Raw genomic sequence first — 69,862 nt, 5'->3', positions numbered from 1 at the left:
GGAGAGGCGACAGGATCTGTGCACTCTGCCCGTGTCCTGGGATTGGGAGCTGTGGGGGACTGTCCCCACTCCTTCCCCGACACACCCCCTGCCACCGCCAACGCTGCCACATCTTGGAGGAAGACGGCATCTGACTGTCCGTTTCTCCAGGGAGCTGTTTCTGGGAGTTCCGTGTACGACGCCTGGTGGCAAGCCCAAGTCTGTCCTAGGGACAGGTGGCCAAGGAGATGCTGTCCCCTTGGCACCAGAGGCCCAGGACATGCCTGCCTTCTGCCCAGACTCCTTCCTTAGAGTGGAAGACGCGCGCCTGCCAAGCCGTCCCCTCGTGTCTTCTTGGCAGCCAGGCTTCCGTCTATCTGCACAGGGAGCGGGTGACGCTTGTCTTGCCACCATCCTGGTTTTCCTCACAGGACAGGCTCTCCTGCTTCGCGACTGTTTCCCCACAACAAAGCCAAAGGCTCCTTCTCTTCTTCCGGGGCGCCGTGCTGTGGCTTCCCTAAATTGTTCCTGGGGAGCACGGTGACAGACGTGTCCCTTTCCTTAAGGCCCTTTGCAGATGTGCAACCACGCTGCTCTCTGAGGCAGATAGGATGCTAGGGCAAAGAGATTTCGCTCCATGCGGGTTTCTTCCAGCGGGCTGCGGAGACTAGCTCCGGCCAGCAGCAGCAGCATCCCACCATCCCACTCTGATTTCCCAACGAATGCTGTGCTGTCCCGGAGGAGTTGCCTGGGCAAAGAGGCTTTCGCTCTATGCGGGTTTCTCACACCGTGAGACTTGGGCTCAGTCCAGCAGCAGCAGCATCCCGCAGAACCTTCCCTCATTTCTCAGGAAATGGAGAGGGTGACACCTGTCCTGCCACCCGCTTCTGTTCCTGCCATGGCAGGTGCTCCTGCTTCACGACCGTTTCCCGACAAGGCCAAGGGCCCCTTCTCTTCACCTGGGCAGTGTGCTGTCCTTCCTGAGACATGCTCCTGGGGAGCGCAGGGACAGACGTGTCCCTTTCCTTAAGGCCCTTTCCAGATGTGCAACCACGCTTCTCTCTCAGGCAGAGAGGATGCTAGGGCAAAGAGAATTTCGCTCCATGCGGGTTTCTTCCACCGTGCTGCGGAGACTAGCTCAGGCCATCAGCAGCAGCATCCCACAATCCCGACTCTCATTTCCCAACGAATGCTGTGCTGTCTGGAGGAGTTGCCTGTGCAAAGAGGCTTTGGCTGTATGCGGGTTTCTCCCACCATGAGACTTGGGCTCAGGCCAGCAGCAGCAGCATCCCGCAGAACCTTCCCTCATTTCTCAGCAAATAGAGAGGGGGACACCTGTCTTGCCACTCGCCTGCTCTTCCTGCCATGGCAGGCTCTCCTGCTTCACGACCGGTTCCCGACAACAAGGCAAAGGGCCCCTTCTCTTCACTTGGGCAGTGTGCTGTGCCTTCCTCAGACATGCTCCTGGGGAGCGCAGTGACAGACGTGTCCCTTTCCTTAAGGCTATTTCCAGAGGCACCACCAAGCTTCTCTCTTAGGCAGTGGGGATGTCAGGGCAAAGAGGATTTCGCCCCATGCGGGTTCATTACACCGTGCTGTGGAGACCTGCTCAGGCAAGCAGCAGCATCATCCCACAGACCGGATTCTGATTTCACAAAGAATGCTGTGCTTTCCAGAGGGGATGCCCAAGCAAAGAGGCTTTTGCTCTATGCGGGTTTCTCCCACCGTGCTGCCTATACTAGGCTAAGGCAAGAAGCAACATCAGCCCACTGAACCGACTCTGACTTCCCAGCGACTGCTATGCTTTCCCGGAGGTTTTCAGCTGGGCGCGATCTGCACTTCACTGTTGCTTCCTCAGCAAGGTTTTGGGCATTCGCTCTGTCGCGTCAGGGAAGAAGAGCTGCGAGAGAGCTGATGCCTCTTGGGCCATGCTTTCCCGGGCTCCATTGGTCGCGCCCTGGGTTCACACTGCCCGGCCAAACTGAGCAGACACAGCCACAACCCTGCAGCAACGTGTGTGGCCTAGGATGGCACTCTATGCCCACTACATTCCCCTGGCGTAAGCAAGGCTTTGCCTTTGGCTCTGGCGTTCAGGTGGACCCGGGGACGAGACCAGTGCCTTCCCCACAGGAGAGGAGAGGCGACAGGATCTGTGCACTCTGCCCGTGTCCTGGGATTGGGAGCTGTGGGGGACTGTCCCCACTCCTTCCCCGACACACCCCCTGCCACCGCCAATGCTGCCGCATCTTGGAGGAAGACGGCATCTGACTGCCCGTTTCTCCAGGGAGCTCTTTCTGGGAGTTCCGTGTACGACGCCTGGTGGCAAGCCCAAGTCTGTCCTAGGGACAGGTGGCCAAGGAGATGCTGTCCCCTTGGCACCAGAGGCCCAGGACATGCCTGCCTTCTGCCCAGACTCCTTCCTCAGAGTGGAGGACGCGCGCCTGCCTAGCCGTCCCCTCGTGTCTTCTTGGCAGCCAGGCTTCCGTCTGTCTGCACAGGGAGCGGGTGACGCTTGTCTTGCCACCATCCCGCTGTTTCTCACAGGACAGGCTCTCCTGCTTCGCGACTGTTTCCCCACAACAAAGCCAAAGGCTCCTTCTCTTCTTCCGGGGCGCCGTGCTGTGGCTTCCCTAGATTGTTCCTGAGGAGCACGGTGACAGCCGTGTCCCTTTCCTTAAGGCCCTTTGCAGATGTGCAACCACGCTGCTCTCTCAGGCAGAGAGGATGCTAGGGCAAAGAGATTTCGCTCCATGCGGGTTTCTTCCAGCGGGCTGCGGAGACTAGCTCAGGCCAGCAGCAGCAGCATCCCACCATCCCACTCTGATTTCCCAACGAATGCTGTGCTGTCCCGGAGGAGTTGCCTGGGCAAAGAGGCTTTCGCTCTATGCGGGTTTCTCACACCGTGAGACTTGGGCTCAGGCCAGCAGCAGCAGCATCCCGCAGAACCTTCCCTCATTTCTCAGGAAATGGAGTGGGTGACACCTGTCCTGCCACCCGCTTCTGTTCCTGCCATGGCAGGTGCTCCTGCTTCACGTCCGTTTCCCAACAAGGCCAAGGGCCCCTTCTCTTCACCTGGGCAGTGTGCTGTCCTTCCTGAGACATGCTCCTGGGGAGCGCAGGGACAGACGTGTCCCTTTCCTTAAGGCCCTTTCCAGATGTGCAACCACGCTTCTCTCTCAGGCAGAGAGGATGCTAGGGCAAAGAGAATTTCGCTCCATGCGGGTTTCTTCCACCGTGCTGCGGAGACTAGCTCAGGCCATCAGCAGCAGCATCCCACAATCCCGACTCTCATTTCCCAACGAATGCTGTGCTGTCTGGAGGAGTTGCCTGTGCAAAGAGGCTTTGGCTGTATGCGGGTTTCTCCCACCATGAGACTTGGGCTCAGGCCAGCAGCAGCAGCATCCCGCAGAACCTTCCCTCATTTCTCAGCAAATAGAGAGGGGGACACCTGTCTTGCCACTCGCCTGCTCTTCCTGCCATGGCAGGCTCTCCTGCTTCACGACCGGTTCCCGACAACAAGGCAAAGGGCCCCTTCTCTTCACTTGGGCAGTGTGCTGTGCCTTCCTCAGACATGCTCCTGGGGAGCGCAGTGACAGACGTGTCCCTTTCCTTAAGGCTATTTCCAGAGGCACCACCAAGCTTCTCTCTTAGGCAGTGGGGATGTCAGGGCAAAGAGGATTTCGCCCCATGCGGGTTCATTACACCGTGCTGTGGAGACCTGCTCAGGCAAGCAGCAGCATCATCCCACAGACCGGATTCTGATTTCAAGAAGAATGCTGTGCTTTCCAGAGGGGATGCCCAAGCAAAGAGGCTTTTGCTCTATGCGGGTTTCTCCCACCGTGCTGCCTATACTAGGCTAAGGCAAGAAGCAACATCAGCCCACTGAACCGACTCTGACTTCCCAGCGACTGCTATGCTTTCCCGGAGGTTTTCAGCTGGGCGCGATCTGCACTTCACTGTTGCTTCCTCAGCAAGGTTTTGGGCATTCGCTCTGTCGCGTCAGGGAAGAAGAGCTGCGAGAGAGCTGATGCCTCTTGGGCCATGCTTTCCCGGGCTCCATTGGTCGCGCCCTGGGTTCACACTGCCCGGCCAAACTGAGCAGACACAGCCACAACCCTGCAGCAACGTGTGTGGCCTAGGATGGCACTCTATGCCCACTACATTCCCCTGGCGTAAGCAAGGCTTTGCCTTTGACTCTGGCGTTCAGGTGGACCCGGGACGAGACCAGTGCCTTCCCCACAGGAGAGGAGAGGCGACAGGATCTGTGCACTCTGCCCGTGTCCTGGGATTGGGAGCTGTGGGGGACTGTCCCCACTCCTTCCCCGACACACCCCCTGCCACCGCCAACGCTGCCACATCTTGGAGGAAGACGGCATCTGACTGTCCGTTTCTCCAGGGAGCTGTTTCTGGGAGTTCCGTGTACGACGCCTGGTGGCAAGCCCAAGTCTGTCCTAGGGACAGGTGGCCAAGGAGATGCTGTCCCCTTGGCACCAGAGGCCCAGGACATGCCTGCCTTCTGCCCAGACTCCTTCCTTAGAGTGGAAGACGCGCGCCTGCCAAGCCGTCCCCTCGTGTCTTCTTGGCAGCCAGGCTTCCGTCTATCTGCACAGGGAGCGGGTGACGCTTGTCTTGCCACCATCCTGGTTTTCCTCACAGGACAGGCTCTCCTGCTTCGCGACTGTTTCCCCACAACAAAGCCAAAGGCTCCTTCTCTTCTTCCGGGGCGCCGTGCTGTGGCTTCCCTAAATTGTTCCTGGGGAGCACGGTGACAGACGTGTCCCTTTCCTTAAGGCCCTTTGCAGATGTGCAACCACGCTGCTCTCTGAGGCAGATAGGATGCTAGGGCAAAGAGATTTCGCTCCATGCGGGTTTCTTCCAGCGGGCTTCGGAGACTAGCTCAGGCCAGCAGCAGCAGCATCCCACCATCCCACTCTGATTTCCCAACGAATGCTGTGCTGTCCCGGAGGAGTTGCCTGGGCAAAGAGGCTTTCGCTCTATGCGGGTTTCTCACACCGTGAGAGTTGGGCTCAGTCCAGCAGCAGCAGCATCCCGCAGAACCTTCCCTCATTTCTCAGGAAATGGAGAGGGTGACACCTGTCCTGCCACCCGCTTCTGTTCCTGCCATGGCAGGTGCTCCTGCTTCACGACCGTTTCCCGACAAGGCCAAGGGCCCCTTCTCTTCACCTGGGCAGTGTGCTGTCCTTCCTGAGACATGCTCCTGGGGAGCGCAGGGACAGACGTGTCCCTTTCCTTAAGGCCCTTTCCAGATGTGCAACCACGCTTCTCTCTCAGGCAGAGAGGATGTTAGGGCAAAGAGAATTTCGCTCCATGCGGGTTTCTTCCACCGTGCTGCGGAGACTAGCTCAGGCCATCAGCAGCAGCATCCCACAATCCCGACTCTCATTTCCCAACGAATGCTGTGCTGTCTGGAGGAGTTGCCTGTGCAAAGAGGCTTTGGCTGTAGGGGGTTTCTCCCACCATGAGACTTGGGCTCAGGCCAGCAGCAGCAGCATCCCGCAGAACCTTCCCTCATTTCTCAGCAAATAGAGAGGGGGACACCTGTCTTGCCACTCGCCTGCTCTTCCTGCCATGGCAGGCTCTCCTGCTTCACGACCGGTTCCCGACAACAAGGCAAAGGGCCCCTTCTCTTCACTTGGGCAGTGTGCTGTGCCTTCCTCAGACATGCTCCTGGGGAGCGCAGTGACAGACGTGTCCCTTTCCTTAAGGCTATTTCCAGAGGCACCACCAAGCTTCTCTCTTAGGCAGTGGGGATGTCAGGGCAAAGAGGATTTCGCCCCATGCGGGTTCATTACACCGTGCTGTGGAGACCTGCTCAGGCAAGCAGCAGCATCATCCCACAGACCGGATTCTGATTTCACAAAGAATGCTGTGCTTTCCAGAGGGGATGCCCAAGCAAAGAGGCTTTTGCTCTATGCGGGTTTCTCCCACCGTGCTGCCTATACTAGGCTAAGGCAAGAAGCAACATCAGCCCACTGAACCGACTCTGACTTCCCAGCGACTGCTATGCTTTCCCGGAGGTTTTCAGCTGGGCGCGATCTGCACTTCACTGTTGCTTCCTCAGCAAGGTTTTGGGCATTCGCTCTGTCGCGTCAGGGAAGAAGAGCTGCGAGAGAGCTGATGCCTCTTGGGCCATGCTTTCCCGGGCTCCATTGGTCGCGCCCTGGGTTCACACTGCCCGGCCAAACTGAGCAGACACAGCCACAACCCTGCAGCAACGTGTGTGGCCTAGGATGGCACTCTATGCCCACTACATTCCCCTGGCGTAAGCAAGGCTTTGCCTTTGACTCTGGCGTTCAGGTGGACCCGGGGACGAGACCAGTGCCTTCCCCACAGGAGAGGAGAGGCGACAGGATCTGTGCACTCTGCCCGTGTCCTGGGATTGGGAGCTGTGGGGGGACTGTCCCCACTCCTTCCCCGACACAGCCCCTGCCACCGCCAACGCTACCGCATCTTGGAGGAAGACGGCATCTGACTGCCCGTTTCTCCAGGGAGCTGTTTCTGGGAGTTCCGTGTACGACGCCTGGTGGCAAGCCCAAGTCTGTCCTAGGGACAGGTGGCCAAGGAGATGCTGTCCCCTTGGCACCAGAGGCCCAGGACATGCCTGCCTTCTGCCCAGACTCCTTCCTCAGAGTGGAGGACGCGCGCCTGCCTAGCCGTCCCCTCGTGTCTTCTTGGCAGCCAGGCTTCCGTCTGTCTGCACAGGGAGCGGGTGACGCTTGTCTTGCCACCATCCGGCTGTTCCTCACAGGACAGGCTCTCCTGCTTCGCGACTGTTTCCCCACAACAAAGCCAAAGGCTCCTTCTCTTCTTCTTCCGGGGCGCCGTGCTGTGGCTTCCCCAGATTGTTCCTGGGGAGCACGGTGACAGCCGTGTCCCTTTCCTTAAGGCCCTTTGCAGATGTGCAACCACGCTGCTCTCTCAGGCAGAGAGGATGCTAGGGCAAAGAGATTTCGCTCCATGCGGGTTTCTTCCAGCGGGCTGCGGAGACTAGCTCAGGCCAGCAGCAGCAGCATCCCACCATCCCACTCTGATTTCCCAACGAATGCTGTGCTGTCCCGGAGGAGTTGCCTGGGCAAAGAGGCTTTCGCTCTATGCGGGTTTCTCACACCGTGAGACTTGGGCTCAGGCCAGCAGCAGCAGCATCCCGCAGAACCATCCCTCATTTCTCAGGAAATGGAGAGGGTGACACCTGTCTTGCCACCCGCTTCTGTTCCTGCCATGGCAGGTGCTCCTGCTTCACGACCGTTTCCCGACAAGGCCAAGGGCCCCTTCTCTTCAACTGGGCAGTGTGCTGTGCCTTCCTGAGACATGCTCCTGGGGAGCGCAGGGGACAGACGTGTCCCTTTCCTTAAGGCCCTTTCCAGATGTGCAACCACGCTTCTCTCTCAGGCAGAGAGGATGCTAGGGCAAAGAGAATTTCGCTCCATGCGGGTTTCTTCCACCGTGCTGCGGAGGACTAGCTCAGGCCATCAGCAGCAGCATCCCACAATCCCGACTCTCATTTCCCAACGAATGCTGTGCTGTCTGGAGGAGTTGCCTGTGCAAAGAGGCTTTGGCTGTATGCGGGTTTCTCCCACCATGAGACTTGGGCTCAGGCCAGCAGCAGCAGCATCCCGCAGAACCTTCCCTCATTTCTCAGCAAATAGAGAGGGGGACACCTGTCTTGCCACTCGCCTGCTCTTCCTGCCATGGCAGGCTCTCCTGCTTCACGACCGGTTCCCGACAACAAGGCAAAGGGCCCCTTCTCTTCACTTGGGCAGTGTGCTGTGCCTTCCTCAGACATGCTCCTGGGGAGCGCAGTGACAGACGTGTCCCTTTCCTTAAGGCTATTTCCAGAGGCACCACCAAGCTTCTCTCTTAGGCAGTGGGATGTCAGGGCAAAGAGGATTTCGCCCCATGCGGGTTCATTACACCGTGCTGTGGAGACCTGCTCAGGCAAGCAGCAGCATCATCCCACAGACCGGATTCTGATTTCACAAAGAATGCTGTGCTTTCCAGAGGGGATGCCCGGGCAAAGAGGCTTTTGCTCTATGCGGGTTTCTCCCACCGTGCTGCCTATACTAGGCTAAGGCAAGAAGCAACATCAGCCCACTGAACCGACTCTGACTTCCCAGCGACTGCTATGCTTTCCCGGAGGTTTTCAGCTGGGCGCGATCTGCACTTCACTGTTCCTCAGCAAGGTTTTGGGCATTCGCTCTGTCGCGTCAGGGAAGAAGAGCTGCGAGAGAGCTGATGCCTCTTGGGCCATGTTTTCCCGGGCTCCATTGGTCGCGCCCTGGGGTTCACACTGCCCGGCCAAACTGAGCAGACACAGCCACAACCCTGCAGCAACGTGTGTGGCCTAGGATGGCACTCTATGCCCACTACATTCCCCTGGCGTAAGCAAGGCTTTGCCTTTGGCTCTGGCGTTCAGGTGGACCCGGGGACGAGACCAGTGCCTTCCCCACAGGAGAGGAGAGGCGACAGGATCTGTGCACTCTGCCCGTGTCCTGGGATTGGGAGCTGTGGGGGACTGTCCCCACTCCTTCCCCGACACACCCCCTGCCAACGCCAACGCTGCCGCATCTTGGAGGAAGACGGCATCTGACTGCCCGTTTCTCCAGGGAGCTCTTTCTGGGAGTTCCGTGTACGACGCCTGGTGGCAAGCCCAAGTCTGTCCTAGGGACAGGTGGCCAAGGAGATGCTGTCCCCTTGGCACCAGAGGCCCAGGACATGCCTGCCTTCTGCCCAGACTCCTTCCTCAGAGTGGAGGACGCGCGCCTGCCTAGCCGTCCCCTCGTGTCTTCTTGACAGCCAGGCTTCCATCTGTCTGCACAGGGAGCGGGTGACGCTTGTCTTGCCACCATCCCGCTGTTCCTCACAGGACAGGCTCTCCTGCTTCGCGACTGTTTCCCCACAACAAAGCCAAAGGCTCCTTCTCTTCTTCCGGGGCGGCGTGCTGTGGCTTCCCTAGATTGTTCCTGAGGAGCACGGTGACAGCCGTGTCCCTTTCCTTAAGGCCCTTTGCAGATGTGCAACCACGCTGCTCTCTCAGGCAGAGAGGATGCTAGGGCAAAGAGATTTCGCTCCATGCGGGTTTCTTCCAGCGGGCTGCGGAGACTAGCTCAGGCCAGCAGCAGCAGCATCCCACCATCCCACTCTGATTTCCCAACGAATGCTGTGCTGTCCCGGAGGAGTTGCCTGGGCAAAGAGGCTTTCGCTCTATGCGGGTTTCTCACACCGTGAGACTTGGGCTCAGGCCAGCAGCAGCAGCATCCCGCAGAACCTTCCCTCATTTCTCAGGAAATGGAGTGGGTGACACCTGTCCTGCCACCCGCTTCTGTTCCTGCCATGGCAGGTGCTCCTGCTTCACGTCCGTTTCCCAACAAGGCCAAGGGCCCCTTCTCTTCACCTGGGCAGTGTGCTGTCCTTCCTGAGACATGCTCCTGGGGAGCGCAGGGACAGACGTGTCCCTTTCCTTAAGGCCCTTTCCAGATGTGCAACCACGCTTCTCTCAGGCAGAGAGGATGCTAGGGCAAAGAGAATTTCGCTCCATGCGGGTTTCTTCCACCGTGCTGCGGAGACTAGCTCAGGCCATCAGCAGCAGCATCCCACAATCCCGACTCTCATTTCCCAACGAATGCTGTGCTGTCTGGAGGAGTTGCCTGTGCAAAGAGGCTTTGGCTGTATGCGGGTTTCTCCCACCATGAGACTTGGGCTCAGGCCAGCAGCAGCAGCATCCCGCAGAACCTTCCCTCATTTCTCAGCAAATAGAGAGGGGGACACCTGTCTTGCCACTCGCCTGCTCTTCCTGCCATGGCAGGCTCTCCTGCTTCACGACCGGTTCCCGACAACAAGGCAAAGGGCCCCTTCTCTTCACTTGGGCAGTGTGCTGTGCCTTCCTCAGACATGCTCCTGGGGAGCGCAGTGACAGACGTGTCCCTTTCCTTAAGGCTATTTCCAGAGGCACCACCAAGCTTCTCTCTTAGGCAGTGGGGATGTCAGGGCAAAGAGGATTTCGCCCCATGCGGGTTCATTACACCGTGCTGTGGAGACCTGCTCAGGCAAGCAGCAGCATCATCCCACAGACCGGATTCTGATTTCAAGAAGAATGCTGTGCTTTCCAGAGGGGATGCCCAAGCAAAGAGGCTTTTGCTCTATGCGGGTTTCTCCCACCGTGCTGCCTATACTAGGCTAAGGCAAGAAGCAACATCAGCCCACTGAACCGACTCTGACTTCCCAGCGACTGCTATGCTTTCCCGGAGGTTTTCAGCTGGGCGCGATCTGCACTTCACTGTTGCTTCCTCAGCAAGGTTTTGGGCATTCGCTCTGTCGCGTCAGGGAAGAAGAGCTGCGAGAGAGCTGATGCCTCTTGGGCCATGCTTTCCCGGGCTCCATTGGTCGAGCCCTGGGTTCACACTGCCCGGCCAAACTGAGCAGACACAGCCACAACCCTGCAGCAACGTGTGTGGCCTAGGATGGCACTCTATGCCCACTACATTCCCCTGGCGTAAGCAAGGCTTTGCCTTTGACTCTGGCGTTCAGGTGGACCCGGGGACGAGACCAGTGCCTTCCCCACAGGAGAGGAGAGGCGACAGGATCTGTGCACTCTGCCCGTGTCCTGGGATTGGGAGCTGTGGGGGGACTGTCCCCACTCCTTCCCCGACACAGCCCCTGCCACCGCCAACGCTGCCGCATCTTGGAGGAAGACGGCATCTGACTGCCCGTTTCTCCAGGGAGCTGTTTCTGGGAGTTCCGTGTACGACGCCTGGTGGCAAGCCCAAGTCTGTCCTAGGGACAGGTGGCCAAGGAGATGCTGTCCCCTTGGCACCAGAGGCCCAGGACATGCCTGCCTTCTGCCCAGACTCCTTCCTCAGAGTGGAGGACGCGCGCCTGCCTAGCCGTCCCCTCGTGTCTTCTTGGCAGCCAGGCTTCCGTCTGTCTGCACAGGGAGCGGGTGACGCTTGTCTTGCCACCATCCGGTTTTCCTCACAGGACAGGCTCTCCTGCTTCGCGACTGTTTCCCCACAACAAAGCCAAAGGCTCCTTCTCTTCTTCCGGGGCGCCGTGCTGTGGCTTCCCCAGATTGTTCCTGGGGAGCACGGTGACAGACGTGTCCCTTTCCTTAAGGCCCTTTGCAGATGTGCAACCACGCTGCTCTCTCAGGCAGAGAGGATGCTAGGGCAAAGAGATTTCGCTCCATGCGGGTTTCTTCCAGCGGGCTGCGGAGACTAGCTCAGGCCAGCAGCAGCAGCATCCCACCATCCCACTCTGATTTCCCAACGAATGCTGTGCTGTCCCGGAGGAGTTGCCTGGGCAAAGAGGCTTTCGCTCTATGCGGGTTTCTCACACCGTGAGACTTGGGCTCAGGCCAGCAGCAGCAGCATCCCGCAGAACCATCCCTCATTTCTCAGGAAATGGAGAGGGTGACACCTGTCTTGCCACCCGCTTCTGTTCCTGCCATGGCAGGTGCTCCTGCTTCACGACCGTTTCCCGACAAGGCCAAGGGCCCCTTCTCTTCAACTGGGCAGTGTGCTGTGCCTTCCTGAGACATGCTTCTGGGGAGCGCAGGGACAGAAGTGTCCCTTTCCTTAAGGCCCTTTCCAGATGTGCAACCACGCTTCTCTCTCAGGCAGAGAGGATGCTAGGGCAAAGAGAATTTCGCTCCATGCGGGGTTTCTTCCACCGTGCTGCGGAGACTAGCTCAGGCCATCAGCAGCAGCATCCCACAATCCCGACTCTCATTTCCCAACGAATGCTGTGCTGTCTGGAGGAGTTGCCTATGCAAAGAGGCTTTGGCTGTATGCGGGTTTCTCCCACCATGAGACTTGGGCTCAGGCCAGCAGCAGCAGCATCCCGCAGAACCTTCCCTCATTTCTCAGCCAAATAGAGAGGGGGACACCTGTCTTGCCACTCGCCTGCTCTTCCTGCCATGGCAGGCTCTCCTGCTTCACGACCGGTTCCCGACAACAAGGCAAAGGGCCCCTTCTCTTCACTTGGGCAGTGTGCTGTGCCTTCCTCAGACATGCTCCTGGGGAGCGCAGTGACAGACGTGTCCCTTTCCTTAAGGCTATTTCCAGAGGCACCACCAAGCTTCTCTCTTAGGCAGTGGGGATGTCAGGGCAAAGAGGATTTCGCCCCATGCGGGTTCATTACACCGTGCTGTGGAGACCTGCTCAGGCAAGCAGCAGCATCATCCCACAGACCGGATTCTGATTTCAAGAAGAATGCTGTGCTTTCCAGAGGGGATGCCCAAGCAAAGAGGCTTTTGCTCTATGCGGCTTCTCCCACCGTGCTGCCTATACTAGGCTAAGGCAAGAAGCAACATCAGCCCACTGAACCGACTCTGACTTCCCAGCGACTGCTATGCTTTCCCGGAGGTTTTCAGCTGGGCGCGATCTGCACTTCACTGTTGCTTCTCAGCAAGGTTTTGGGCATTCGCTCTGTCGCGTCAGGGAAGAAGAGCTGCGAGAGAGCTGATGCCTCTTGGGCCATGCTTTCCCGGGCTCCATTGGTCGCGCCCTGGGTTCACACTGCCCGGCCAAACTGAGCAGACACAGCCACAACCCTGCAGCAACGTGTGTGGCCTAGGATGGCACTCTATGCCCACTACATTCCCCTGGCGTAAGCAAGGCTTTGCCTTTGGCTCTGGCGTTCAGGTGGACCCGGGGACGAGACCAGTGCCTTCCCCACAGGAGAGGAGAGGCGACAGGATCTGTGCACTCTGCCCGTGTCCTGGGATTGGGAGCTGTGGGGGACTGTCCCCACTCCTTCCCCGACACACCCCCTGCCACCGCCAATGCTGCCGCATCTTGGAGGAAGACGGCATCTGACTGCCCGTTTCTCCAGGGAGCTCTTTCTGGGAGTTCCGTGTACGACGCCTGGTGGCAAGCCCAAGTCTGTCCTAGGGACAGGTGGCCAAGGAGATGCTGTCCCCTTGGCACCAGAGGCCCAGGACATGCCTGCCTTCTGCCCAGACTCCTTCCTCAGAGTGGAGGACGCGCGCCTGCCTAGCCGTCCCCTCGTGTCTTCTTGCAGCCAGGCTTCCGTCTGTCTGCACAGGGAGCGGGTGACGCTTGTCTTGCCACCATCCCGCTGTTCCTCACAGGACAGGCTCTCCTGCTTCGCGACTGTTTCCCCACAACAAAGCCAAGGCTCCTTCTCTTCTTCCGGGGCGCCGTGCTGTGGCTTCCCCAGATTGTTCCTGGGGAGCACGGTGACAGACGTGTCCCTTTCCTTAAGGCCCTTTGCAGATGTGCAACCACGCTGCTCTCTCAGGCAGAGAGGATGCTAGGGCAAAGAGATTTCGCTCCATGCGGGTTTCTTCCAGCGGGCTGCGGAGACTAGCTCAGGCCAGGCAGCAGCAGCATCCACCATCCCACTCTGATTTCCCAACGAATGCTGTGCTGTCCCGGAGGAGTTGCCTGGGCAAAGAGGCTTTCGCTCTATGCGGGTTTCTCACACCGTGAGACTTGGGCTCAGGCCAGCAGCAGCAGCATCCCGCAGAACCTTCCCTCATTTCTCAGGAAATGGAGAGGGTGACACCTGTCCTGCCACCCGCTTCTGTTCCTGCCATGGCAGGTGCTCATGTTTCACGACCGTTTCCCGACAAGGCCAAGGCCCCCTTCTCTTCACCTGGGCTGTGTGCTGTGCCTTCCTGAGACATGCTCCTGGGGAGCGCAGGGACAGACGTGTCCCTTTCCTTAAGGCCCTTTCCAGATGTGCAACCACGCTTCTCTCTCAGGCAGAGAGGATGCTAGGGCAAAGAGAATTTCGCTCCATGCGGGTTTCTTCCACCGTGCTGCGGAGACTAGCTCAGGCCATCAGCAGCAGGCATCCCACAATCCCGACTCTCATTTCCCAACGAATGCTGTGCTGTCTGGAGGAGTTGCCTGTGCAAAGAGGCTTTGGCTGTATGCGGGTTTCTCCCACCATGAGACTTGGGCTCAGGCCAGCAGCAGCAGCATCCCGCAGAACCTTCCCTCATTTCTCAGCAAATAGAGAGGGGGACACCTGTCTTGCCACTCCGCTGCTCTTCCTGCCATGGCAGGCTCTCCTGCTTCACGACCGGTTCCCGACAACAAGGCAAAGGGCCCCTTCTCTTCACTTGGGCAGTGTGCTGTGCCTTCCTCAGACATGCTCCTGGGGGGCGCAGTGACAGACGTGTCCCTTTCCTTAAGGCTATTTCCAGAGGCACCACCAAGCTTCTCTCTTAGGCAGTGGGGATGTCAGGGCAAAGAGGATTTCGCCCCATGCGGGTTCATTACACCGTGCTGTGGAGACCTGCTCAGGCAAGCAGCAGCATCATCCCACAGACCGGATTCTGATTTCACAAAGAATGCTGTGCTTTCCAGAGGGGATGCCCGAGCAAAGAGGCTTTTGCTCTATGCGGGTTTCTCCCCACCGTGCTGCCTATACTAGGCTAAGGCAAGAAGCAACATCAGCCCACTGAACCGACTCTGACTTCCCAGCGACTGCTATGCTTTCCCGGAGGTTTTCAGCTGGGCGCGATCTGCACTTCACTGTTGCTCCTCAGCAAGGTTTTGGGCATTCGCTCTGTCGCGTCAGGGAAGAAGAGCTGCGAGAGAGCTGATGCCTCTTGGGCCATGCTTTCCCGGGCTCCATTGGTCGCGCCCTGGGTTCACACTGCCCGGCCAAACTGAGCAGACACAGCCACAACCCTGCAGCAACGTGTGTGGCCTAGGATGGCACTCTATGCCCACTACATTCCCCTGGCGTAAGCAAGGCTTTGCCTTTGGCTCTGGCGTTCAGGTGGACCCGGGGACGAGACCAGTGCCTTCCCCACAGGAGAGGAGAGGCGACAGGATCTGTGCACTCTGCCCGTGTCCTGGGATTGGGAGCTGTGGGGGACTGTCCCCCACTCCTTCCCCGACACACCCCCTGCCAACGCCAACGCTGCCGCATCTTGGAGGAAGACGGCATCTGACTGCCCGTTTTTCCAGGGAGCTCTTTCTGGGAGTTCCGTGTACGACGCCTGGTGGCAAGCCCAAGTCTGTCCTAGGGACAGGTGGCCAAGGAGATGCTGTCCCCTTGGCACCAGAGGCCCAGGACATGCCTGCCTTCTGCCCAGACTCCTTCCTTAGAGTGGAAGACGCGCGCCTGCCAAGCCGTCCCCTCGTGTCTTCTTGGCAGCCAGGCTTCCGTCTATCTGCACAGGGAGCGGGTGACGCTTGTCTTGCCACCATCCTGGTTTTCCTCACAGGACAGGCTCTCCTGCTTCGCGACTGTTTCCCCACAACAAAGCCAAAGGCTCCTTCTCTTCTTCCGGGGCGCCGTGCTGTGGCTTCCCTAAATTGTTCCTGGGGAGCACAGGTGACAGACGTGTCCCTTTCCTTAAGGCCCTTTGCAGATGTGCAACCACGCTGCTCTCTGAGGCAGATAGGATGCTAGGGCAAAGAGATTTCGCTCCATGCGGGTTTCTTCAGCGGGCTGCGGAGACTAGCTCAGGCCAGCAGCAGCAGCATCCCACCATCCCACTCTGATTTCCCAACGAATGCTGTGCTGTCCCGGAGGAGTTGCCTGGGCAAAGAGGCTTTCGCTCTATGCGGGTTTCTCACACCGTGAGACTTGGGCTCAGTCCAGCAGCAGCAGCATCCCGCAGAACCTTCCCTCATTTCTCAGGAAATGGAGAGGGTGACACCTGTCCTGCCACCCGCTTCTGTTCCTGCCATGGCAGGTGCTCCTGCTTCACGACCGTTTCCCGACAAGGCCAAGGGCCCCTTCTCTTCACCTGGGCAGTGTTGCTGTCCTTCCTGAGACATGCTCCTGGGGGAGCGCAGGGACAGACGTGTCCCTTTCCTTAAGGCCCTTTCCAGATGTGCAACCACGCTTCTCTCTCAGGCAGAGAGGATGTTAGGGCAAAGAGAATTTCGCTCCATGCGGGTTTCTTCCACCGTGCTGCGGAGACTAGCTCAGGCCATCAGCAGCAGCATCCCACAATCCCGACTCTCATTTCCCAACGAATGCTGTGCTGTCTGGAGGAGTTGCCTGTGCAAAGAGGCTTTGGCTGTAGGGGGTTTCTCCCACCATGAGACTTGGGCTCAGGCCAGCAGCAGCAGCATCCCGCAGAACCTTCCCTCATTTCTCAGCAAATAGAGAGGGGGACACCTGTCTTGCCACTCGCCTGCTCTTCCTGCCATGGCAGGCTCTCCTGCTTCACGACCGGTTCCCGACAACAAGGCAAAGGGCCCCTTCTCTTCACTTGGGCAGTGTGCTGTGCCTTCCTCAGACATGCTCCTGGGGAGCGCAGTGACAGACGTGTCCCTTTCCTTAAGGCTATTTCCAGAGGCACCACCAAGCTTCTCTCTTAGGCAGTGGGGATGTCAGGGCAAAGAGGATTTCGCCCCATGCGGGTTCATTACACCGTGCTGTGGAGACCTGCTCAGGCAAGCAGCAGCATCATCCCACAGACCGGATTCTGATTTCACAAAGAATGCTGTGCTTTCCAGAGGGGATGCCCAAGCAAAGAGGCTTTTGCTCTATGCGGGTTTCTCCCACCGTGCTGCCTATACTAGGCTAAGGCAAGAAGCAACATCAGCCCACTGAACCGACTCTGACTTCCCAGCGACTGCTATGCTTTCCCGGAGGTTTTCAGCTGGGCGCGATCTGCACTTCACTGTTGCTTCCTCAGCAAGGTTTTGGGCATTCGCTCTGTCGCGTCAGGGAAGAAGAGCTGCGAGAGAGCTGATGCCTCTTGGGCCATGCTTTCCCGGGCTCCATTGGTCGCGCCCTGGGTTCACACTGCCCGGCCAAACTGAGCAGACACAGCCACAACCCTGCAGCAACGTGTGTGGTCTAGGATGGCACTCTATGCCCACTACATTCCCCTGGCGTAAGCAAGGCTTTGCCTTTGGCTCTGGCGTTCAGGTGGACCCGGGGACGAGACCAGTGCCTTCCCCACAGGAGAGGAGAGGCGACAGGATCTGTGCACTCTGCCCGTGTCCTGGGATTGGGAGCTGTGGGGGACTGTCCCCACTCCTTCCCCGACACACCCCCTGCCACCGCCAATGCTGCCGCATCTTGGAGGAAGACGGCATCTGACTGCCCGTTTCTCCAGGGAGCTCTTTCTGGGAGTTCCGTGTACGACGCCTGGTGGCAAGCCCAAGTCTGTCCTAGGGACAGGTGGCCAAGGAGATGCTGTCCCCTTGGCACCAGAGGCCCAGGACATGCCTGCCTTCTGCCCAGACTCCTTCCTCAGAGTGGAGGACGCGCGCCTGCCTAGCCGTCCCCTCGTGTCTTCTTGGCAGCCAGGCTTCCGTCTGTCTGCACAGGGAGCGGGTGACGCTTGTCTTGCCACCATCCCGCTGTTCCTCACAGGACAGGCTCTCCTGCTTCGCGTTCTGTTTCCCCACAACAAAGCCAAAGGCTCCTTCTCTTCTTCCGGGGCGCCGTGCTGTGGCTTCCCCAGATTGTTCCTGGGGAGCACGGTGACAGACGTGTCCCTTTCCTTAAGCCCTTTGCAGATGTGCAACCACGCTGCTCTCTGAGGCAGAGAGGATGCTAGGGCAAAGAGATTTCGCTCCATGCGGGTTTCTTCCAGCGGGCTGCGGAGACTAGCTCAGGCCAGCAGCAGCAGCATCCCACCATCCCACTCTGATTTCCCAACGAATGCTGTGCTGTCCCGGAGGAGTTGGCCCTGGGCAAAGAGGCTTTCGCTCTATGCGGGTTTTCTCACACCGTGAGACTTGGGCTCAGGCCAGCAGCAGCAGCATCCCGCAGAACCTTCCCTCATTTCTCAGGAAATGGAGAGGGTGACACCTGTCCTGCCACCCGCTTCTGTTCCTGCCATGGCAGGTGCTCCTGCTTCACGACCGTTTCCCGACAAGTCCAAGGGCCCCTTCTCTTCACCTGGGCTGTGTGCTGTGCCTTCCTGAGACATGCTCCTGGGGAGCGCAGGGACAGACGTGTCCCTTTCCTTAAGGCCCTTTCCAGATGTGGCAACCACGCTTCTCTCTCAGGCAGAGAGGATGCTAGGGCAAAGAGAATTTCGCTCCATGCGGGTTTCTTCCACCGTGCTGCGGAGACTAGCTCAGGCCATCAGCAGCAGCATCCCACAATCCCGACTCTCATTTCCCAACGAATGCTGTGCTGTCTGGAGGAGTTGCCTGTGCAAAGAGGCTTTGGCTGTATGCGGGTTTCTCCCACCATGAGACTTGGGCTCAGGCCAGCAGCAGCAGCATCCCGCAGAACCTTCCCTCATTTCTCAGCAAATAGAGAGGGGGACACCTGTCTTGCCACTCGCCTGCTCTTTCTGCCATGGCAGGCTCTCCTGCTTCACGACCGGTTCCCGACAACAAGGCAAAGGGCCCCTTCTCTTCACTTGGGCAGTGTGCTGTGCCTTCCTCAGACATGCTCCTGGGGAGCGCAGTGACAGACGTGTCCCTTTCCTTAAGGCTATTTCCAGAGGCACCACCAAGCTTCTCTCTTAGGCAGTGGGGATGTCAGGGCAAAGAGGATTTCGCCCCATGCGGGTTCATTACACCGTGCTGTGGAGACCTGCTCAGGCAAGCAGCAGCATCATCCCACAGACCGGATTCTGATTTCACAAAGAATGCTGTGCTTTCCAGAGGGGATGCCCGGGCAAAGAGGCTTTTGCTCTATGCGGGTTTCTCCCACCGTGCTGCCTATACTAGGCTAAGGCAAGAAGCAACATCAGCCCACTGAACCGACTCTGACTTCCCAGCGACTGCTATGCTTTCCCGGAGGTTTTCAGCTGGGCGCGATCTGCACTTCACTGTTCCTCAGCAAGGTTTTGGGCATTCGCTCTGTCGCGTCAGGGAAGAAGAGCTGCGAGAGAGCTGATGCCTCTTGGGCCATGTTTTTCCCGGGCTCCATTGGTCGCGCCCTGGGTTCACACTGCCCGGCCAAACTGAGCAGACACAGCCACAACCCTGCAGCAACGTGTGTGGCCTAGGATGGCACTCTATGCCCACTACATTCCCCTGGCGTAAGCAAGGCTTTGCCTTTGGCTCTGGCGTTCAGGTGGACCCGGGGACGAGACCAGTGCCTTCCCCACAGGAGAGGAGAGGCGACAGGATCTGTGCACTCTGCCCGTGTCCTGGGATTGGGAGCTGTGGGGGACTGTCCCCACTCCTTCCCCGACACACCCCCTGCCAACGCCAACGCTGCCGCATCTTGGAGGAAGACGGCATCTGACTGCCCGTTTCTCCAGGGAGCTCTTTCTGGGAGTTCCGTGTACGACGCCTGGTGGCAAGCCCAAGTCTGTCCTAGGGACAGGTGGCCAAGGAGATGCTGTCCCCTTGGCACCAGAGGCCCAGGACATGCCTGCCTTCTGCCCAGACTCCTTCCTCAGAGTGGAGGACGCGCGCCTGCCTAGCCGTCCCCTCGTGTCTTCTTGACAGCCAGGCTTCCATCTGTCTGCACAGGGAGCGGGTGACGCTTGTCTTGCCACCATCCCGCTGTTCCTCACAGGACAGGCTCTCCTGCTTCGCGACTGTTTCCCCACAACAAAGCCAAAGGCTCCTTCTCTTCTTCCGGGGCGGCGTGCTGTGGCTTCCCTAGATTGTTCCTGAGGAGCACGGTGACAGCCGTGTCCCTTTCCTTAAGGCCCTTTGCAGATGTGCAACCACGCTGCTCTCTGAGGCAGAGAGGATGCTAGGGCAAAGAGATTTCGCTCCATGCGGGTTTCTTCCAGCGGGCTGCGGAGACTAGCTCAGGCCAGCAGCAGCAGCATCCCACCATCCCACTCTGATTTCCCAACGAATGCTGTGCTGTCCCGGAGGAGTTGCCTGGGCAAAGAGGCTTTCGCTCTATGCGGGTTTCTCACACCGTGAGACTTGGGCTCAGGCCAGCAGCAGCAGCATCCCGCAGAACCTTCCCTCATTTCTCAGGAAATGGAGTGGGTGACACCTGTCCTGCCACCCGCTTCTGTTCCTGCCATGGCAGGTGCTCCTGCTTCACGTCCGTTTTCCCAACAAGGCCAAGGGCCCCTTCTCTTCACCTGGGCAGTGTGCTGTCCTTCCTGAGACATGCTCCTGGGGAGCGCAGGGACAGACGTGTCCCTTTCCTTAAGGCCCTTTCCAGATGTGCAACCACGCTTCTCTCTCAGGCAGAGAGGATGCTAGGGCAAAGAGAATTTCGCTCCATGCGGGTTTCTTCCACCGTGCTGCGGAGACTAGCTCAGGCCATCAGCAGCAGCATCCCACAATCCCGACTCTCATTTCCCAACGAATGCTGTGCTGTCTGGAGGAGTTGCCTGTGCAAAGAGGCTTTGGCTGTATGCGGGTTTCTCCCACCATGAGACTTGGGCTCAGGCCAGCAGCAGCAGCATCCCGCAGAACCTTCCCTCATTTCTCAGCAAATAGAGAGGGGGACACCTGTCTTGCCACTCGCCTGCTCTTCCTGCCATGGCAGGCTCTCCTGCTTCACGACCGGTTCCCGACAACAAGGCAAAGGGCCCCTTCTCTTCACTTGGGCAGTGTGCTGTGCCTTCCTCAGACATGCTCCTGGGGAGCGCAGTGACAGACGTGTCCCTTTCCTTAAGGCTATTTCCAGAGGCACCACCAAGCTTCTCTCTTAGGCAGTGGGGATGTCAGGGCAAAGAGGATTTCGCCCCATGCGGGTTCATTACACCGTGCTGTGGAGACCTGCTCAGGCAAGCAGCAGCATCATCCCACAGACCGGATTCTGATTTCAAGAAGAATGCTGTGCTTTCCAGAGGGGGATGCCCAAGCAAAGAGGCTTTTGCTCTATGCGGGTTTCTCCCACCGTGCTGCCTATACTAGGCTAAGGCAAGAAGCAACATCAGCCCACTGAACCGACTCTGACTTCCCAGCGACTGCTATGCTTTCCCGGAGGTTTTCAGCTGGGCGCGATCTGCACTTCACTGTTGCTTCCTCAGCAAGGTTTTGGGCATTCGCTCTGTCGCGTCAGGGAAGAAGAGCTGCGAGAGAGCTGATGCCTCTTGGGCCATGCTTTCCCGGGCTCCATTGGTCGCGCCCTGGGTTCACACTGCCCGGCCAAACTGAGCAGACACAGCCACACCCTGCAGCAACGTGTGTGGCCTAGGATGGCACTCTATGCCCACTACATTCCCCTGGCGTAAGCAAGGCTTTGCCTTTGACTCTGGCGTTCAGGTGGACCCGGGGACGAGACCAGTGCCTTCCCCACAGGAGAGGAGAGGCGACAGGATCTGTGCACTCTGCCCGTGTCCTGGGATTGGGAGCTGTGGGGGACTGTCCCCACTCCTTCCCCGACACAGCCCCTGCCACCGCCAACGCTACCGCATCTTGGAGGAAGACGGCATCTGACTGCCCGTTTCTCCAGGGAGCTGTTTCTGGGAGTTCCGTGTACGACGCCTGGTGGCAAGCCCAAGTCTGTCCTAGGGACAGGTGGCCAAGGAGATGCTGTCCCCTTGGCACCAGAGGCCCAGGACATGCCTGCCTTCTGCCCAGACTCCTTCCTCAGAGTGGAGGACGCGCGCCTGCCTAGCCGTCCCCTCGTGTCTTCTTGGCAGCCAGGATTCCGTCTGTCTACACAGGGAGCGGGTGACGCTTGTCTTGCCACCATCCGGCTGTTCCTCACAGGACAGGCTCTCCTGCTTCGCGACTGTTTCCCCACAACAAAGCCAAAGGCTCCTTCTCTTCTTCCGGGGCGCCGTGCTGTGGCTTCCCCAGATTGTTCCTGGGGAGCACGGTGACAGCCGTGTCCCTTTCCTTAAGGCCCTTTGCAGATGTGCAACCACGCTGCTCTCTCAGGCAGAGAGGATGCTAGGGCAAAGAGATTTCGCTCCATGCGGGTTTCTTCCAGCGGGCTGCGGAGACTAGCTCAGGCCAGCAGCAGCAGCATCCCACCATCCCACTCTGATTCCCAACGAATGCTGTGCTGTCCCGGAGGAGTTGCCTGGCAAAGAGGCTTTCGCTCTATGCGGGTTTCTCACACCGTGAGACTTGGGCTCAGGCCAGCAGCAGCAGCATCCCGCAGAACCATCCCTCATTTCTCAGGAAATGGAGAGGGTGACACCTGTCTTGCCACCCGCTTCTGTTCCTGCCATGGCAGGTGCTCCTGCTTCACGACCGTTTCCCGACAAGGCCAAGGGCCCCTTCTCTTCAACTGGGCAGTGTGCTGTGCCTTCCTGAGACATGCTCCTGGGGAGCGCAGGGACAGACGTGTCCCTTTCCTTAAGGCCCTTTCCAGATGTGCAACCACGCTTCTCTCTCAGGCAGAGAGGATGCTAGGGCAAAGAGAATTTCGCTCCATGCGGGTTTCTTCCACCGTGCTGCGGAGACTAGCTCAGGCCATCAGCAGCAGCATCCCACAATCCCGACTCTCATTTCCCAACGAATGCTGTGCTGTCTGGAGGAGTTGCCTGTGCAAAGAGGCTTTGGCTGTATGCGGGTTTCTCCCACCATGAGACTTGGGCTCAGGCCAGCAGCAGCAGCATCCCGCAGAACCTTCCCTCATTTCTCAGCAAATAGAGAGGGGGACACCTGTCTTGCCACTCGCCTGCTCTTCCTGCCATGGCAGGCTCTCCTGCTTCACGACCGGTTCCGACAACAAGGCAAAGGGCCCCTTCTCTTCACTTGGGCAGTGTGCTGTGCCTTCCTCAGACATGCTCCTGGGGAGCGCAGTGACAGACGTGTCCCTTTCCTTAAGGCTATTTCCAGAGGCACCACCAAGCTTCTCTCTTAGGCAGTGGGGATGTCAGGGCAAAGAGGATTTCGCCCCATGCGGGTTCATTACACCGTGCTGTGGAGACCTGCTCAGGCAAGCAGCAGCATCATCCCACAGACCGGATTCTGATTTCACAAAGAATGCTGTGCTTTCCAGAGGGGATGCCCGGGCAAGAGGCTTTTGCTCTATGCGGGTTTCTCCCACCGTGCTGCCTATACTAGGCTAAGGCAAGAAGCAACATCAGCCCACTGAACCGACTCTGACTTCCCAGCGACTGCTATGCTTTCCCGGAGGTTTTCAGCTGGGCGCGATCTGCACTTCACTGTTCCTCAGCAAGGTTTTGGGCATTCGCTCTGTCGCGTCAGGGAAGAAGAGCTGCGAGAGAGCTGATGCCTCTTGGGCCATGCTTTCCCGGGCTCCATTGGTCGCGCCCTGGGTTCACACTGCCCGGCCAAACTGAGCAGACACAGCCACAACCCTGCAGCAACGTGTGTGGCCTAGGATGGCACTCTATGCCCACTACATTCCCCTGGCGTAAGCAAGGCTTTGCCTTTGGCTCTGGCGTTCAGGTGGACCCGGGGACGAGACCAGTGCCTTCCCCACAGGAGAGGAGAGGCGACAGGATCTGTGCACTCTGCCCGTGTCCTGGGATTGGGGGCTGTGGGGGACTGTCCCCACTCCTTCCCCGACACACCCCCTGCCAACGCCAACGCTGCCGCATCTTGGAGGAAGACGGCATCTGACTGCCCGTTTCTCCAGGGAGCTCTTTCTGGGAGTTCCGTGTACGACGCCTGGTGGCAAGCCCAAGTCTGTCCTAGGGACAGGTGGCCAAGGAGATGCTGTCCCCTTGGCACCAGAGGCCCAGGACATGCCTGCCTTCTGCCCAGACTCCTTCCTCAGAGTGGAGGACGCGCGCCTGCCTAGCCGTCCCCTCGTGTCTTCTTGACAGCCAGGCTTCCATCTGTCTGCACAGGGAGCGGGTGACGCTTGTCTTGCCACCATCCCGCTGTTCCTCACAGGACAGGCTCTCCTGCTTCGCGACTGTTTCCCCACAACAAAGCCAAAGGCTCCTTCTCTTCTTCCGGGGCGGCGTGCTGTGGCTTCCCTAGATTGTTCCTGAGGAGCACGGTGACAGCCGTGTCCCTTTCCTTAAGGCCCTTTGCAGATGTGCAACCACGCTGCTCTCTGAGGCAGAGAGGATGCTAGGGCAAAGAGATTTCGCTCCATGCGGGTTTCTTCCAGCGGGCTGCGGAGACTAGCTCAGGCCAGCAGCAGCAGCATCCCACCATCCCACTCTGATTTCCCAACGAATGCTGTGCTGTCCCGGAGGAGTTGCCTGGGCAAAGAGGCTTTCGCTCTATGCGGGTTTCTCACACCGTGAGACTTGGGCTCAGGCCAGCAGCAGCAGCATCCCGCAGAACCTTCCCTCATTTCTCAGGAAATGGAGTGGGTGACACCTGTCCTGCCACCCGCTTCTGTTCCTGCCATGGCAGGTGCTCCTGCTTCACGTCCGTTTCCCAACAAGGCCAAGGGCCCCTTCTCTTCACCTGGGCAGTGTGCTGTCCTTCCTGAGACATGCTCCTGGGGAGCGCAGGGACAGACGTGTCCCTTTCCTTAAGGCCCTTTCCAGATGTGCAACCACGCTTCTCTCTCAGGCAGAGAGGATGCTAGGGCAAAGAGAATTTCGCTCCATGCGGGTTTCTTCCACCGTGCTGCGGAGACTAGCTCAGGCCATCAGCAGCAGCATCCCACAATCCCGACTCTCATTTCCCAACGAATGCTGTGCTGTCTGGAGGAGTTGCCTGTGCAAAGAGGCTTTGGCTGTATGCGGGTTTCTCCCACCATGAGACTTGGGCTCAGGCCAGCAGCAGCAGCATCCCGCAGAACCTTCCCTCATTTCTCAGCAAATAGAGAGGGGGGACACCTGTCTTGCCACTCGCCTGCTCTTCCTGCCATGGCAGGCTCTCCTGCTTCACGACCGGTTCCCGACAACAAGGCAAAGGGCCCCTTCTCTTCACTTGGGCAGTGTGCTGTGCCTTCCTCAGACATGCTCCTGGGGAGCGCAGTGACAGACGTGTCCCTTTCCTTAAGGCTATTTCCAGAGGCACACCAAGCTTCTCTCTTAGGCAGTGGGGATGTCAGGGCAAAGAGGATTTCGCCCCATGCGGGTTCATTACACCGTGCTGTGGAGACCTGCTCAGGCAAGCAGCAGCATCATCCCACAGACCGGATTCTGATTTCAAGAAGAATGCTGTGCTTTCCAGAGGGGATGCCCAAGCAAAGAGGCTTTTGCTCTATGCGGGTTTCTCCCACCGTGCTGCCTATACTAGGCTAAGGCAAGAAGCAACATCAGCCCACTGAACCGACTCTGACTTCCCAGCGACTGCTATGCTTTCCCGGAGGTTTTCAGCTGGGCGCGATCTGCACTTCACTGTTGCTTCCTCAGCAAGGTTTTGGGCATTCGCTCTGTCGCGTCAGGGAAGAAGAGCTGCGAGAGAGCTGATGCCTCTTGGGCCATGCTTTCCCGGGCTCCATTGGTCGAGCCCTGGGTTCACACTGCCCGGCCAAACTGAGCAGACACAGCCACAACCCTGCAGCAACGTGTGTGGCCTAGGATGGCACTCTATGCCCACTACATTCCCCTGGCGTAAGCAAGGCTTTGCCTTTGACTCTGGCGTTCAGGTGGACCCGGGGACGAGACCAGTGCCTTCCCCACAGGAGAGGAGAGGCGACAGGATCTGTGCACTCTGCCCGTGTCCTGGATTGGGAGCTGTGGGGGACTGTCCCCACTCCTTCCCCGACACAGCCCCTGCCACCGCCAACGCTGCCGCATCTTGGAGGAAGACGGCATCTGACTGCCCGTTTCTCCAGGGAGCTGTTTCTGGGAGTTCCGTGTACGACGCCTGGGGGCAAGCCCAAGTCTGTCCTAGGGACAGGTGGCCAAGGAGATGCTGTCCCCTTGGCACCAGAGGCCCAGGACATGCCTGCCTTCTGCCCAGGACTCCTTCCTCAGAGTGGAGGACGCGCGCCTGCCTAGCCGTCCCCTCGTGTCTTCTTGGCAGCCAGGCTTCCGTCTGTCTGCACAGGGAGCGGGTGACGCTTGTCTTGCCACCATCCCGGTTTTCCTCACAGGACAGGCTCTCCTGCTTCGCGACTGTTTCCCCACAACAAAGCCAAAGGCTCCTTCTCTTCTTCCGGGGCGCCGTGCTGTGGCTTCCCCAGATTGTTCCTGGGGAGCACGGTGACAGACGTGTCCCTTTCCTTAAGGCCCTTTGCAGATGTGCAACCACGCTGCTCTCTCAGGCAGAGAGGATGCTAGGGCAAAGAGATTTCGCTCCATGCGGGTTTCTTCCAGCGGGCTGCGGAGACTAGCTCAGGCCAGCAGCAGCAGCATCCCACCATCCCACTCTGATTTCCCAACGAATGCTGTGCTGTCCCGGAGGAGTTGCCTGGGCAAAGAGGCTTTCGCTCTATGCGGGTTTCTCACACCGTGAGACTTGGGCTCAGGCCAGCAGCAGCAGCATCCCGCAGAACCATCCCTCATTTCTCAGGAAATGGAGAGGGTGACACCTGTCTTGCCACCCGCTTCTGTTCTGCCATGGCAGGTGCTCCTGCTTCACGACCGTTTCCCGACAAGGCCAAGGGCCCCTTCTCTTCAACTGGGCAGTGTGCTGTGCATTCCTGAGACATGCTTCTGGGGAGCGCAGGGACAGAAGTGTCCCTTTCCTTAAGGCCCTTTCCAGATGTGCAACCACGCTTCTCTCTCAGGCAGAGAGGATGCTAGGGCAAAGAGAATTTCGCTCCATGCGGGTTTCTTCCACCGTGCTGCGGAGACTAGCTCAGGCCATCAGCAGCAGCATCCCACAATCCCGACTCTCATTTCCCAACGAATGCTGTGCTGTCTGGAGGAGTTGCCTGTGCAAAGAGGCTTTGGCTGTATGCGGGTTTCTCCCACCATGAGACTTGGGCTCAGGCCAGCAGCAGCAGCATCCCGCAGAACCTTCCCTCATTTCTCAGCAAATAGAGAGGGGGACACCTGTCTTGCCACTCGCCTGCTCTTCCTGCCATGGCAGGCTCTCCTGCTTCACGACCGGTTCCCGACAACAAGGCAAAGGGCCCCTTCTCTTCACTTGGGCAGTGTGCTGTGCCTTCCTCAGACATGCTCCTGGGGAGCGCAGTGACAGACGTGTCCCTTTCCTTAAGGCTATTTCCAGAGGCACCACCAAGCTTCTCTCTTAGGCAGTGGGGATGTCAGGGCAAAGAGGATTCGCCCCATGCGGGTTCATTACACCGCTGTGGAGACCTGCTCAGGCAAGCAGCAGCATCATCCCACAGACCGGATTCTGATTTCACAAAGAATGCTGTGCTTTCCAGAGGGGATGCCCGGGCAAAGAGGCTTTTGCTCTATGCGGGTTTCTCCCACCGTGCTGCCTATACTAGGCTAAGGCAAGAAGCAACATCAGCCCACTGAACCGACTCTGACTTCCCAGCGACTGCTATGCTTTCCCGGAGGTTTTCAGCTGGGCGCGATCTGCACTTCACTGTTGCTTCCTCAGCAAGGTTTTGGGCATTCGCTCTGTCGCGTCAGGGAAGAAGAGCTGCGAGAGAGCTGATGCCTCTTGGGCCATGCTTTCCCGGGCTCCATTGGTCGCGCCCTGGGTTCACACTGCCCGGCCAAACTGAGCAGACACAGCCACAACCCTGCAGCAACGTGTGTGGCCTAGGATGGCACTCTATGCCCACTACATTCCCCTGGCGTAAGCAAGGCTTTGCCTTTGGCTCTGGCGTTCAGGTGGACCCGGGGACGAGACCAGTGCCTTCCCCACAGGAGAGGAGAGGCGACAGGATCTGTGCACTCTGCCCGTGTCCTGGGATTGGGAGCTGTGGGGGACTGTCCCCACTCCTTCCCCGACACACCCCCTGCCACCGCCAACGCTGCCGCATCTTGGAGGAAGACGGCATCTGACTGCCCGTTTCTCCAGGGAGCTGTTTCTGGGAGTTCCGTGTACGACGCCTGGTGGCAAGCCCAAGTCTGTCCTAGGGACAGGTGGCCAAGGAGATGCTGTCCCCTTGGCACCAGAGGCCCAGGACATGCCTGCCTACTGCCCAGACTCCTTCCTCAGAGTGGAGGACGCGCGCCTGCCTAGCCGTCCCCTCGTGTCTTCTTGACAGCCAGGCTTCCGTCTGTCTGCACAGGGAGCGGGTGACGCTTGTCTTGCCACCATCCCGCTGTTCCTCACAGGACAGGCTCTCCTGCTTCGCGACTGTTTCCCCACAACAAAGCCAAAGGCTCCTTCTCTTCTTCCGGGGCGCCGTGCTGTGGCTTCCCCAGATTGTTCCTGGGGAGCACGGTGACAGACGTGTCCCTTTCCTTAAGGCCCTTTGCAGATGTGCAACCACGCTGCTCTCTCAGGCAGAGAGGATGCTAGGGCAAAGAGATTTCGCTCCATGCGGGTTTCTTCCAGCGGGCTGCGGAGACTAGCTCAGGCCAGCAGCAGCAGCATCCCACCATCCCACTCTGATTTCCCAACGAATGCTGTGCTGTCCCGGAGGAGTTGCCTGGGCAAAGAGGCTTTCGCTCTATGCGGGTTTCTCACACCGTGAGACTTGGGCTCAGGCCAGCAGCAGCAGCATCCCGCAGAACCTTCCCTCATTTCTCAGGAAATGGAGTGGGTGACACCTGTCCTGCCACCCGCTTCTGTTCCTGCCATGGCAGGTGCTCCTGCTTCACGACCGTTTCCCGACAAGGCCAAGGGCCCCTTCTCTTCACCTGGGCTGTGTGCTCTGCCTTCCTGAGACATGCTCCTGGGGAGCGCAGGGACAGACGTGTCCCTTTCCTTAAGGCCCTTTCCAGATGTGCAACCACGCTTCTCTCTCAGGCAGAGAGGATGCTAGGGCAAAGAGAATTTCGCTCCATGCGGGTTTCTTCCACCGTGCTGCGGAGACTAGCTCAGGCCATCAGCAGCAGCATCCCACAATCCCGACTCTCATTTCCCAACGAATGCTGTGCTGTCTGGAGGAGTTGCCTGTGCAAAGAGGCTTTGGCTGTATGCGGGTTTCTCCCACCATGAGACTTGGGCTCAGGCCAGCAGCAGCAGCATCCCGCAGAACCTTCCCTCATTTCTCAGCAAATAGAGAGGGGTACACCTGTCTTGCCACTCGCCTGCTCTTCCTGTCATGGCAGGCTCTCCTGCTTCACGACCGGTTCCCGACAACAAGGCAAAGGGCCCCTTCTCTTCACTTGGGCAGTGTGCTGTGCCTTCCTCAGACATGCTCCTGGGGAGCGCAGTGACAGACGTGTCCCTTTCCTTAAGGCTATTTCCAGAGGCACCACCAAGCTTCTCTCTTAGGCAGTGGGGATGTCAGGGCAAAGAGGATTTCGCCCCATGCGGGTTCATTACACCGTGCTGTGGAGACCTGCTCAGGCAAGCAGCAGCATCATCCCACAGACCGGATTCTGATTTCACAAAGAATGCTGTGCTTTCCAGAGGGGATGCCCAAGCAAAGAGGCTTTTGCTCTATGCGGGTTTCTCCCACCGTGCTGCCTATACTAGGCTAAGGCAAGAAGCAACATCAGCCCACTGAACCGACTCTGACTTCCCAGAGACTGCTATGCTTTCCCGGAGGTTTTCAGCTGGGCGCGATCTGCACTTCACTGTTGCTTCCTCAGCAAGGTTTTGGGCATTCGCTCTGTCGCGTCAGGGAAGAAGAGCTGCGAGAGAGCTGATGCCTCTTGGGCCATGCTTTCCCGGGCTCCATTGGTCGCGCCCTGGGTTCACACTGCCCGGCCAAACTGAGCAGACACAGCCACAACCCTGCAGCAACGTGTGTGGCCTAGGATGGCACTCTATGCCCACTAACATCCCCTGGCGTAAGCAAGGCTTTGCCTTTGGCTCTGGCGTTCAGGTGGATCCGGGGACGAGACCAGTGCCTTCCCCACAGGAGAGGAGAGGCGACAGGATCTGTGCACTCTGCCCGTGTCCTGGGATTGGGAGCTGTGAGGGACTGTCCCCACTCCTTCCCCGACACACACCCTGCCACCGCCAACGCTGCCACATCTTGGAGGAAGACGGCATCTGACTGCCCGTTTCTCCAGGGAGCTGTTTCTGGGAGTTCCGTGTACGACGCCTGGTCGCAAGCCCAAGTCTGTCTTAGGGACAGGTGGCCAAGGAGATGCTGTCCCCTTGGCACCAGAGGCCCAGGATATGCCTGCCTTCTGCCCAGACTCCTTCCTCAGAGTGGAAGACGCGCGCCTGCCAAGCCGTCCCCTCGTGTCTTCTTGGCAGCCAGGCTTCCGTCTATCTGCACAGGAAGCGGTTGACGCTTGTCTTGCCACCATCCCGCTTTTCCTCACAGGACACGCTCTCCTGCTTCGCGACTGTTTCCCCACAACAAAGCCAAAGGCTCCTTCTCTTCTTCCGGGGCGGCGTACTGTGGCTTCCCTAGATTGTTCCTGGGGAGCACGGTGACAGACGTGTCCCTTTCCTTAAGGCCCTTTGCAGATGTGCAACCACGCTGCTCTCTGAGGCAGAGAGGATGCTAGGGCAAAGAGATTTCGCTCCATGCGGGTTTCTTCCAGCGGGCTGCGGAGACTAGCTCAGGCCAGCAGCAGCAGCATCCCACCATCCCACTCTGATTTCCCAACGAATGCTGTGCTGTCCCGGAGGAGTTGCCTGGGCAAAGAGGCTTTCGCTCTATGCGGGTTTCTCACACCGTGAGACTTGGGCTCAGGCCAGCAGCAGCAGCATCCCGCAGAACCTTCCCTCATTTCTCAGGAAATGGAGAGGGTGACACCTGTCTTGCCACCCGCTTCTGTTCCTGCATGGCAGGTGATCCTGCTTCACGACCGTTTCCCAACAAGGCCAAGGGCCCCTTCTCTTCACCTGGGCAGTGTGCTGTCCTTCCTGAGACATGCTCCTGGGGAGCGCAGGGACAGACGTGTCCCTTTCCTTAAGGCCCTTTCCAGATGTGCAACCACGCTTCTCTCTCAGGCAGAGAGGATGCTAGGGCAAAGAGAATTTCGCTCCATGCGGGTTTCTTCCACCGTGCTGCGGAGACTAGCTCAGGCCATCAGCAGCAGCATCCCACAATCCCGACTCTCATTTCCCAACGAATGCTGTGCTGTCTGGAGGAGTTGCCTGTGCAAAGAAGCTTTGGCTGTATGCGGGTTTCTCCCACCATGAGACTTGGGCTCAGGCCAGCAGCAGCAGCATCCCGCAGAACCTTCCCTCATTTCTCAGCAAATAGAGAGGGGGACACCTGTCTTGCCACTCGCCTGCTCTTCCTGCCATGGCAGGCTCTCCTGCTTCACGACCGGTTCCCGACAACAAGGCAAAGGGCCCCTTCTCTTCACTTGGGCAGTGTGCTGTGCCTTCCTCAGACATGCTCCTGGGGAGCGCAGTGACAGACGTGTCCCTTTCCTTAAGGCTATTTCCAGAGGCACCACCAAGCTTCTCTCTTAGGCAGTGGGGATGTCAGGGCAAAGAGGATTTCGCCCCATGCGGGTTCATTACACCGTGCTGTGGAGACCTGCTCAGGCAAGCAGCAGCATCATCCAACACACCGGATTCTGATTTCACAAAGAATGCTGTGCTTTCCAGAGGGGATGCCCGGGCAAAGAGGCTTTTGCTCTATGCGGGTTTCTCCCACCGTGCTGCCTATACTAGGCTAAGGCAAGAAGCAACATCAGCCCACTGAACCGACTGTGACTTCCCAGCGACTGCTATGCTTTCCCGGAGGTTTTCAGCTGGGCGCGATCTGCACTTCACTGTTGCTTCCTCAGCAAGGTTTTGGGCATTCGCTCTGTCGCGTCAGGGAAGAAGAGCTGCGAGAGAGCTGATGCCTCTTGGGCCATGCTTTCCCGGGCTCCATTGGTCGCGCCCTGGGTTCACACTGCCCGGCCAAACTGAGCAGACACAGCCACAACCCTGCAGCAACGTGTGTGGCCTAGGATGGCACTCTATGCCCACTACATTCCCCTGGCGTAAGCAAGGCTTTGCCTTTGGCTCTGGCGTTCAGGTGGACCCGGGGACGAGACCAGTGCCTTCCCCACAGGAGAGGAGAGGCGACAGGATCTGTGCACTCTGCCCGTGTCCTGGGATTGGGAGCTGTGGGGGACTGTCCCCACTCCTTCCCCGACACACCCCCTGCCAACGCCAACGCTGCCGCATCTTGGAGGAAGACGGCATCTGACTGCCCGTTTCTCCAGGGAGCTCTTTCTGGGAGTTCCGTGTACGACGCCTGGTGGCAAGCCCAAGTCTGTCCTAGGGACAGGTGGCCAAGGAGATGCTGTCCCCTTGGCACCAGAGGCCCAGGACATGCCTGCCTTCTGCCCAGACTCCTTCCTCAGAGTGGAGGACGCGCGCCTGCCTAGCCGTCCCCTCGTGTCTTCTTGGCAGCCAGGCTTCCGTCTGTCTGCACAGGGAGCGGGTGACGCTTGTCTTGCCACCATCCCGCTGTTCCTCACAGGACAGGCTCTCCTGCTTCGCGACTGTTTCCCCACAACAAAGCCAAAGGCTCCTTCTCTTCTTCCGGGGCGGCGTGCTGTGGCTTCCCTAGATTGTTCCTGAGGAGCACGGTGACAGCCGTGTCCCTTTCCTTAAGGCCCTTTGCAGATGTGCAACCACGCTGCTCTCTCAGGCAGAGAGGATGCTAGGGCAAAGAGATTTCGCTCCATGCGGGTTTCTTCCAGCGGGCTGCGGAGACTAGCTCAGGCCAGCAGCAGCAGCATCCCACCATCCCACTCTGATTTCCCAACGAATGCTGTGCTGTCCCGGAGGAGTTGCCTGCGCAAAGAGGCTTTCGCTCTATGCGGGTTTCTCACACCGTGAGACTTGGGCTCAGGCCAGCAGCAGCAGCATCCCGCAGAACCTTCCCTCATTTCTCAGGAAATGGAGTGGGTGACACCTGTCCTGCCACCCGCTTCTGTTCCTGCCATGGCAGGTGCTCCTGCTTCACGTCCGTTTCCCGACAAGGCCAAGGGCCCCTTCTCTTCACCTGGGCAGTGTGCTGTCCTTCCTGAGACATGCTCCTGGGGAGCGCAGGGACAGACGTGTCCCTTTCCTTAAGGCCCTTTCCAGATGTGCAACCACGCTTCTCTCTCAGGCAGAGAGGATGCTAGGGCAAAGAGAATTTCGCTCCATGCGGGTTTCTTCCACCGTGCTGCGGAGACTAGCTCAGGCCATCAGCAGCAGCATCCCACAATCCCGACTCTCATTTCCCAACGAATGCTGTGCTGTCTGGAGGAGTTGCCTGTGCAAAGAGGCTTTGGCTGTATGCGGGTTTCTCCCACCATGAGACTTGGGCTCAGGCCAGCAGCAGCAGCATCCCGCAGAACCTTCCCTCATTTCTCAGCAAATAGAGAGGGGGACACCTGTCTTGCCACTCGCCTGCTCTTCCTGCCATGGCAGGCTCTCCTGCTTCACGACCGGTTCCCGACAACAAGGCAAAGGGCCCCTTCTCTTCACTTGGGCAGTGTGCTGTGCCTTCCTCAGACATGCTCCTGGGGAGCGCAGTGACAGACGTGTCCCTTTCCTTAAGGCTATTTCCAGAGGCACCACCAAGCTTCTCTCTTAGGCAGTGGGGATGTCAGGGCAAAGAGGATTTCGCCCCATGCGGGTTCATTACACCGTGCTGTGGAGACCTGCTCAGGCAAGCAGCAGCATCATCCCACAGACCGGATTCTGATTTCAAGAAGAATGCTCTGCTTTCCAGAGGGGATGCCCAAGCAAAGAGGCTTTTGCTCTATGCGGGTTTCTCCCACCGTGCTGCCTATACTAGGCTAAGGCAAGAAGCAACATCAGCCCACTGAACCGACTCTGACTTCCCAGCGACTGCTATGCTTTCCCGGAGGTTTTCAGCTGGGCGCGATCTGCACTTCACTGTTGCTTCCTCAGCAAGGTTTTGGGCATTCGCTCTGTCGCGTCAGGGAAGAAGAGCTGCGAGAGAGCTGATGCCTCTTGGGCCATGCTTTCCCGGGCTCCATTGGTCGCGCCCTGGGTTCACACTGCCCGGCCAAACTGAGCAGACACAGCCACAACCCTGCAGCAACGTGTGTGGCCTAGGATGGCACTCTATGCCCACTACATTCCCCTGGCGTAAGCAAGGCTTTGCCTTTGGCTCTGGCGTTCAGGTGGACCCGGGGACGAGACCAGTGCCTTCCCCACAGGAGAGGAGAGGCGTCAGGATCTGTGCACTCTGCCCGTGTCCTGGGATTGGGAGCTGTGGGGGACTGTCCCCACTCCTTCCCCGACACACCCCCTGCCACCGCCAACGCTGCCGCATCTTGGAGGAAGACGGCATCTGACTGCCCGTTTCTCCAGGGAGCTGTTTCTGGGAGTTCCGTGTACGACGCCTGGTGGCAAGCCCAAGTCTGTCCTAGGGACACGTGGCCAAGGAGATGCTGTCCCCTTGGCACCAGAGGCCCAGGACATGCCTGCCTTCTGCCCAGACTCCTTCCTCAGAGTGGAGGACGCGCGCCTGCCTAGCCGTCCCCTCGTGTCTTCTTGGCAGCCAGGCTTCCGTCTGTCTGCACAGGGAGCGGGTGACGCTTGTCTTGCCACCATCCCGGTTTTCCTCACAGGACAGGCTCTCCTGCTTCGCGACTGTTTCCCCACAACAAAGCCAAAGGCTCCTTCTCTTCTTCCGGGGCGCCGTGCTGTGGCTTCCCCAGATTGTTCCTGGGGATAACGGTGACAGCCGTGTCCCTTTCCTTAAGGCCCTTTGCTGATGTGCAACCACGCTGCTCTCTCAGGCAGAGAGGATGCTAGGGCAAAGAGATTTCGCTCCATGCGGGTTTCTTCCAGCGGGCTGCGGAGACTAGCTCAGGCCAGCAGCAGCAGCATCCCACCATCCCACTCTGATTTCCCAACGAATGCTGTGCTGTCCCGGAGGAGTTGCCTGGGCAAAGAGGCTTTCGCTCTATGCGGGTTTCTCACACCGTGAGACTTGGGCTCAGGCCAGCAGCAGCAGCATCCCGCAGAACCTTCCCTCATTTCTCAGGAAATGGAGAGGGTGACACCTGTCTTGCCACCCGCTTCTGTTCCTGCCATGGCAGGTGCTCCTGCTTCACGACAGTTTCCCGACAAGGCCAAGGGCCCCTTCTCTTCACCTGGGCAGTGTGCTGTGCCTTCCTGAGACATGCTTCTGGGGAGCGCAGGGACAGACGTGTCCCTTTCCTTAAGGCCCTTTCCTGATGTGCAACCACGCTTCTCTCTCAGGCAGAGAGGATGCTAGGGCAAAGAGAATTTCGCTCCATGCGGGTTTCTTCCACCGTGCTGCGGAGACTAGCTCAGGCCATCAGCAGCAGCATCCCACAATCCCGACTCTCATTTCCCAACGAATGCTGTGCTGTCTGGAGGAGTTGCCTGTGCAAAGAGGCTTTGGCTGTATGCGGGTTTCTCCCACCATGAGACTTGGGCTCAGGCCAGCAGCAGCAGCATCCCGCAGAACCTTCCCTCATTTCTCAGCAAATAGAGAGGGGGACACCTGTCTTGCCACTCGCCTGCTCTTCCTGCCATGGCAGGCTCTCCTGCTTCACGACCGGTTCCCGACAACAAGGCAAAGGGCCCCTTCTCTTCAATGGGCAGTGTGCTGTGCCTTCCTCAGACATGCTCCTGGGGAGCGCAGTGACAGACGTGTCCCTTTCCTTAAGGCTATTTCCAGAGGCACCACCAAGCTTCTCTCTTAGGCAGTGGGGATGTCAGGGCAAAGAGGATTTCGCCCCATGCGGGTTCATTACACCGTGCTGTGGAGACCTGCTCAGGCAAGCAGCAGCATCATCCCACAGACCGGATTCTGATTTCACAAAGAATGCTGTGCTTTCCAGAGGGGATGCCCGGGCAAAGAGGCTTTTGCTCTATGCGGGTTTCTCCCACCGTGCTGCCTATACTAGGCTAAGGCAAGAAGCAACATCAGCCCACTGAACCGACTCTGACTTCCCAGCGACTGCTATGCTTTCCCGGAGGTTTTCAGCTGGGCGCGATCTGCACTTCACTGTTGCTTCCTCAGCAAGGTTTTGGGCATTCGCTCTGTCGCGTCAGGGAAGAAGAGCTGCGAGAGAGCTGATGCCTCTTGGGCCATGCTTTCCCGGGCTCCATTGGTCGCGCCCTGGGTTCACACTGCCCGGCCAAACTGAGCAGACACAGCCACAACCCTGCAGCAACGTGTGTGGCCTAGGATGGCACTCTATGCCCACTACATTCCCCTGGCGTAAGCAAGGCTTTGCCTTTGGCTCTGGCGTTCAGGTGGACCCGGGGACGAGACCAGTGCCTTCCCCACAGGAGAGGAGAGGCGACAGGATCTGTGCACTCTGCCCGTGTCCTGGGATTGGGAGCTGTGGGGGACTGTCCCCACTCCTTCCCCGACACACCCCCTGCCAACGCCAACGCTGCCGCATCTTGGAGGAAGACGGCATCTGACTGCCCGTTTCTCCAGGGAGCTGTTTCTGGGAGTTCCGTGTACGACGCCTGGTGGCAAGCCCAAGTCTGTCCTAGGGACAGGTGGCCAAGGAGATGCTGTCCCCTTGGCACCAGAGGCCCAGGACATGCCTGCCTTCTGCCCAGACTCCTTCCTCAGAGTGGAGGACGCGCGCCTGCCTAGCCGTCCCCTCGTGTCTTCTTGGCAGCCAGGCTTCCGTCTGTCTGCACAGGGAGCGGGTGACGCTTGTCTTGCCACCATCCCGCTGTTCCTCACAGGACAGGCTCTCCTGCTTCGCGACTGTTTCCCCACAACAAAGCCAAAGGCTCCTCTTCTTCCGGGGCGGAGTGCTGTGGCTTCCCTAGATTGTTCCTGAGGAGCACGGTGACAGCCGTGTCCCTTTCCTTAAGGCCCTTTGCAGATGTGCAACCACGCTGCTCTCTCAGGCAGAGAGGATGCTAGGGCAAAGAGATTTCGCTCCATGCGGGTTTCTTCCAGCGGGCTGCGGAGACTAGCTCAGGCCAGCAGCAGCAGCATCCCACCATCCCACTCTGATTTCCCAACGAATGCTGTGCTGTCCCGGAGGAGTTGCCTGGGCAAAGAGGCTTTCGCTCTATGCGGGTTTCTCACACCGTGAGACTTGGGCTCAGGCCAGCAGCAGCAGCATCCCGCAGAACCTTCCCTCATTTCTCAGGAAATGGAGAGGGTGACACCTGTCTTGCCACCCGCTTCTGTTCCTGCCATGGCAGGTGCTCCTGCTTCACGACCGTTTCCCGACAAGGCCTAGGGCCCCTTCTCTTCACCTGGGCTGTGTGCTGTGCCTTCCTGAGACATGCTCCTGGGGAGCGCAGGGACAGACGTGTCCCTTTCCTTAAGGCCCTTTCCAGATGTGCAACCACGCTTCTCTCTCAGGCAGAGAGGATGCTAGGGCAAAGAGAATTTCGCTCCATGCGGGTTTCTTCCACCGTGCTGCGGAGACTAGCTCAGGCCATCAGCAGCAGCATCCCACAATCCCGACTCTCATTTCCCAACGAATGCTGTGCTGTCTGGAGGAGTTGCCTGTGCAAAGAGGCTTTGGCTGTATGCGGGTTTCTCCCACCATGAGACTTGGGCTCAGGCCAGCAGCAGCAGCATCCCGCAGAACCTTCCCTCATTTCTCAGCAAATAGAGAGGGGGACACCTGTCTTGCCACTCGCCTGCTCTTCCTGCCATGGCAGGCTCTCCTGCTTCACGACCGGTTCCCGACAACAAGGCAAAGGGCCCCTTCTCTTCACTTGGGCAGTGTGCTGTGCCTTCCTCAGACATGCTCCTGGGGAGCGCAGTGACAGACGTGTCCCTTTCCTTAAGGCTATTTCCAGAGGCACCACCAAGCTTCTCTCTTAGGCAGTGGGGATGTCAGGGCAAAGAGGATTTCGCCCCATGCGGGTTCATTACACCGTGCTGTGGAGACCTGCTCAGGCAAGCAGCAGCATCATCCCACAGACCGGATTCTGATTTCACAAAGAATGCTGTGCTTTCCAGAGGGGATGCCCGGGCAAAGAGGCTTTTGCTCTATGCGGGTTTCTCCCACCGTGCTGCCTATACTAGGCTAAGGCAAGAAGCAACATCAGCCCACTGAACCGACTCTGACTTCCCAGCGACTGCTATGCTTTCCCGGAGGTTTTCAGCTGGGCGCGATCTGCACTTCACTGTTGCTTCCTCAGCAAGGTTTTGGGCATTCGCTCTGTCGCGTCAGGGAAGAAGAGCTGCGAGAGAGCTGATGCCTCTTGGGCCATGCTTTCCCGGGCTCCATTGGTCGCGCCCTGGGTTCACACTGCCCGGCCAAACTGAGCAGACACAGCCACAACCCTGCAGCAACGTGTGTGGCCTAGGATGGCACTCTATGCCCACTACATTCCCCTGGCGTAAGCAAGGCTTTGCCTTTGGCTCTGGCGTTCAGGTGGACCCGGGGACGAGACCAGTGCCTTCCCCACAGGAGAGGAGAGGCGACAGGATCTGTGCACTCTGCCCGTGTCCTGGGATTGGGAGCTGTGGGGGACTGTCCCCACTCCTTCCCCGACACACCCCCTGCCACCGCCAACGCTGCCGCATCTTGGAGGAAGACGGCATCTGACTGCCCGTTTCTCCAGGGAGCTGTTTCTGGGAGTTCCGTGTACGACGCCTGGTGGCAAGCCCAAGTCTGTCCTAGGGACAGGTGGCCAAGGAGATGCTGTCCCCTTGGCACCAGAGGCCCAGGACATGCCTGCCTTCTGCCCAGACTCCTTCCTCAGAGTGGAGGACGCGCGCCTGCCTAGCCGTCCCCTCGTGTCTTCTTGGCAGCCAGGCTTCCGTCTGTCTGCACAGGGAGCGGGTGACGCTTGTCTTGCTACCATCCCGCTGTTCCTCACAGGACAGGCTCTCCTGCTTCGCGACTGTTTCCCCACAACAAAGCCAAAGGCTCCTTCTCTTCTTCCGGGGCGGCGTGCTGTGGCTTCCCCAGATTGTTCCTGAGGAGCACGGTGACAGCCGTGTCCCTTTCCTTAAGGCCCTTTGCAGATGTGCAACCACGCTGCTCTCTCAGGCAGAGAGGATGCTAGGGCAAAGAGATTTCGCTCCATGCGGGTTTCTTCCAGCGGGCTGCGGAGACTAGCTCAGGCCAGCAGCAGCAGCATCCCACCATCCCACTCTGATTTCCCAACGAATGCTGTGCTGTCCCGGAGGAGTTGCCTGGGCAAAGAGGCTTTCGCTCTATGCGGGTTTCTCACACCGTGAGACTTGGGCTCAGGCCAGCAGCAGCAGCATCCCGCAGAACCTTCCCTCATTTCTCAGGAAATGGAGAGGGTGACACCTGTCCTGCCACCCGCTTCTGTTCCTGCCATGGCAGGTGCTCCTGCTTCACGACCGTTTCCCGACAAGGCCAAGGGCCCCTTCTCTTCACCTGGGCTGTGTGCTGTGCCTTCCTGAGACATGCTCCTGGGGAGCGCAGGGACAGACGTGTCCCTTTCCTTAAGGCCCTTTCCAGATGTGCAACCACGCTTCTCTCTCAGGCAGAGAGGATGCTAGGGCAAAGAGAATTTCGCTCCATGCGGGTTTCTTCCACCGTGCTGCGGAGACTAGCTCAGGCCATCAGCAGCAGCATCCCACAATCCCGACTCTCATTTCCCAACGAATGCTGTGCTGTCTGGAGGAGTTGCCTGTGCAAAGAGGCTTTGGCTGTATGCGGGTTTCTCCCACCATGAGACTTGGGCTCAGGCCAGCAGCAGCAGCATCCCGCAGAACCTTCCCTCATTTCTCAGCAAATAGAGAGGGGGACACCTGTCTTGCCACTCGCCTGCTCTTCCTGCCATGGCAGGCTCTCCTGCTTCACGACCGGTTCCCGACAACAAGGCAAAGGGCCCCTTCACTTCACTTGGGCAGTGTGCTGTGCCTTCCTCAGACATGCTCCTGGGGAGCGCAGTGACAGACGTGTCCCTTTCCTTAAGGCTATTTCCAGAGGCACCACCAAGCTTCTCTCTTAGGCAGTGGGGATGTCAGGGCAAAGAGGATTTCGCCCCATGCGGGTTCATTACACCGTGCTGTGGAGACCTGCTCAGGCAAGCAGCAGCATCATCCCACAGACCGGATTCTGATTTCAAGAAGAATGCTGTGCTTTCCAGAGGGGATGCCCAAGCAAAGAGGCTTTTGCTCTATGCGGGTTTCTCCCACCGTGCTGCCTATACTAGGCTAAGGCAAGAAGCAACATCAGCCCACTGAACCGACACTGACTTCCCAGCGACTGCTATGCTTTCCCGGAGGTTTTCAGCTGGGCGCGATCTGCACTTCACTGTTGCTTCCTCAGCAAGGTTTTGGGCATTCGCTCTGTCGCGTCAGGGAAGAAGAGCTGCGAGAGAGCTGATGCCTCTTGGGCCATGCTTTCCCGGGCTCCATTGGTCGCGCCCTGGGTTCACACTGCCCGGCCAAACTGAGCAGACACAGCCACAACCCTGCAGCAACGTGTGTGGCCTAGGATGGCACTCTATGCCCACTACATTCCCCTGGCGTAAGCAAGGCTTTGCCTTTGGCTCTGGCGTTCAGGTGGACCCGGGGACGAGACCAGTGCCTTCCCCACAGGAGAGGAGAGGCGACAGGATCTGTGCACTCTGCCCGTGTCCTGGGATTGGGAGCTGTGGGGGACTGTCCCCACTCCTTCCCCGACACACCCCCTGCCACCGCCAACGCTGCCGCATCTTGGAGGAAGACGGCATCTGACTGCCCGTTTCTCCAGGGAGCTGTTTCTGGGAGTTCCGTGTACGACGCCTGGTGGCAAGCCCAAGTCTGTCCTAGGGACAGGTGGCCAAGGAGATGCTGTCCCCTTGGCACCAGAGGCCCAGGACATGCCTGCCTTCTGCCCAGACTCCTTCCTCAGAGTGGAGGACGCCCGCCTGCCCTGCCATCCCCTCGTGTCTTCTTGACAGCCAGGCTTCCGTCTGTCTGCACAGGGAGCGGGTGACGCTTGTCTTGCCACCATCCCGCTGTTCCTCACAGGACAGGCTCTCCTGCTTCGCGACTGTTTCCCCACAACAAAGCCAAAGGCTCCTTCTCTTCTTCCGGCGCGCCGTGCTGTGGCTTCCCCAGATTGTTCCTGGGGAGCACGGTGACAGACGTGTCCCTTTCCTTAAGGCCCTTTGCAGATGTGCAACCACGCTGCTCTCTCAGGCAGAGAGGATGCTAGGGCAAAGAGATTTCGCTCCATGCGGGTTTCTTCCAGCGGGCTGCGGAGACTAGCTCAGGCCAGCATCAGCAGCATCCCACCATCCCACTCTGATTTCCCAACGAATGCTGTGCTGTCCCGGAGGAGTTGCCTGGGCAAAGAGGCTTTCGCTCTATGCGGGTTTCTCACACCGTGAGACTTGGGCTCAGGCCAGCAGCAGCAGCATCCCGCAGAACCTTCCCTCATTTCTCAGGAAATGGAGAGGGTGACACCTGTCCTGCCACCCGCTTCTGTTCCTGCCATGGCAGGTGCTCCTGCTTCACGTCCGTTTCCCGACAAGGCCAAGGGCCCCTTCTCTTCACCTGGGCTGTGTGCTGTGCCTTCCTGCGACATGCTCCTGGGGAGCGCAGGGACAGACGTGTCCCTTTCCTTAAGGCCCTTTCCAGATGTGCAACCACGCTTCTCTCTCAGGCAGAGAGGATGCTAGGGCAAAGAGAATTTCGCTCCATGCGGGTTTCTTCCACCGTGCTGCGGAGACTAGCTCAGGCCATCAGCAGCAGCATCCCACAATCCCGACTCTCATTTCCCAACGAATGCTGTGCTGTCTGGAGGAGTTGCCTGTGCAAAGAGGCTTTGGCTGTATGCGGGTTTCTCCCACCATGAGACTTGGGCTCAGGCCAGCAGCAGCAGCATCCCGCAGAACCTTCCCTCATTTCTCAGCAAATAGAGAGGGGGACACCTGTCTTGCCACTCGCCTGCTCTTCCTGTCATGGCAGGCTCTCCTGCTTCACGACCGGTTCCCGACAACAAGGCAAAGGGCCCCTTCTCTTCACTTGGGCAGTGTGCTGTGCCTTCCTCAGACATGCTCCTGGGGAGCGCAGTGACAGACGTGTCCCTTTCCTTAAGGCTATTTCCAGAGGCACCACCAAGCTTCTCTCTTAGGCAGTGGGGATGTCAGGGCAAAGAGGATTTCGCCCCATGCGGGTTCATTACACCGTGCTGTGGAGACCTGCTCAGGCAAGCAGCAGCATCATCCCACAGACCGGATTCTGATTTCAAGAAGAATGCTGTGCTTTCCAGAGGGGATGCCCAAGCAAAGAGGCTTTTGCTCTATGCGGGTTTCTCCCACCGTGCTGCCTATACTAGGCTAAGGCAAGAAGCAACATCAGCCCACTGAACCGACTCTGACTTCCCAGCGACTGCTATACTTTCCCGGAGGTTTTCAGCTGGGCGCGATCTGCACTTCACTGTTGCTTCCTCAGCAAGGTTTTGGGCATTCGCTCTGTCGCGTCAGGGAAGAAGAGCTGCGAGAGAGCTGATGCCTCTTGGGCCATGCTTTCCCGGGCTCCATTGGTCGCGCCCTGGGTTCACACTGCCCGGCCAAACTGAGCAGACACAGCCACAACCCTGCAGCAACGTGTGTGGCCTAGGATGGCACTCTATGCCCACTACATTCCCCTGGCGTAAGCAAGGCTTTGCCTTTGGCTCTGGCGTTCAGGTGGACCCGGGGACGAGACCAGTGCCTTCCCCACAGGAGAGGAGAGGCGACAGGATCTGTGCACTCTGCCCGTGTCCTGGGATTGGGAGCTGTGGGGGACTGTCCCCACTCCTTCCCCGACACACCCCCTGCCAACGCCAACGCTGCCGCATCTTGGAGGAAGACGGCATCTGACTGCCGGTTTCTCCAGGGAGCTCTTTCTGGGAGTCCGTGTACGACGCCTGGTGGCAAGCCCAAGTCTGTCCTAGGGACAGGTGGCCAAGGAGATGCTGTCCCCTTGGCACCAGAGGCCCAGGACATGCCTGCCTTCTGCCCAGACTCCTTCCTCAGAGTGGAGGACGCGCGCCTGCCTAGCCGTCCCCTCGTGTCTTCTTGGCAGCCAGGCTTCCGTCTGTCTGCACAGGGAGCGGGTGACGGTTGTCTTGCCACCATCCCGCTGTTCCTCACAGGACAGGCTCTCCTGCTTCGCGACTGTTTCCCCACAACAAAGCCAAAGGCTCCTTCTCTTCTTCCGGGGCGGCGTGCTGTGGCTTCCCTAGATTGTTCCTGAGGAGCACGGTGACAGCCGTGTCCCTTTCCTTAAGGCCCTTTGCAGATGTGCAACCACGCTGCTCTCTCAGGCAGAGAGGATGCTAGGGCAAAGAGATTTCGCTCCATGCGGGTTTCTTCCAGCGGGCTGCGGAGACTAGCTCAGGCCAGCAGCAGCAGCATCCCACCATCCCACTCTGATTTCCCAACGAATGCTGTGCTGTCCCGGAGGAGTTGCCTGCGCAAAGAGGCTTTCGCTCTATGCGGGTTTCTCACACCGTGAGACTTGGGCTCAGGCCAGCAGCAGCAGCATCCCGCAGAACCTTCCCTCATTTCACAGGAAATGGAGTGGGTGACACCTGTCCTGCCACCCGCTTCTCTTCCTGCCATGGCAGGTGCTCCTGCTTCACGTCCGTTTCCCAACAAGGCCAAGGGCCCCTTCTCTTCACCTGGGCAGTGTGCTGTCCTTCCTGAGACATGCTCCTGGGGAGCGCAGGGACAGACGTGTCCCTTTCCTTAAGGCCCTTTCCAGATGTGCAACCACGCTTCTCTCTCAGGCAGAGAGGATGCTAGGGCAAAGAGAATTTCGCTCCATGCGGGTTTCTTCCACCGTGCTGCGGAGACTAGCTCAGGCCATCAGCAGCAGCATCCCACAATCCCGACTCTCATTTCCCAACGAATGCTGTGCTGTCTGGAGGAGTTGCCTGTGCAAAGAGGCTTTGGCTGTATGCGGGTTTCTCCCACCATGAGACTTGGGCTCAGGCCAGCAGCAGCAGCATCCCGCAGAACCTTCCCTCATTTCTCAGCAAATAGAGAGGGGGACACCTGTCTTGCCACTCGCCTGCTCTTCCTGCCATGGCAGGCTCTCCTGCTTCACGACCGGTTCCCGACAACAAGGCAAAGGGCCCCTTCTCTTCACTTGGGCAGTGTGCTGTGCCTTCCTCAGACATGCTCCTGGGGAGCGCAGTGACAGACGTGTCCCTTTCCTTAAGGCTATTTCCAGAGGCACCACCAAGCTTCTCTCTTAGGCAGTGGGGATGTCAGGGCAAAGAGGATTTCGCCCCATGCGGGTTCATTACACCGTGCTGTGGAGACCTGCTCAGGCAAGCAGCAGCATCATCCCACAGACCGGATTCTGATTTCAAGAAGAATGCTCTGCTTTCCAGAGGGGATGCCCAAGCAAAGAGGCTTTTGCTCTATGCGGGTTTCTCCCACCGTGCTGCCTATACTAGGCTAAGGCAAGAAGCAACATCAGCCCACTGAACCGACTCTGACTTCCCAGCGACTGCTATGCTTTCCCGGAGGTTTTCAGCTGGGCGCGATCTGCACTTCACTGTTGCTTCCTCAGCAAGGTTTTGGGCATTCGCTCTGTCGCGTCAGGGAAGAAGAGCTGCGAGAGAGCTGATGCCTCTTGGGCCATGCTTTCCCGGGCTCCATTGGTCGCGCCCTGGGTTCACACTGCCCGGCCAAACTGAGCAGACACAGCCACAACCCTGCAGCAACGTGTGTGGCCTAGGATGGCACTCTATGCCCACTACATTCCCCTGGCGTAAGCAAGGCTTTGCCTTTGGCTCTGGCGTTCAGGTGGACCCGGGGACGAGACCAGTGCCTTCCCCACAGGAGAGGAGAGGCGACAGGATCTGTGCACTCTGCCCGTGTCCTGGGATTGGGAGCTGTGGGGGACTGTCCCCACTCCTTCCCCGACACACCCCCTGCCACCGCCAACGCTGCCGCATCTTGGAGGAAGACGGCATCTGACTGCCCGTTTCTCCAGGGAGCTGTTTCTGGGAGTTCCGTGTACGACGCCTGGTGGCAAGCCCAAGTCTGTCCTAGGGACACGTGGCCAAGGAGATGCTGTCCCCTTGGCACCAGAGGCCCAGGACATGCCTGCCTTCTGCCCAGACTCCTTCCTCAGAGTGGAGGACGCGCGCCTGCCTAGCCGTCCCCTCGTGTCTTCTTGGCAGCCAGGCTTCCGTCTGTCTGCACAGGGAGCGGGTGACGCTTGTCTTGCCACCATCCCGGTTTTCCTCACAGGACAGGCTCTCCTGCTTCGCGACTGTTTCCCCACAACAAAGCCAAAGGCTCCTTCTCTTCTTCCGGGGCGCCGTGCTGTGGCTTCCCCAGATTGTTCCTGGGGATAACGGTGACAGCCGTGTCCCTTTCCTTAAGGCCCTTTGCTGATGTGCAACCACGCTGCTCTCTCAGGCAGAGAGGATGCTAGGGCAAAGAGATTTCGCTCCATGCGGGTTTCTTCCAGCGGGCTGCGGAGACTAGCTCAGGCCAGCAGCAGCAGCATCCCACCATCCCACTCTGATTTCCCAACGAATGCTGTGCTGTCCCGGAGGAGTTGCCTGGGCAAAGAGGCTTTCGCTCTATGCGGGTTTCTCACACCGTGAGACTTGGGCTCAGGCCAGCAGCAGCAGCATCCCGCAGAACCTTCCCTCATTTCTCAGGAAATGGAGAGGGTGACACCTGTCTTGCCACCCGCTTCTGTTCCTGCCATGGCAGGTGCTCCTGCTTCACGACCGTTTCCCGACAAGGCCAAGGGCCCCTTCTCTTCACCTGGGCAGTGTGCTGTGCCTTCCTGAGACATGCTTCTGGGGAGCGCAGGGACAGACGTGTCCCTTTCCTTAAGGCCCTTTCCAGATGTGCAACCACGCTTCTCTCTCAGGCAGAGAGGATGCTAGGGCAAAGAGAATTTCGCTCCATGCGGGTTTCTTCCACCGTGCTGCGGAGACTAGCTCAGGCCATCAGCAGCAGCATCCCAAAATCCCGACTCTCATTTCCCAACGAATGCTGTGCTGTCTGGAGGAGTTGCCTGTGCAAAGAGGCTTTGGCTGTATGCGGGTTTCTCCCACCATGAGACTTGGGCTCAGGCCAGCAGCAGCAGCATCCCGCAGAACCTTCCCTCATTTCTCAGCAAATAGAGAGGGGGACACCTGTCTTGCCACTCGCCTGCTCTTCCTGCCATGGCAGGCTCTCCTGCTTCACGACCGGTTCCCGACAACAAGGCAAAGGGCCCCTTCTCTTCAATGGGCAGTGTGCTGTGCCTTCCTCAGACATGCTCCTGGGGAGCGCAGTGACAGACGTGTCCCTTTCCTTAAGGCTATTTCCAGAGGCACCACCAAGCTTCTCTCTTAGGCAGTGGGGATGTCAGGGCAAAGAGGATTTCGCCCCATGCGGGTTCATTACACCGTGCTGTGGAGACCTGCTCAGGCAAGCAGCAGCATCATCCCACAGACCGGATTCTGATTTCACAAAGAATGCTGTGCTTTCCAGAGGGGATGCCCGGGCAAAGAGGCTTTTGCTCTATGCGGGTTTCTCCCACCGTGCTGCCTATACTAGGCTAAGGCAAGAAGCAACATCAGCCCACTGAACCGACTCTGACTTCCCAGCGACTGCTATGCTTTCCCGGAGGTTTTCAGCTGGGCGCGATCTGCACTTCACTGTTGCTTCCTCAGCAAGGTTTTGGGCATTCGCTCTGTCGCGTCAGGGAAGAAGAGCTGCGAGAGAGCTGATGCCTCTTGGGCCATGCTTTCCCGGGCTCCATTGGTCGCGCCCTGGGTTCACACTGCCCGGCCAAACTGAGCAGACACAGCCACAACCCTGCAGCAACGTGTGTGGCCTAGGATGGCACTCTATGCCCACTACATTCCCCTGGCGTAAGCAAGGCTTTGCCTTTGGCTCTGGCGTTCAGGTGGACCCGGGGACGAGACCAGTGCCTTCCCCACAGGAGAGGAGAGGCGACAGGATCTGTGCACTCTGCCCGTGTCCTGGGATTGGGAGCTGTGGGGGACTGTCCCCACTCCTTCCCCGACACACCCCCTGCCACCGCCAACGCTGCCGCATCTTGGAGGAAGACGGCATCTGACTGCCCGTTTCTCCAGGGAGCTGTTTCTGGGAGTTCCGTGTACGACGCCTGGTGGCAAGCCCAAGTCTGTCCTAGGGACAGGTGGCCAAGGAGATGCTGTCCCCTTGGCACCAGAGGCCCAGGACATGCCTGCCTTCTGCCCAGACTCCTTCCTCAGAGTGGAGGACGCGCGCCTGCCTAGCCGTCCCCTCGTGTCTTCTTGGCAGCCAGGCTTCCGTCTGTCTGCACAGGGAGCGGGTGACGCTTGTCTTGCCACCATCCCGCTGTTCCTCACAGGACAGGCTCTCCTGCTTCGCGACTGTTTCCCCACAACAAAGCCAAAGGCTCCTCTTCTTCCGGGGCGGAGTGCTGTGGCTTCCCTAGATTGTTCCTGAGGAGCACGGTGACAGCCGTGTCCCTTTCCTTAAGGCCCTTTGCAGATGTGCAACCACGCTGCTCTCTCAGGCAGAGAGGATGCTAGGGCAAAGAGATTTCGCTCCATGCGGGTTTCTTCCAGCGGGCTGCGGAGACTAGCTCAGGCCAGCAGCAGCAGCATCCCACCATCCCACTCTGATTTCCCAACGAATGCTGTGCTGTCCCGGAGGAGTTGCCTGGGCAAAGAGGCTTTCGCTCTATGCGGGTTTCTCACACCGTGAGACTTGGGCTCAGGCCAGCAGCAGCAGCATCCCGCAGAACCTTCCCTCATTTCTCAGGAAATGGAGAGGGTGACACCTGTCTTGCCACCCGCTTCTGTTCCTGCCATGGCAGGTGCTCCTGCTTCACGACCGTTTCCCGACAAGGCCAAGGGCCCCTTCTCTTCACCTGGGCTGTGTGCTGTGCCTTCCTGAGACATGCTCCTGGGGAGCGCAGGGACAGACGTGTCCCTTTCCTTAAGGCCCTTTCCAGATGTGCAACCACGCTTCTCTCTCAGGCAGAGAGGATGCTAGGGCAAAGAGAATTTCGCTCCATGCGGGTTTCTTCCACCGTGCTGCGGAGACTAGCTCAGGCCATCAGCAGCAGCATCCAACAATCCCGACTCTCATTTCCCAACGAATGCTGTGCTGTCTGGAGGAGTTGCCTGTGCAAAGAGGCTTTGGCTGTATGCGGGTTTCTCCCACCATGAGACTTGGGCTCAGGCCAGCAGCAGCAGCATCCCGCAGAACCTTCCCTCATTTCTCAGCAAATAGAGAGGGGGACACCTGTCTTGCCACTCGCCTGCTCTTCCTGCCATGGCAGGCTCTCCTGCTTCACGACCGGTTCCCGACAACAAGGCAAAGGGCCCCTTCTCTTCACTTGGGCAGTGTGCTGTGCCTTCCTCAGACATGCTCCTGGGGAGCGCAGTGACAGACGTGTCCCTTTCCTTAAGGCTATTTCCAGAGGCACCACCAAGCTTCTCTCTTAGGCAGTGGGGATGTCAGGGCAAAGAGGATTTCGCCCCATGCGGGTTCATTACACCGTGCTGTGGAGACCTGCTCAGGCAAGCAGCAGCATCATCCCACAGACCGGATTCTGATTTCACAAAGAATGCTGTGCTTTCCAGAGGGGATGCCCGGGCAAAGAGGCTTTTGCTCTATGCGGGTTTCTCCCACCGTGCTGCCTATACTAGGCTAAGGCAAGAAGCAACATCAGCCCACTGAACCGACTGTGACTTCCCAGCGACTGCTATGCTTTCCCGGAGGTTTTCAGCTGGGCGCGATCTGCACTTCACTGTTGCTTCCTCAGCAAGGTTTTGGGCATTCGCTCTGTCGCGTCAGGGAAGAAGAGCTGCGAGAGAGCTGATGCCTCTTGGGCCATGCTTTCCCGGGCTCCATTGGTCGCGCCCTGGGTTCACACTGCCCGGCCAAACTGAGCAGACACAGCCACAACCCTGCAGCAACGTGTGTGGCCTAGGATGGCACTCTATGCCCACTACATTCCCCTGGCGTAAGCAAGGCTTTGCCTTTGGCTCTGGCGTTCAGGTGGACCCGGGGACGAGACCAGTGCCTTCCCCACAGGAGAGGAGAGGCGACAGGATCTGTGCACTCTGCCCGTGTCCTGGGATTGGGAGCTGTGGGGGACTGTCCCCACTCCTTCCCCGACACACCCCCTGCCACCGCCAACGCTGCCGCATCTTGGAGGAAGACGGCATCTGACTGCCCGTTTCTCCAGGGAGCTGTTTCTGGGAGTTCCGTGTACGACGCCTGGTGGCAAGCCCAAGTCTGTCCTAGGGACAGGTGGCCAAGGAGATGCTGTCCCCTTGGCACCAGAGGCCCAGGACATGCCTGCCTTCTGCCCAGACTCCTTCCTCAGAGTGGAGGACGCGCGCCTGCCTAGCCGTCCCCTCGTGTCTTCTTGGCAGCCAGGCTTCCGTCTATCTGCACAGGGAGCGGGTGACGCTTGTCTTGCTACCATCCCGCTGTTCCTCACAGGACAGGCTCTCCTGCTTCGCGACTGTTTCCCCACAACAAAGCCAAAGGCTCCTTCTCTTCTTCCGGGGCGGCGTGCTGTGGCTTCCCCAGATTGTTCCTGAGGAGCACGGTGACAGCCGTGTCCCTTTCCTTAAGGCCCTTTGCAGATGTGCAACCACGCTGCTCTCTCAGGCAGAGAGGATGCTAGGGCAAAGAGATTTCGCTCCATGCGGGTTTCTTCCAGCGGGCTGCGGAGACTAGCTCAGGCCAGCAGCAGCAGCATCCCACCATCCCACTCTGATTTCCCAACGAATGCTGTGCTGTCCCGGAGGAGTTGCCTGGGCAAAGAGGCTTTCGCTCTATGCGGGTTTCTCACACCGTGAGACTTGGGCTCAGGCCAGCAGCAGCAGCATCCCGCAGAACCTTCCCTCATTTCTCAGGAAATGGAGAGGGTGACACCTGTCCTGCCACCCGCTTCTGTTCCTGCCATGGCAGGTGCTCCTGCTTCACGACCGTTTCCCGACAAGGCCAAGGGCCCCTTCTCTTCACCTGGGCTGTGTGCTGTGCCTTCCTGAGACATGCTCCTGGGGAGCGCAGGGACAGACGTGTCCCTTTCCTTAAGGCCCTTTCCAGATGTGCAACCACGCTTCTCTCTCAGGCAGAGAGGATGCTAGGGCAAAGAGAATTTCGCTCCATGCGGGTTTCTTCCACCGTGCTGCGGAGACTAGCTCAGGCCATCAGCAGCAGCATCCCACAATCCCGACTCTCATTTCCCAACGAATGCTGTGCTGTCTGGAGGAGTTGCCTGTGCAAAGAGGCTTTGGCTGTATGCGGGTTTCTCCCACCATGAGACTTGGGCTCAGGCCAGCAGCAGCAGCATCCCGCAGAACCTTCCCTCATTTCTCAGCAAATAGAGAGGGGGACACCTGTCTTGCCACTCGCCTGCTCTTCCTGCCATGGCAGGCTCTCCTGCTTCACGACCGGTTCCCGACAACAAGGCAAAGGGCCCCTTCACTTCACTTGGGCAGTGTGCTGTGCCTTCCTCAGACATGCTCCTGGGGAGCGCAGTGACAGACGTGTCCCTTTCCTTAAGGCTATTTCCAGAGGCACCACCAAGCTTCTCTCTTAGGCAGTGGGGATGTCAGGGCAAAGAGGATTTCGCCCCATGCGGGTTCATTACACCGTGCTGTGGAGACCTGCTCAGGCAAGCAGCAGCATCATCCCACAGACCGGATTCTGATTTCAAGAAGAATGCTGTGCTTTCCAGAGGGGATGCCCAAGCAAAGAGGCTTTTGCTCTATGCGGGTTTCTCCCACCGTGCTGCCTATACTAGGCTAAGGCAAGAAGCAACATCAGCCCACTGAACCGACACTGACTTCCCAGCGACTGCTATGCTTTCCCGGAGGTTTTCAGCTGGGCGCGATCTGCACTTCACTGTTGCTTCCTCAGCAAGGTTTTGGGCATTCGCTCTGTCGCGTCAGGGAAGAAGAGCTGCGAGAGAGCTGATGCCTCTTGGGCCATGCTTTCCCGGGCTCCATTGGTCGCGCCCTGGGTTCACACTGCCCGGCCAAACTGAGCAGACACAGCCACAACCCTGCAGCAACGTGTGTGGCCTAGGATGGCACTCTATGCCCACTACATTCCCCTGGCGTAAGCAAGGCTTTGCCTTTGGCTCTGGCGTTCAGGTGGACCCGGGGACGAGACCAGTGCCTTCCCCACAGGAGAGGAGAGGCGACAGGATCTGTGCACTCTGCCCGTGTCCTGGGATTGGGAGCTGTGGGGGACTGTCCCCACTCCTTCCCCGACACACCCCCTGCCACCGCCAACGCTGCCGCATCTTGGAGGAAAACGGCATCTGACTGCCCGTTTCTCCAGGGAGCTGTTTCTGGGAGTTCCGTGTACGACGCCTGGTGGCAAGCCCAAGTCTGTCCTAGGGACAGGTGGCCAAGGAGATGCTGTCCCCTTGGCACCAGAGGCCCAGGACATGCCTGCCTTCTGCCCAGACTCCTTCCTCAGAGTGGAGGACGCCCGCCTGCCTAGCCATCCCCTCGTGTCTTCTTGACAGCCAGGCTTCCGTCTGTCTGCACAGGGAGCGGGTGACGCTTGTCTTGCCACCATCCCGCTGTTCCTCACAGGACAGGCTCTCCTGCTTCGCGACTGTTTCCCCACAACAAAGCCAAAGGCTCCTTCTCTTCTTCCGGCGCGCCGTGCTGTGGCTTCCCCAGATTGTTCCTGGGGAGCACGGTGACAGACGTGTCCCTTTCCTTAAGGCCCTTTGCAGATGTGCAACCACGCTGCTCTCTCAGGCAGAGAGGATGCTAGGGCAAAGAGATTTCGCTCCATGCGGGTTTCTTCCAGCGGGCTGCGGAGACTAGCTCAGGCCAGCATCAGCAGCATCCCACCATCCCACTCTGATTTCCCAACGAATGCTGTGCTGTCCCGGAGGAGTTGCCTGGGCAAAGAGGCTTTCGCTCTATGCGGGTTTCTCACACCGTGAGACTTGGGCTCAGGCCAGCAGCAGCAGCATCCCGCAGAACCTTTCCTCATTTCTCAGGAAATGGAGAGGGTTACACCTGTCCTGCCACCCGCTTCTGTTCCTGCCATGGCAGGTGCTCCTGCTTCACGACCGTTTCCCGACAAGGCCAAGGGCCCCTTCTCTTCACCTGGGCTGTGTGCTGTGCCTTCCTGAGACATGCTCCTGGGGAGCGCAGGGACAGACGTGTCCCTTTCCTTAAGGCCCTTTCCAGATGTGCAACCACGCTTCTCTCTCAGGCAGAGAGGATGCTAGGGCAAAGAGAATTTCGCTCCATGCGGGTTTCTTCCACCGTGCTGCGGAGACTAGCTCAGGCCATCAGCAGCAGCATCCCACAATCCCGACTCTCATTTCCCAACGAATGCTGTGCTGTCTGGAGGAGTTGCCTGTGCAAAGAGGCTTTGGCTGTATGCGGGTTTCTCCCACCATGAGACTTGGGCTCAGGCCAGCAGCAGCAGCATCCCGCAGAACCTTCCCTCATTTCTCAGCAAATAGAGAGGGGGACACCTGTCTTGCCACTCGCCTGCTCTTCCTGTCATGGCAGGCTCTCCTGCTTCACGACCGGTTCCCGACAACAAGGCAAAGGGCCCCTTCTCTTCACTTGGGCAGTGTGCTGTGCCTTCCTCAGACATGCTCCTGGGGAGCGCAGTGACAGACGTGTCCCTTTCCTTAAGGCTATTTCCAGAGGCACCACCAAGCTTCTCTCTTAGGCAGTGGGGATGTCAGGGCAAAGAGGATTTCGCCCCATGCGGGTTCATTACACCGTGCTGTGGAGACCTGCTCAGGCAAGCAGCAGCATCATCCCACAGACCGGATTCTGATTTCAAGAAGAATGCTGTGCTTTCCAGAGGGGATGCCCAAGCAAAGAGGCTTTTGCTCTATGCGGGTTTCTCCCACCGTGCTGCCTATACTAGGCTAAGGCAAGAAGCAACATCAGCCCACTGAACCGACTCTGACTTCCCAGCGACTGCTATGCTTTCCCGGAGGTTTTCAGCTGGGCGCGATCTGCACTTCACTGTTGCTTCCTCAGCAAGGTTTTGGGCATTCGCTCTGTCGCGTCAGGGAAGAAGAGCTGCGAGAGAGCTGATGCCTCTTGGGCCATGCTTTCCCGGGCTCCATTGGTCGCGCCCTGGGTTCACACTGCCCGGCCAAACTGAGCAGACACAGCCACAACCCTGCAGCAACGTGTGTGGCCTAGGATGGCACTCTATGCCCACTAACATCCCCTGGCGTAAGCAAGGCTTTGCCTTTGGCTCTGGCGTTCAGGTGGATCCGGGGACGAGACCAGTGCCTTCCCCACAGGAGAGGAGAGGCGACAGGATCTGTGCACTCTGCTCGTGTCCTGGGATTGGGAGCTGTGAGGGACTGTCCCCACTCCTTCCCTGACACACCCCCTGCCACCGCCAACGCTGCCACATCTTGGAGGAAGACGGCATCTGACTGCCCGTTTCTCCAGGGAGCTGTTTCTGGGAGTTCCGTGTACGACGCCTGGTCGCAAGCCCAAGTCTGTCTTAGGAACAGGTGGCCAAGGAGATGCTGTCCCCTTGGCACCAGAGGCCCAGGACATGCCTGCCTTCTGCCCAGACTCCTTCCTCAGAGTGGAAGACGCGCGCCTGCCAAGCCGTCCCCTCGTGTCTTCTTGGCAGCCAGGCTTCCGTCTATCTGCACAGGGAGCGGTTGACGCTTGTCTTGCCACCATCCCGCTTTTCCTCACAGGACAGGCTCTCCTGCTTCGCGACTGTTTCCCCACAACAAAGCCAAAGGCTCCTTCTCTTCTTCCGGGGCGGCGTACTGTGGCTTCCCTAGATTGTTCCTGGGGAGCACGGTGACAGACGTGTCCCTTTCCTTAAGGCCCTTTGCAGATGTGCAACCACGCTGCTCTCTGAGGCAGAGAGGATGCTAGGGCAAAGAGATTTCGCTCCATGCGGGTTTCTTCCAGCGGGCTGCGGAGACTAGCTCAGGCCAGCAGCAGCAGCATCCCACCATCCCACTCTGATTTCCCAACGAATGCTGTGCTGTCCCGGAGGAGTTGCCTGGGCAAAGAGGCTTTCGCTCTATGCGGGTTTCTCACACCGTGAGACTTGGGCTCAGGCCAGCAGCAGCAGCATCCCGCAGAACCTTCCCTCATTTCTCAGGAAATGGAGAGGGTGACACCTGTCTTGCCACCCGCTTCTGTTCCTGCCATGGCAGGTGATCCTGCTTCACGACCTTTTCCCAACAAGGCCAAGGGCCCCTTCTCTTCACCTGGGCAGTGTGCTGTCCTTCCTGAGACATGCTCCTGGGGAGCGCAGGGACAGACGTGTCCCTTTCCTTAAGGCCCTTTCCAGATGTGCAACCACGCTTCTCTCTCAGGCAGAGAGGATGCTAGGGCAAAGAGAATTTCGCTCCATGCGGGTTTCTTCCACCGTGCTGCGGAGACTAGCTCAGGCCATCAGCAGCAGCATCCCACAATCCCGACTCTCATTTCCCAACGAATGCTGTGCTGTCTGGAGGAGTTGCCTGTGCAAAGAGGCTTTGGCTGTATGCGGGTTTCTCCCACCATGAGACTTGGGCTCAGGCCAGCAGCAGCAGCATCCCGCAGAACCTTCCCTCATTTCTCAGCAAATAGAGAGGGGGACACCTGTCTTGCCACTCGCCTGCTCTTCCTGCCATGGCAGGCTCTCCTGCTTCACGACCGGTTCCCGACAACAAGGCAAAGGGCCCCTTCTCTTCACTTGGGCAGTGTGCTGTGCCTTCCTCAGACATGCTCCTGGGGAGCGCAGTGACAGACGTGTCCCTTTCCTTAAGGCTATTTCCAGAGGCACCACCAAGCTTCTCTCTTAGGCAGTGGGGATGTCAGGGCAAAGAGGATTTCGCCCCATGCGGGTTCATTACACCGTGCTGTGGAGACCTGCTCAGGCAAGCAGCAGCATCATCCCACAGACCGGATTCTGATTTCAAGAAGAATGCTCTGCTTTCCAGAGGGGATGCCCAAGCAAAGAGGCTTTTGCTCTATGCGGGTTTCTCCCACCGTGCTGCCTATACTAGGCTAAGGCAAGAAGCAACATCAGCCCACTGAACCGACTCTGACTTCCCAGCGACTGCTATGCTTTCCCGGAGGTTTTCAGCTGGGCTCGATCTGCACTTCACTGTTGCTTCCTCAGCAAGGTTTTGGGCATTCGCTCTGTCGCGTCAGGGAAGAAGAGCTGCGAGAGAGCTGATGCCTCTTGGGCCATGCTTTCCCGGGCTCCATTGGTCGCGCCCTGGGTTCACACTGCCCGGCCAAACTGAGCAGACACAGCCACAACCCTGCAGCAACGTGTGTGGCCTAGGATGGCACTCTATGCCCACTACATTCCCCTGGCGTAAGCAAGGCTTTGCCTTTGGCTCTGGCGTTCAGGTGGACCCGGGGACGAGACCAGTGCCTTCCCCACAGGAGAGGAGAGGCGACAGGATCTGTGCACTCTGCCCGTGTCCTGGGATTGGGAGCTGTGGGGGACTGTCCCCACTCCTTCCCCGACACACCCCCTGCCACCGCCAACGCTGCCGCATCTTGGAGGAAGACGGCATCTGACTGCCCGTTTCTCCAGGGAGCTGTATCTGGGAGTTCCGTGTACGACGCCTGGTGGCAAGCCCAAGTCTGTCCTAGGGACACGTGGCCAAGGAGATGCTGTCCCCTTGGCACCAGAGGCCCAGGACATGCCTGCCTTCTGCCCAGACTCCTTCCTCAGAGTGGAGGACGCGCGCCTGCCTAGCCGTCCCCTCGTGTCTTCTTGGCAGCCAGGCTTCCGTCTGTCTGCACAGGGAGCGGGTGACGCTTGTCTTGCCACCATCCCGGTTTTCCTCACAGGACAGGCTCTCCTGCTTCGCGACTGTTTCCCCACAACAAAGCCAAAGGCTCCTTCTCTTCTTCCGGGGCGCCGTGCTGTGGCTTCCCCAGATTGTTCCTGGGGATAACGGTGACAGCCGTGTCCCTTTCCTTAAGGCCCTTTGCTGATGTGCAACCACGCTGCTCTCTCAGGCAGAGAGGATGCTAGGGCAAAGAGATTTCGCTCCATGCGGGTTTCTTCCAGCGGGCTGCGGAGACTAGCTCAGGCCAGCAGCAGCAGCATCCCACCATCCCACTCTGATTTCCCAACGAATGCTGTGCTGTCCCGGAGGAGTTGCCTGGGCAAAGAGGCTTTCGCTCTATGCGGGTTTCTCACACCGTGAGACTTGGGCTCAGGCCAGCAGCAGCAGCATCCCGCAGAACCTTCCCTCATTTCTCAGGAAATGGAGAGGGTGACACCTGTCTTGCCACCCGCTTCTGTTCCTGCCATGGCAGGTGCTCCTGCTTCACGACCGTTTCCCGACAAGGCCAAGGGCCCCTTCTCTTCACCTGGGCAGTGTGCTGTGCCTTCCTGAGACATGCTTCTGGGGAGCGCAGGGACAGACGTGTCCCTTTCCTTAAGGCCCTTTCCAGATGTGCAACCACGCTTCTCTCTCAGGCAGAGAGGATGCTAGGGCAAAGAGAATTTCGCTCCATGCGGGTTTCTTCCACCGTGCTGCGGAGACTAGCTCAGGCCATCAGCAGCAGCATCCCACAATCCCGACTCTCATTTCCCAACGAATGCTGTGCTGTCTGGAGGAGTTGCCTGTGCAAAGAGGCTTTGGCTGTATGCGGGTTTCTCCCACCATGAGACTTGGGCTCAGGCCAGCAGCAGCAGCATCCCGCAGAACCTTCCCTCATTTCTCAGCAAATAGAGAGGGGGACACCTGTCTTGCCACTCGCCTGCTCTTCCTGCCATGGCAGGCTCTCCTGCTTCACGACCGGTTCCCGACAACAAGGCAAAGGGCCCCTTCTCTTCAATGGGCAGTGTGCTGTGCCTTCCTCAGACATGCTCCTGGGGAGCGCAGTGACAGACGTGTCCCTTTCCTTAAGGCTATTTCCAGAGGCACCACCAAGCTTCTCTCTTAGGCAGTGGGGATGTCAGGGCAAAGAGGATTTCGCCCCATGCGGGTTCATTACACCGTGCTGTGGAGACCTGCTCAGGCAAGCAGCAGCATCATCCCACAGACCGGATTCTGATTTCACAAAGAATGCTGTGCTTTCCAGAGGGGATGCCCGGGCAAAGAGGCTTTTGCTCTATGCGGGTTTCTCCCACCGTGCTGCCTATACTAGGCTAAGGCAAGAAGCAACATCAGCCCACTGAACCGACTCTGACTTCCCAGCGACTGCTATGCTTTCCCGGAGGTTTTCAGCTGGGCGCGATCTGCACTTCACTGTTGCTTCCTCAGCAAGGTTTTGGGCATTCGCTCTGTCGCGTCAGGGAAGAAGAGCTGCGAGAGAGCTGATGCCTCTTGGGCCATGCTTTCCCGGGCTCCATTGGTCGCGCCCTGGGTTCACACTGCCCGGCCAAACTGAGCAGACACAGCCACAACCCTGCAGCAACGTGTGTGGCCTAGGATGGCACTCTATGCCCACTACATTCCCCTGGCGTAAGCAAGGCTTTGCCTTTGGCTCTGGCGTTCAGGTGGACCCGGGGACGAGACCAGTGCCTTCCCCACAGGAGAGGAGAGGCGACAGGATCTGTGCACTCTGCCCGTGTCCTGGGATTGGGAGCTGTGGGGGACTGTCCCCACTCCTTCCCCGACACACCCCCTGCCACCGCCAACGCTGCCGCATCTTGGAGGAAGACGGCATCTGACTGCCCGTTTCTCCAGGGAGCTGTTTCTGGGAGTTCCGTGTACGACGCCTGGTGGCAAGCCCAAGTCTGTCCTAGGGACAGGTGGCCAAGGAGATGCTGTCCCCTTGGCACCAGAGGCCCAGGACATGCCTGCCTTCTGCCCAGACTCCTTCCTCAGAGTGGAGGACGCGCGCCTGCCTAGCCGTCCCCTCGTGTCTTCTTGGCAGCCAGGCTTCCGTCTGTCTGCACAGGGAGCGGGTGACGCTTGTCTTGCCACCATCCCGCTGTTCCTCACAGGACAGGCTCTCCTGCTTCGCGACTGTTTCCCCACAACAAAGCCAAAGGCTCCTCTTCTTCCGGGGCGGAGTGCTGTGGCTTCCCTAGATTGTTCCTGAGGAGCACGGTGACAGCCGTGTCCCTTTCCTTAAGGCCCTTTGCAGATGTGCAACCACGCTGCTCTCTCAGGCAGAGAGGATGCTAGGGCAAAGAGATTTCGCTCCATGCGGGTTTCTTCCAGCGGGCTGCGGAGACTAGCTCAGGCCAGCAGCAGCAGCATCCCACCATCCCACTCTGATTTCCCAACGAATGCTGTGCTGTCCCGGAGGAGTTGCCTGGGCAAAGAGGCTTTCGCTCTATGCGGGTTTCTCACACCGTGAGACTTGGGCTCAGGCCAGCAGCAGCAGCATCCCGCAGAACCTTCCCTCATTTCTCAGGAAATGGAGAGGGTGACACCTGTCTTGCCACCCGCTTCTGTTCCTGCCATGGCAGGTGCTCCTGCTTCACGACCGTTTCCCGACAAGGCCAAGGGCCCCTTCTCTTCACCTGGGCTGTGTGCTGTGCCTTCCTGAGACATGCTCCTGGGGAGCGCAGGGACAGACGTGTCCCTTTCCTTAAGGCCCTTTCCAGATGTGCAACCACGCTTCTCTCTCAGGCAGAGAGGATGCTAGGGCAAAGAGAATTTCGCTCCATGCGGGTTTCTTCCACCGTGCTGCGGAGACTAGCTCAGGCCATCAGCAGCAGCATCCCACAATCCCGACTCTCATTTCCCAACGAATGCTGTGCTGTCTGGAGGAGTTGCCTGTGCAAAGAGGCTTTGGCTGTATGCGGGTTTCTCCCACCATGAGACTTGGGCTCAGGCCAGCAGCAGCAGCATCCCGCAGAACCTTCCCTCATTTCTCAGCAAATAGAGAGGGGGACACCTGTCTTGCCACTCGCCTGCTCTTCCTGCCATGGCAGGCTCTCCTGCTTCACGACCGGTTCCCGACAACAAGGCAAAGGGCCCCTTCTCTTCACTTGGGCAGTGTGCTGTGCCTTCCTCAGACATGCTCCTGGGGAGCGCAGTGACAGACGTGTCCCTTTCCTTAAGGCTATTTCCAGAGGCACCACCAAGCTTCTCTCTTAGGCAGTGGGGATGTCAGGGCAAAGAGGATTTCGCCCCATGCGGGTTCATTACACCGTGCTGTGGAGACCTGCTCAGGCAAGCAGCAGCATCATCCCACAGACCGGATTCTGATTTCACAAAGAATGCTGTGCTTTCCAGAGGGGATGCCCGGGCAAAGAGGCTTTTGCTCTATGCGGGTTTCTCCCACCGTGCTGCCTATACTAGGCTAAGGCAAGAAGCAACATCAGCCCACTGAACCGACTGTGACTTCCCAGCGACTGCTATGCTTTCCCGGAGGTTTTCAGCTGGGCGCGATCTGCACTTCACTGTTGCTTCCTCAGCAAGGTTTTGGGCATTCGCTCTGTCGCGTCAGGGAAGAAGAGCTGCGAGAGAGCTGATGCCTCTTGGGCCATGATTTCCCGGGCTCCATTGGTCGCGCCCTGGGTTCACACTGCCCGGCCAAACTGAGCAGACACAGCCACAACCCTGCAGCAACGTGTGTGGCCTAGGATGGCACTCTATGCCCACTACATTCCCCTGGCGTAAGCAAGGCTTTGCCTTTGGCTCTGGCGTTCAGGTGGACCCGGGGACGAGACCAGTGCCTTCCCCACAGGAGAGGAGAGGCGACAGGATCTGTGCACTCTGCCCGTGTCCTGGGATTGGGAGCTGTGGGGGACTGTCCCCACTCCTTCCCCGACACACCCCCTGCCACCGCCAACGCTGCCGCATCTTGGAGGAAGACGGCATCTGACTGCCCGTTTCTCCAGGGAGCTGTTTCTGGGAGTTCCGTGTACGACGCCTGGTGGCAAGCCCAAGTCTGTCCTAGGGACAGGTGGCCAAGGAGATGCTGTCCCCTTGGCACCAGAGGCCCAGGACATGCCTGCCTTCTGCCCAGACTCCTTCCTCAGAGTGGAGGACGCGCGCCTGCCTAGCCGTCCCCTCGTGTCTTCTTGGCAGCCAGGCTTCCGTCTGTCTGCACAGGGAGCGGGTGACGCTTGTCTTGCTACCATCCCGCTGTTCCTCACAGGACAGGCTCTCCTGCTTCGCGACTGTTTCCCCACAACAAAGCCAAAGGCTCCTTCTCTTCTTCCGGGGCGGCGTGCTGTGGCTTCCCCAGATTGTTCCTGAGGAGCACGGTGACAGCCGTGTCCCTTTCCTTAAGGCCCTTTGCAGATGTGCAACCACGCTGCTCTCTCAGGCAGAGAGGATGCTAGGGCAAAGAGATTTCGCTCCATGCGGGTTTCTTCCAGCGGGCTGCGGAGACTAGCTCAGGCCAGCAGCAGCAGCATCCCACCATCCCACTCTGATTTCCCAACGAATGCTGTGCTGTCCCGGAGGAGTTGCCTGGGCAAAGAGGCTTTCGCTCTATGCGGGTTTCTCACACCGTGAGACTTGGGCTCAGGCCAGCAGCAGCAGCATCCCGCAGAACCTTCCCTCATTTCTCAGGAAATGGAGAGGGTGACACCTGTCCTGCCACCCGCTTCTGTTCCTGCCATGGCAGGTGCTCCTGCTTCACGACCGTTTCCCGACAAGGCCAAGGGCCCCTTCTCTTCACCTGGGCTGTGTGCTGTGCCTTCCTGAGACATGCTCCTGGGGAGCGCAGGGACAGACGTGTCCCTTTCCTTAAGGCCCTTTCCAGATGTGCAACCACGCTTCTCTCTCAGGCAGAGAGGATGCTAGGGCAAAGAGAATTTCGCTCCATGCGGGTTTCTTCCACCGTGCTGCGGAGACTAGCTCAGGCCATCAGCAGCAGCATCCCACAATCCCGACTCTCATTTCCCAACGAATGCTGTGCTGTCTGGAGGAGTTGCCTGTGCAAAGAGGCTTTGGCTGTATGCGGGTTTCTCCCACCATGAGACTTGGGCTCAGGCCAGCAGCAGCAGCATCCCGCAGAACCTTCCCTCATTTCTCAGCAAATAGAGAGGGGGACACCTGTCTTGCCACTCGCCTGCTCTTCCTGCCATGGCAGGCTCTCCTGCTTCACGACCGGTTCCCGACAACAAGGCAAAGGGCCCCTTCACTTCACTTGGGCAGTGTGCTGTGCCTTCCTCAGACATGCTCCTGGGGAGCGCAGTGACAGACGTGTCCCTTTCCTTAAGGCTATTTCCAGAGGCACCACCAAGCTTCTCTCTTAGGCAGTGGGGATGTCAGGGCAAAGAGGATTTCGCCCCATGCGGGTTCATTACACCGTGCTGTGGAGACCTGCTCAGGCAAGCAGCAGCATCATCCCACAGACCGGATTCTGATTTCAAGAAGAATGCTGTGCTTTCCAGAGGGGATGCCCAAGCAAAGAGGCTTTTGCTCTATGCGGGTTTCTCCCACCGTGCTGCCTATACTAGGCTAAGGCAAGAAGCAACATCAGCCCACTGAACCGACACTGACTTCCCAGCGACTGCTATGCTTTCCCGGAGGTTTTCAGCTGGGCGCGATCTGCACTTCACTGTTGCTTCCTCAGCAAGGTTTTGGGCATTCGCTCTGTCGCGTCAGGGAAGAAGAGCTGCGAGAGAGCTGATGCCTCTTGGGCCATGCTTTCCCGGGCTCCATTGGTCGCGCCCTGGGTTCACACTGCCCGGCCAAACTGAGCAGACACAGCCACAACCCTGCAGCAACGTGTGTGGCCTAGGATGGCACTCTATGCCCACTACATTCCCCTGGCGTAAGCAAGGCTTTGCCTTTGGCTCTGGCGTTCAGGTGGACCCGGGGACGAGACCAGTGCCTTCCCCACAGGAGAGGAGAGGCGACAGGATCTGTGCACTCTGCCCGTGTCCTGGGATTGGGAGCTGTGGGGGACTGTCCCCACTCCTTCCCCGACACACCCCCTGCCACCGCCAACGCTGCCGCATCTTGGAGGAAGACGGCATCTGACTGCCCGTTTCTCCAGGGAGCTGTTTCTGGGAGTTCCGTGTACGACGCCTGGTGGCAAGCCCAAGTCTGTCCTAGGGACAGGTGGCCAAGGAGATGCTGTCCCCTTGGCACCAGAGGCCCAGGACATGCCTGCCTTCTGCCCAGACTCCTTCCTCAGAGTGGAGGACGCCCGCCTGCCTAGCCATCCCCTCGTGTCTTCTTGACAGCCAGGCTTCCGTCTGTCTGCACAGGGAGCGGGTGACGCTTGTCTTGCCACCATCCCGCTGTTCCTCACAGGACAGGCTCTCCTGCTTCGCGACTGTTTCCCCACAACAAAGCCAAAGGCTCCTTCTCTTCTTCCGGCGCGCCGTGCTGTGGCTTCCCCAGATTGTTCCTGGGGAGCACGGTGACAGACGTGTCCCTTTCCTTAAGGCCCTTTGCAGATGTGCAACCACGCTGCTCTCTCAGGCAGAGAGGATGCTAGGGCAAAGAGATTTCGCTCCATGCGGGTTTCTTCCAGCGGGCTGCGGAGACTAGCTCAGGCCAGCATCAGCAGCATCCCACCATCCCACTCTGATTTCCCAACGAATGCTGTGCTGTCCCGGAGGAGTTGCCTGGGCAAAGAGGCTTTCGCTCTATGCGGGTTTCTCACACCGTGAGACTTGGGCTCAGGCCAGCAGCAGCAGCATCCCGCAGAACCTTTCCTCATTTCTCAGGAAATGGAGAGGGTTACACCTGTCCTGCCACCCGCTTCTGTTCCTGCCATGGCAGGTGCTCCTGCTTCACGACCGTTTCCCGACAAGGCCAAGGGCCCCTTCTCTTCACCTGGGCTGTGTGCTGTGCCTTCCTGAGACATGCTCCTGGGGAGCGCAGGGACAGACGTGTCCCTTTCCTTAAGGCCCTTTCCAGATGTGCAACCACGCTTCTCTCTCAGGCAGAGAGGATGCTAGGGCAAAGAGAATTTCGCTCCATGCGGGTTTCTTCCACCGTGCTGCGGAGACTAGCTCAGGCCATCAGCAGCAGCATCCCACAATCCCGACTCTCATTTCCCAACGAATGCTGTGCTGTCTGGAGGAGTTGCCTGTGCAAAGAGGCTTTGGCTGTATGCGGGTTTCTCCCACCATGAGACTTGGGCTCAGGCCAGCAGCAGCAGCATCCCGCAGAACCTTCCCTCATTTCTCAGCAAATAGAGAGGGGGACACCTGTCTTGCCACTCGCCTGCTCTTCCTGTCATGGCAGGCTCTCCTGCTTCACGACCGGTTCCCGACAACAAGGCAAAGGGCCCCTTCTCTTCACTTGGGCAGTGTGCTGTGCCTTCCTCAGACATGCTCCTGGGGAGCGCAGTGACAGACGTGTCCCTTTCCTTAAGGCTATTTCCAGAGGCACCACCAAGCTTCTCTCTTAGGCAGTGGGGATGTCAGGGCAAAGAGGATTTCGCCCCATGCGGGTTCATTACACCGTGCTGTGGAGACCTGCTCAGGCAAGCAGCAGCATCATCCCACAGACCGGATTCTGATTTCAAGAAGAATGCTGTGCTTTCCAGAGGGGATGCCCAAGCAAAGAGGCTTTTGCTCTATGCGGGTTTCTCCCACCGTGCTGCCTATACTAGGCTAAGGCAAGAAGCAACATCAGCCCACTGAACCGACTCTGACTTCCCAGCGACTGCTATGCTTTCCCGGAGGTTTTCAGCTGGGCGCGATCTGCACTTCACTGTTGCTTCCTCAGCAAGGTTTTGGGCATTCGCTCTGTCGCGTCAGGGAAGAAGAGCTGCGAGAGAGCTGATGCCTCTTGGGCCATGCTTTCCCGGGCTCCATTGGTCGCGCCCTGGGTTCACACTGCCCGGCCAAACTGAGCAGACACAGCCACAACCCTGCAGCAACGTGTGTGGCCTAGGATGGCACTCTATGCCCACTACATTCCCCTGGCGTAAGCAAGGCTTTGCCTTTGGCTCTGGCGTTCAGGTGGACCCGGGGACGAGACCAGTGCCTTCCCCACAGGAGAGGAGAGGCGACAGGATCTGTGCACTCTGCCCGTGTCCTGGGATTGGGAGCTGTGGGGGACTGTCCCCACTCCTTCCCCGACACACCCCCTGCCAACGCCAACGCTGCCGCATCTTGGAGGAAGACGGCATCTGACTGCCCGTTTCTCCAGGGAGCTGTTTCTGGGAGTTCCGTGTACGACGCCTGGTGGCAAGCCCAAGTCTGTCCTAGGGACAGGTGGCCAAGGAGATGCTGTCCCCTTGGCACCAGAGGCCCAGGACATGCCTGCCTTCTGCCCAGACTCCTTCCTCAGAGTGGAGGACGCGCGCCTGCCTAGCCGTCCCCTCGTGTCTTCTTGGCAGCCAGGCTTCCGTCTGTCTGCACAGGGAGCGGGTGACGCTTGTCTTGCCACCATCCCGCTGTTCCTCACAGGACAGGCTCTCCTGCTTCGCGACTGTTTCCCCACAACAAAGCCAAAGGCTCCTTCTCTTCTTCCGGGGCGGCGTGCTGTGGCTTCCCTAGATTGTTCCTGAGGAGCACGGTGACAGCCGTGTCCCTTTCCTTAAGGCCCTTTGCAGATGTGCAACCACGCTGCTCTCTCAGGCAGAGAGGATGCTAGGGCAAAGAGATTTCGCTCCATGCGGGTTTCTTCCAGCGGGCTGCGGAGACTAGCTCAGGCCAGCAGCAGCAGCATCCCACCATCCCACTCTGATTTCCCAACGAATGCTGTGCTGTCCCGGAGGAGTTGCCTGCGCAAAGAGGCTTTCGCTCTATGCGGGTTTCTCACACCGTGAGACTTGGGCTCAGGCCAGCAGCAGCAGCATCCCGCAGAACCTTCCCTCATTTCACAGGAAATGGAGTGGGTGACACCTGTCCTGCCACCCGCTTCTCTTCCTGCCATGGCAGGTGCTCCTGCTTCACGTCCGTTTCCCAACAAGGCCAAGGGCCCCTTCTCTTCACCTGGGCAGTGTGCTGTCCTTCCTGAGACATGCTCCTGGGGAGCGCAGGGACAGACGTGTCCCTTTCCTTAAGGCCCTTTCCAGATGTGCAACCACGCTTCTCTCTCAGGCAGAGAGGATGCTAGGGCAAAGAGAATTTCGCTCCATGCGGGTTTCTTCCACCGTGCTGCGGAGACTAGCTCAGGCCATCAGCAGCAGCATCCCACAATCCCGACTCTCATTTCCCAACGAATGCTGTGCTGTCTGGAGGAGTTGCCTGTGCAAAGAGGCTTTGGCTGTATGCGGGTTTCTCCCACCATGAGACTTGGGCTCAGGCCAGCAGCAGCAGCATCCCGCAGAACCTTCCCTCATTTCTCAGCAAATAGAGAGGGGGACACCTGTCTTGCCACTCGCCTGCTCTTCCTGCCATGGCAGGCTCTCCTGCTTCACGACCGGTTCCCGACAACAAGGCAAAGGGCCCCTTCTCTTCACTTGGGCAGTGTGCTGTGCCTTCCTCAGACATGCTCCTGGGGAGCGCAGTGACAGACGTGTCCCTTTCCTTAAGGCTATTTCCAGAGGCACCACCAAGCTTCTCTCTTAGGCAGTGGGGATGTCAGGGCAAAGAGGATTTCGCCCCATGCGGGTTCATTACACCGTGCTGTGGAGACCTGCTCAGGCAAGCAGCAGCATCATCCCACAGACCGGATTCTGATTTCAAGAAGAATGCTCTGCTTTCCAGAGGGGATGCCCAAGCAAAGAGGCTTTTGCTCTATGCGGGTTTCTCCCACCGTGCTGCCTATACTAGGCTAAGGCAAGAAGCAACATCAGCCCACTGAACCGACTCTGACTTCCCAGCGACTGCTATGCTTTCCCGGAGGTTTTCAGCTGGGCGCGATCTGCACTTCACTGTTGCTTCCTCAGCAAGGTTTTGGGCATTCGCTCTGTCGCGTCAGGGAAGAAGAGCTGCGAGAGAGCTGATGCCTCTTGGGCCATGCTTTCCCGGGCTCCATTGGTCGCGCCCTGGGTTCACACTGCCCGGCCAAACTGAGCAGACACAGCCACAACCCTGCAGCAACGTGTGTGGCCTAGGATGGCACTCTATGCCCACTACATTCCCCTGGCGTAAGCAAGGCTTTGCCTTTGGCTCTGGCGTTCAGGTGGACCCGGGGACGAGACCAGTGCCTTCCCCACAGGAGAGGAGAGGCGACAGGATCTGTGCACTCTGCCCGTGTCCTGGGATTGGGAGCTGTGGGGGACTGTCCCCACTCCTTCCCCGACACACCCCCTGCCACCGCCAACGCTGCCGCATCTTGGAGGAAGACGGCATCTGACTGCCCGTTTCTCCAGGGAGCTGTTTCTGGGAGTTCCGTGTACGACGCCTGGTGGCAAGCCCAAGTCTGTCCTAGGGACAGGTGGCCAAGGAGATGCTGTCCCCTTGGCACCAGAGGCCCAGGACATGCCTGCCTTCTGCCCAGACTCCTTCCTCAGAGTGGAGGACGCGCGCCTGCCTAGCCGTCCCCTCGTGTCTTCTTGGCAGCCAGGCTTCCGTCTGTCTGCACAGGGAGCGGGTGACGCTTGTCTTGCCACCATCCCGGTTTTCCTCACAGGACAGGCTCTCCTGCTTCGCGACTGTTTCCCCACAACAAAGCCAAAGGCTCCTTCTCTTCTTCCGGGGCGCCGTGCTGTGGCTTCCCCAGATTGTTCCTGGGGATAACGGTGACAGCCGTGTCCCTTTCCTTAAGGCCCTTTGCTGATGTGCAACCACGCTGCTCTCTCAGGCAGAGAGGATGCTAGGGCAAAGAGATTTCGCTCCATGCGGGTTTCTTCCAGCGGGCTGCGGAGACTAGCTCAGGCCAGCAGCAGCAGCATCCCACCATCCCACTCTGATTTCCCAACGAATGCTGTGCTGTCCCGGAGGAGTTGCCTGGGCAAAGAGGCTTTCGCTCTATGCGGGTTTCTCACACCGTGAGACTTGGGCTCAGGCCAGCAGCAGCAGCATCCCGCAGAACCTTCCCTCATTTCTCAGGAAATGGAGAGGGTGACACCTGTCTTGCCACCCGCTTCTGTTCCTGCCATGGCAGGTGCTCCTGCTTCACGACCGTTTCCCGACAAGGCCAAGGGCCCCTTCTCTTCACCTGGGCAGTGTGCTGTGCCTTCCTGAGACATGCTTCTGGGGAGCGCAGGGACAGACGTGTCCCTTTCCTTAAGGCCCTTTCCAGATGTGCAACCACGCTTCTCTCTCAGGCAGAGAGGATGCTAGGGCAAAGAGAATTTCGCTCCATGCGGGTTTCTTCCACCGTGCTGCGGAGACTAGCTCAGGCCATCAGCAGCAGCATCCCACAATCCCGACTCTCATTTCCCAACGAATGCTGTGCTGTCTGGAGGAGTTGCCTGTGCAAAGAGGCTTTGGCTGTATGCGGGTTTCTCCCACCATGAGACTTGGGCTCAGGCCAGCAGCAGCAGCATCCCGCAGAACCTTCCCTCATTTCTCAGCAAATAGAGAGGGGGACACCTGTCTTGCCACTCGCCTGCTCTTCCTGCCATGGCAGGCTCTCCTGCTTCACGACCGGTTCCCGACAACAAGGCAAAGGGCCCCTTCTCTTCAATGGGCAGTGTGCTGTGCCTTCCTCAGACATGCTCCTGGGGAGCGCAGTGACAGACGTGTCCCTTTCCTTAAGGCTATTTCCAGAGGCACCACCAAGCTTCTCTCTTAGGCAGTGGGGATGTCAGGGCAAAGAGGATTTCGCCCCATGCGGGTTCATTACACCGTGCTGTGGAGACCTGCTCAGGCAAGCAGCAGCATCATCCCACAGACCGGATTCTGATTTCACAAAGAATGCTGTGCTTTCCAGAGGGGATGCCCGGGCAAAGAGGCTTTTGCTCTATGCGGGTTTCTCCCACCGTGCTGCCTATACTAGGCTAAGGCAAGAAGCAACATCAGCCCACTGAACCGACTCTGACTTCCCAGCGACTGCTATGCTTTCCCGGAGGTTTTCAGCTGGGCGCGATCTGCACTTCACTGTTGCTTCCTCAGCAAGGTTTTGGGCATTCGCTCTGTCGCGTCAGGGAAGAAGAGCTGCGAGAGAGCTGATGCCTCTTGGGCCATGCTTTCCCGGGCTCCATTGGTCGCGCCCTGGGTTCACACTGCCCGGCCAAACTGAGCAGACACAGCCACAACCCTGCAGCAACGTGTGTGGCCTAGGATGGCACTCTATGCCCACTACATTCCCCTGGCGTAAGCAAGGCTTTGCCTTTGGCTCTGGCGTTCAGGTGGACCCCGGGACGAGACCAGTGCCTTCCCCACAGGAGAGGAGAGGCGACAGGATCTGTGCACTCTGCCCGTGTCCTGGGATTGGGAGCTGTGGGGGACTGTCCCCACTCCTTCCCCGACACACCCCCTGCCACCGCCAACGCTGCCGCATCTTGGAGGAAGACGGCATCTGACTGCCCGTTTCTCCAGGGAGCTGTTTCTGGGAGTTCCGTGTACGACGCCTGGTGGCAAGCCCAAGTCTGTCCTAGGGACAGGTGGCCAAGGAGATGCTGTCCCCTTGGCACCAGAGGCCCAGGACATGCCTGCCTTCTGCCCAGACTCCTTCCTCAGAGTGGAGGACGCGCGCCTGCCTAGCCGTCCCCTCGTGTCTTCTTGGCAGCCAGGCTTCCGTCTGTCTGCACAGGGAGCGGTTGACGCTTGTCTTGCCACCATCCCGCTGTTCCTCACAGGACAGGCTCTCCTGCTTCGCGACTGTTTCCCCACAACAAAGCCAAAGGCTCCTCTTCTTCCGGGGCGGAGTGCTGTGGCTTCCCTAGATTGTTCCTGAGGAGCACGGTGACAGCCGTGTCCCTTTCCTTAAGGCCCTTTGCAGATGTGCAACCACGCTGCTCTCTCAGGCAGAGAGGATGCTAGGGCAAAGAGATTTCGCTCCATGCGGGTTTCTTCCAGCGGGCTGCGGAGACTAGCTCAGGCCAGCAGCAGCAGCATCCCACCATCCCACTCTGATTTCCCAACGAATGCTGTGCTGTCCCGGAGGAGTTGCCTGGGCAAAGAGGCTTTCGCTCTATGCGGGTTTCTCACACCGTGAGACTTGGGCTCAGGCCAGCAGCAGCAGCATCCCGCAGAACCTTCCCTCATTTCTCAGGAAATGGAGAGGGTGACACCTGTCCTGCCACCCGCTTCTGTTCCTGCCATGGCAGGTGCTCCTGCTTCACGACCGTTTCCCGACAAGGCCAAGGGCCCCTTCTCTTCACCTGGGCTGTGTGCTGTGCCTTCCTGAGACATGCTCCTGGGGAGCGCAGGGACAGACGTGTCCCTTTCCTTAAGGCCCTTTCCAGATGTGCAACCACGCTTCTCTCTCAGGCAGAGAGGATGCTAGGGCAAAGAGAATTTCGCTCCATGCGGGTTTCTTCCACCGTGCTGCGGAGACTAGCTCAGGCCATCAGCAGCAGCATCCCACAATCCCGACTCTCATTTCCCAACGAATGCTGTGCTGTCTGGAGGAGTTGCCTGTGCAAAGAGGCTTTGGCTGTATGCGGGTTTCTCCCACCATGAGACTTGGGCTCAGGCCAGCAGCAGCAGCATCCCGCAGAACCTTCCCTCATTTCTCAGCAAATAGAGAGGGGGACACCTGTCTTGCCACTCGCCTGCTCTTCCTGCCATGGCAGGCTCTCCTGCTTCACGACCGGTTCCCGACAACAAGGCAAAGGGCCCCTTCACTTCACTTGGGCAGTGTGCTGTGCCTTCCTCAGACATGCTCCTGGGGAGCGCAGTGACAGACGTGTCCCTTTCCTTAAGGCTATTTCCAGAGGCACCACCAAGCTTCTCTCTTAGGCAGTGGGGATGTCAGGGCAAAGAGGATTTCGCCCCATGCGGGTTCATTACACCGTGCTGTGGAGACCTGCTCAGGCAAGCAGCAGCATCATCCCACAGACCGGATTCTGATTTCAAGAAGAATGCTGTGCTTTCCAGAGGGGATGCCCAAGCAAAGAGGCTTTTGCTCTATGCGGGTTTCTCCCACCGTGCTGCCTATACTAGGCTAAGGCAAGAAGCAACATCAGCCCACTGAACCGACACTGACTTCCCAGCGACTGCTATGCTTTCCCGGAGGTTTTCAGCTGGGCGCGATCTGCACTTCACTGTTGCTTCCTCAGCAAGGTTTTGGGCATTCGCTCTGTCGCGTCAGGGAAGAAGAGCTGCGAGAGAGCTGATGCCTCTTGGGCCATGCTTTCCCGGGCTCCATTGGTCGCGCCCTGGGTTCACACTGCCCGGCCAAACTGAGCAGACACAGCCACAACCCTGCAGCAACGTGTGTGGCCTAGGATGGCACTCTATGCCCACTACATTCCCCTGGCGTAAGCAAGGCTTTGCCTTTGGCTCTGGCGTTCAGGTGGACCCGGGGACGAGACCAGTGCCTTCCCCACAGGAGAGGAGAGGCGACAGGATCTGTGCACTCTGCCCGTGTCCTGGGATTGGGAGCTGTGGGGGACTGTCCCCACTCCTTCCCCGACACACCCCCTGCCACCGCCAACGCTGCCGCATCTTGGAGGAAGACGGCATCTGACTGCCCG

Source organism: Neovison vison, chromosome 8 (assembly GCF_020171115.1).
Source record: "Neovison vison isolate M4711 chromosome 8, ASM_NN_V1, whole genome shotgun sequence".
Lineage (NCBI taxonomy): Eukaryota > Metazoa > Chordata > Mammalia > Carnivora > Mustelidae > Neogale > Neogale vison.
The sequence above is the reverse complement of the archived record's forward strand: the minus strand, read 5'-3'. Positions refer to the sequence as shown.